Here is a 71,758-nt window from a genome sequence, read left to right as displayed (position 1 = left end):
TTGGTGGGCACTCCCTAGAGCTTTCTAGGCTTCAAAGTCAGCACCGAACTATTGCAATGAGACCAGAAAATACAGAATCAAATGTCCTTTTCAGAAAACGCTGTTGGGGTATAGGAGGATGGGCCAGGCTGGGTGGAGAGCTTTCCTCATTTGAGAGCTGGCCAGAGACTTGGGTCCATCCTCAAATGAGTGTGTCTCTAACAAAAGAATCAGGTAACAGACAGTTGAAGTTTTGTGAGCCATGTGACTTTCAATGAGTCTACTTAGTACATCTTTATGTTTAGAGCAGTCAGAAACTGTGACTATATGCCAATAAAACCTTATTTACAGATATAAACAATGAGCTGACTTGACCTGGAGGCTGTGTTTGCTGACTTCTGGAAACAGCTCAAAAGAAAGATCACATAGTATAACATGGAGCTGGAGAAATGACTTAATGGTTAAGAGAGCTGACCGATCTTCTAGAGGACCAGGTTCAATACCCAGCATTCACTCAGAGGCTCACAATTACCTACAATTCTGGTTCAAGGGGTACCTCCACCCTCTGGAGGTACCAGGCCCACATATGATATACATACACACATGCAGGTGAAGCACAAACAAAATGAGAATTAAAAAAAAAACTGATATTAGAACATATTAGAAGGTATAATGTAATTATTTTAATATGTATTTAATTCAATAGTTTAAAATCATATCATTTAGAGGCAGGCGGATTTCTGAGTTCGAGGCCAGCCTGGTCTACAGAGTAAGTTCCAGGACAGCCAGGGCTATACAGAGAAACCCTGTCTCGAAAAACCAAAAAAACAAAAAACAAAAAAAAAACAAAAAACAAAAAACAAAAAAACCATATCATTTTAGACATATAGTCAACATTTGAAGTTTTAATGTGATATTTTTCTTTTCTTTTTCCATTTTGATTGTGGCTGTTGTCCAATCCCAGAATACCAAGCAAGCCAGCAAAGATCTGCTAGCATAGATTGTTCTAGTTTTATTTGTCTGTTGGTTTCAGCAGAAGGGATGGGCCTCTTGTTTGGAACCATTCTTCCTCCCCTCTGGCCCCTCTCCATCTGATGGGTTTCCCAAAGCTGTCATAAGAAGAAGATCACAAGTGTGGCTAAAAACAACACAAATTTACCCTCTTATGGCTCTGAAGGCCACAAGTCAAAATCAAGGGTGGTACATAACTGCCTCAACATCCCTAGGAGGAGCCACCTCCCCCAAACCCCAGCTTCTGTGCCTTACAGACCTGTCACTCTAGCCTTTGTCTCACCTCCATGGTCTTTTCTGTGTTCAGTGTCTTCTTCATGTGATTTCTGACCCATCCTGGGCTCAGGATGCCTTCATCTCCAGATTCTTAACTTATCATCATACCCTCTTTCCAAATAAAGTCATAGTATGGGTTCCTCTTCACTGTCAGCTTGGTGGGATTTAGACCACCCTGGAAATACTTCTGGGTGTGCCTGTGAGGGATTATCTAGATTCTGTTAATTGGGCGGGAAGACCCACTTTAATTGTGGATGACACCAGTCTTGGGCTGAGGTCCTGACCTGAATAAACGGGATAAATCAAGCTGGGTACAGCACTCATTCCTTTCACTTTTTTTTTTTTTTTTTAAAGCTAAGCTTATCATTGTTTTTAATGATTTATTTTTATTTATTTTATTTATATAAGTACACCATTGCTGTCTTCAGACACGTCAGAAGAAAGCCTCAGACCCCACTGCAGATGATCGTGAGCCATCATGTGGATCCTGGAAATTGAACTCAGGACCTCTGGGAGAGCAGTCAGTGTTCTTAACCACTGAGCCATCTCTCCAGCCCCCAGCACTAATTTCTTGGTGTCACCTGACAAGATGAAATGTGACCAGTTGCCTCACGCTCTTGTGGCTACAACTTCCCAACTGTCACGCAAATTGTGACCCCAAATCATCCGTTCTTTGAAGTTGCTTTTATCAAACATACTGCTCCTCTGTCTATCTGTACCCCAGCACTACACTCATCTGTCACCCCATTGCAACAACGATTTGAGTTGACCAGTGTATAGCTTCTCTCTTTCCCATGATCAACCCTTCCTTCCATTCCTTATTATTGTCTACTTCTTAAAATTATTTTACTACTTGGTTTTAAATCAGGTTTCTTGGTGTCTCTGAGACTTGAGCTCCCAGACTTCTTCTTGCCTCAACCTCCCATGTGCTGAGATTACAGGTGTATACCTCCACAGCTGGCTTTTGATAATCATCTGTTTTCTACTTCGAAGCAGGCTGTCTTTGTTAATGTTCTATAGTTATGGAGACACCATGAGCATAGCAACTTACAGAAAAAAAGAGTTTATAGGAGGCTTATGGTTTCAGAGGGTGAGTCTATAACCATCATGGTGAGGAGAATGGCAGCGGCAGGCAGGCAGGCAGGCAGGGTGCTGGAGCAGTTGCTGAGAGCTCACATCTGATCCACAAGTACCTGGTGGTGGGAAGAATTAACTGGAAATGGCATGGGCTTTAGAAACCTCAAAGTCCACTCCCAAGTGACATACCTCCTCCAACAAGGCCACACCTTCTAATCCTTCCCAAACAGTTCTACCAACTGGGGACCAAGTATTCAAGCATATGAGTCTATGGGGGCGATGCTCACTCAAATCACCTCCGCAGAGTGTTCTTTTGGGAGCCCATACCCAGTGATGTTACCTTCTTGCTTCCCTGTCTTCCTCTTTCCCTAGGGTAACAGCAAATATATGCATAGCACGGTGTAAGGCACTGTCCAAAAGTTCTAGCCACGCACAGGGAAAAAGACAGGTGCTGTTCACACAGCCCCATGGGGCACTCTGTTTTGTTTTATTTGATTTTCTCAGACAGTATTTCATGTAGCCCAGGCTAGCCTTGAATCCACCCTGTAGCTGAGGCTGGCTCTGAACTACTGATCTTAGGTTAGGCTGTGCACGGAACGCAGTTTTCTCTTCTTCACTCCAAGAGTTTGTACAGATGTTCTATGTCGGACCTTGCTTATCTCCTACGTAAAAGAAGATAGAAGATTTGACTCATCTTTGAAGCACATTATTTCCATTTTTTAAAAAAAACTTAGGGCAATTACTTGTTCTATTTCTGCTCTGAATGATTTCTCCAGTTTATTCTTGGTGAGCATTAGTCAGTGTAATGATATTTCAGTCTGAACCTCTGTTTGCTCTGAACCCATAGCTGGGGTCTAATCTCAGAGAAGCCATGTGAAGTGTTCATTTACGTCATCATTTGCTCTTCCGCCAACTCACGTCAGGCCCTGGGCACCCGTGCGCGTGAAGCCTTCGGATGACTCTGAGGGACTCTGCACTGATGATGGCCAACCTCTAGCTCGGCAGACTCATGTTTACTAAGAATAAAGTAGGACGCATACATTTAGATTAAAAAGAGGAAAAGCTGTAGCTGGGGTGGGCAAGGGAAGGGTGAAAATGGAAACATGACGGTTTCCACAGAGAGGCCTCAGCCCCTTTCCTGCTGATTGGCATTGGCCAAGGCTGTGGCAGCATTCAAAGGCTGCTGCTTCCATTCACCAGCTCTGGGGTATGGACAGAGAGTGCTTTCAGTATCTGCTGGGGACAAAGTGTGAGTCTTTAAGAGCTGACCTTCAGGAACTGCAAAAGATGCTATCTCTAGTGGGTGAAGTGGCATGACAGGAGTCCATGTGGGGGTCAAGGAGAAAGATAGAGACAGAGATGGGGAGAGGGAGACACTGAGAGAAAGAAGCAGAGAGATAGAGACAGATACAGAGAGACAAAGAGAGACAGGGGTGTAGAGGGAGGTAGAAAGAGTCAGACATATACAGATATAGACAAACTTAACATATATAAACACACACATACATACAGATATTTTCTATTTGTCCTATAGCATTCAAGTTTATTGTAGTGGGTACAGTGGTACCTCTGTACAAATGATGCATCCGTATCTTTTAGAAACGCTTTAAATCTTTACACGCTTATTTGTTGTGTGTCTATGTGAATGTGTGTGAAGGTTAGAGGACAACTTGTGAGAGTGGGTTCTCTCATTCCTCCATGTGGGTTGTGGAAACTGACCTCAGGCCTTCAGACTTGGCAGCAAGCTCCTTTACCCACTGAGCCTTCTTGCTAGCCCCTGTATCTTGTATGTTAATGTTAGGGGTCTGTGACCTCACTTAGGAATAGGGTATTTGCAGATGCGATTAAGTTAGTAATATTCCAATGAGACTATCCTGAGGGCCTTAAGTCCAGGTAAATCACAAGAATCTTTGCTGAAGAAAGACACCAAAGAGGAGAAGCCTGTCAGGGTGGCAGTAGAGACTAGAGGGGTGCAGCTGCAAGCCAAGGGATGTTTGTAGCCCCAGGTGCTGCAAGAGGCCACAAGCTCTTTCTTTCAGAGCTTTCTAGGGTAGGAACAGAGGAAGTCCTGAGTGAGTGAAGTCCTGAGTGAGTGTGCATTGTAGATATGGGCACAGCTGTGACAAGGACCAACACCTTGGACACGTGGGAAACTGGCCAAACCTTCCTCTATATGGATCAGGGTCTTAACTGACAAAGTGGTCTTCTTGCACGATTGTCTCCAGACTGTCACAGTCGGTGTGTACAAAAACTAGCAACCGCAGCTTCTTTCTCCTGAGCTCTTTCTTACAGCCCGAGACTGTCATTAGACTCCTAATGGGGCCTAGTCCTTCACCCATAATAAACACGCTGATGTTCCAGGTCATTGCAGGAGGACCTGCTGCTCCACCAGAGTTGTGCACAGAGTGTGCACAACCCATCTGAGCCCAGCTTGCTGACCCTTGCAGCCCCTAGTCAGGGTTCTAGGACCCAAGCTATACACATAAGGCAGGTAGAGGGAGCACAGCCTTGTTGACACCTTGGTTGTAGGTGTCTAGCCTCCAGAGCTGAGAATCCATTTCTGTGATTTTTAAGTGGTCATTTGTGACAGGTCTAGAAAGGTGGCAGACTGGTTGGGAAGCTTTTTGTCTGGTTTGAAAACCCAGTGCTGGGACAATTGCCAGAGAGAGAAGAGTTTCAGAACTTTAATTTGAGTAGTGAGAGTATCATGAAGTGTCTGTATTTATGTGAAGCTTATTTAACTTCTCACCAGCTTAATCAATCAGAGTCCAACTAGGAAAACAAACCACTTCAGAGTTATGAAGAAAGGAAATTTAATGAAATAATTGGTCATACTAGTGGGGGGTGGGGGAGTTGGCGATGTTGAGAAGTCTAAAGGCCACAGGGAGGTAGATCAGAAGTTAGCAGCAGCAGGAGTACAAAACAGTCCCCAGAAGGAATCCATGACAATCCAACATTACCAGAGCTCAGGGGTCAGGGCTGTCTACAGGAAGCTGGGGCCATGTTGGGTGTGACTTGGTGGTATGCTGGAGTTCAGGGGACAGTGGATGACAACCCAAGATGAGAGGAGAACAGAAATGCCAGTTCTCTCTCTGTCACCCTTCTCTCTCTCTCTCTCTCTCTCTCTCTCTCTCTCTCTCTCTCTCTCTCTCTCTCTCTCTCCTTACTGGCTAATCACATACCACACAGCTTTCTGACAGGGCAGTTCAAGAAACTGCTACTTTGGACAGAGCTAAACAAAACAACAAACAAACAAAACAAAACAACAAGGGATGGACCAAGGACAAAGTCACCAGGACTTAGAGCCTTCACTAAGATATATTTTAGAAAAGCTGTTGTAAAGGTGAGAGCTATTCTGGGTATTGTCCAGGTACCTGCCCTTGCTAACCTTCTATTTCCCTTTCTGAGGCAGACAGGCCAACATGCACACACCCTAAACCCTAGAACCAGAAACAGGTTACCTTACATGGCACTTTCTGTCTGAGAGTAATTGAAGGCTTTTGAGACGGAGAGAGATACACTAGAGCTTAGTGGGTCACTGGGGCCTTGGAAGCAGGAGCCAGGAAGAGCCTAGTTTATGGAGGAGGTAGTAGCAATGATAACGGGCTTTGAATATGGAGAAAGGGCCTGTCTTAGTTAGAGTTTTACTGCTGTTAGCAGACACCATGACCAAGGCAGATCTTATAAAGGACAATATTTATTTAGGGCTGGCTTACAGGTTTAGAGGTTCAGTCCATTATCATCAAGGTAGAAGCATGGCAGTGTCCAGGCAGGCACAGTGCAGGAGGAGGTAAGAGTTCTAGTCTTCATCTGAATGCTTCTAGGAGAAGACTGGTTTCCAGGTAACTAGGACTAGGGTATTAAATCCCACTCCCACAGTGACACACCTAATCCCACAATGCCACACCTCCAAATATTGCCACTCCCTGGGCCAAGCATATTCAAACCATGACAGTGCCCTCAGCTATGAACCATGGAAGCTTGAAGAAGTTGCAAAGGAGGAAGCAGAGGTTCTCTGATGGAACCTACAGAAACCTCTGGGGGAGGGAGAAGATGAGGACTGACCATAGCCTTCTCCTCCAGGCGGAGAGATAACAGGGTAAAGAGAAGGCAAAGTGCTGGGTTTGGAGGGTCGGCACAGCAGCAGGAAAATACGGGAATACTTCTCCTACTTCAAACTGGAGAGCCAAACATCAGCATGACTTTCCCCAGCCAACCCTGCCTCTTTTTTCCCCTTCTCATTTATTCCTGATAGCAACTCCTCACCAAGAGGCCAAGGAAGCCTCAAATGACCAAAACCATGACAGTGCAGCTTGATGTGTTAAAACCCACACTACATGCATTTAAAGATGTCACAGACTAGGTAGGCTTATGTCTCAGTGTAGACTGCCTGCCTAGCACACATGAGCCCTGGGTGTTTTGTCCTCCAGCATGGACTTGGGAAAGTGGCCGTACTTACTGGTGTTAACACCAATCTTGTGTAGAAGCTTGCTTTTCACTCACAGAGCAGCATTTAGCCAGTACCTGTCCTCAGCAGGTAATCACACTGCGCTCTGACCAACGTCCTTTCTAACCTGTAACCACTTGCTTTGCTTTGCTTTGCTTTGGTATTGTTTCGGCATCACCGAGATGGTATTTGTTAGTGATGAGAAATGTCTTACGGGATTAATTGAATGTCCTCATGAAAGGCAGCCAACTTGATTCAGATAAATGAAGTGGGAATGGAAAGGGTATTTCCCGTCATAATGGCTCATGATTTTGCAAGAGTTTCTACAGCCCGATTAATGGCAGAGTCCCATAGCGCCAACATTCCTTTTCTTTCTTCTTTCTCCATTATAGGGAAAAAGGAAATCAAAAGAAGAGAGAGCAAAACAGAGGGAGCCGGATTGCTCAACTCCCAGGGCTAACAGACTAATATTAGTGGCAATCATGATGTAGTAATGACTTTAACTGCATGGACCTCTGTTGAGAGAGTGCTATTGTGGTCCTTGATTTGGTTCACATGGACCTTGTCATAGGCTTCCCAAACGTTCTTAAAGAAGTCTCATTAGCCGGGTCCGAAGCTGAAGCAGCCAGATCTTTGCAGGTCAAACTTATTCGAGTTGATAGGGTTTGAGCAAACATCTCGCATCAAGTATTTGAAGTGCTATTTCTGTTGCTGTTTCAACAAATGACAGCTTGGCTGACTGTCATCTGGAGAGCACCTCAACCCGATAATAATCTATTCATGGCGTGCCATGGTTTACCATGTATCTCATTCATTATGGGCTAATGAGTGAGAACTGCTGCCCTGGGCCCTCATGCCCAGGCCAGCTACCCGCTTGTTCTGCTCCCAAGCCATTCGTTCCTTTGTGGGAAAAGACTGAATGGCTTGGTCTCTTCCCTCCCTCCCTCCCTCCCTCCCTCCCTCCCTCCCTCCCTCCCTCTCTCCTCACTTGAGAGAGTTGAGCTAAAGTTTGAATGGGAGGCATAGTACAGCCAGCTCAGGATCCACACACTTGTCTGTCTGCTTTTAGTTATTAGTTCGATGTTTGTGTGCTGTATCCACTTATCCACATATGAGGTACCTCCAGGATTTACTAAATGGAGAGGCCAAGTGTGTGTTGAAACTCTTGGAAGTACAGTTGGAAGCCTCAATTCCCTACAACTGTCACAAGCCCAAGCCTGTGTGACATTTTCCCTGGGACCCTTCTAGAGCCTGAACTTCCTGCTTCCTCTTGCTTGCCTCGGTCTGTCCTTTGCACCGCAAGCCCTTTGGTGGCTGTGTGTCTTAGCTTGTCATCTCTTTCCTTTCCTTCAGCTCCTTCCTCTCTACTTAAAATGAACCCCAAACCGTTCCCCATGCCCCAAAAGCTCCCTCTGACTGCTCTGACGTCAGCCTGCTGATCTCCACAGTCGGCTGGCTGCCTCCACCTTCTGTCTGTCCTTGCACACACCAAGCCCTCAACTGCCCCAAGGCCTTTTTTTGCCTTCTGTCCCCTCTGTGCAGAATGACCTTTCCAACCTTCCCTGTACTTACTCAGCTTCTGAAATACCACCCATCTTCCTCATATGCCTTCGGGATGCTTCTCAGCATGGGTATACCTGCTAGCTTCCAAACCTAGGGATGGGTCTTCACAAGTAACAACTTTCTACAGCCCCAGGGCCTGGCACACATTGGGTGCTCTATCACAGCCTGTTGAGTGAACAAACCCCTCTCCACAGTGGTTTCTCCAGTTTGGAATTTGAGGAGGCACGCTTTACATTTTGACACGATTATTACTTCCTAATTTTAAAACTGTGCCTGCTTGAGCTACAACCATGGAACAACAGCATCAGAAACCTCACTGACATTGTCTCCCTCCCTCAGGGTAAATAGTCCATGCAGGCTCACCCAACTGCATGGTGGGGAGCTGGATTCAATACTCAGAACCTCAGCCTGGTTCAGAACAAAGGATTTCTTAGGACCCTGGACACCTGTGGTCTGAGGAGAAAGCTAAACTGGAAGCTGGCATCCTTCTACACCAGGAAGCCATCAAAGCACTAAGGGGTCCAGAGGTCATCTGAGAATTCGCCTGAGATGCTGAGTCATTGCACTAGTATGTATGTTTCCTATGAGATATGAAGCCTCTGAGAATGAGAACACCAGAACCAAGCTCAAGAGGAGATAGAAACAGACAATGTCACCAGGATTTCTACAGTGGGCCTCTGGGATGCTGAAGGACTATGCCAGCTAGGAAGCAAACATGCTGTGTGACCTAGACAAGTTGTTTAACCTCTCTGAGCTCCAACCTCCTTATCAGGGAGAAAAGAATAAAGACTAGTGAGATATTCTATGAGATTAGGCCTTCCAGGTTCTCTAGGGAAGGTGCCAGTGTCTCCAGACCTGGTCCATGCCCTAAGATAATAGTTTCCCTCCCCCAAAAGTCTACTTTAGATGATCAGTTGCTATAACAAAATCTCAGAAACCATGTATTTAATAAAAGCCAGCAGTTTATGTAGCTTGAGGTTCTCGGGGAAGTTCAAGGATGTGGTAGGAGCTTGTGTGGGTGAAGACACCCCCATGTGCTCCCATGCAGAACAGTTGTAGGAAGATGGTTCTTTAGGTATTCAGTTCAATCACTGGACAACTTTAAAGTATGTTTTGAAAACTTTGGGCATATGCTTCTTTTTTCAGCTAGAAATGTGTTAAATAGCAAACGCAGATAAAATGCAGCTGAGGGAAATTTAGCACTGTGAGTGTAAACTGTCATTAACTGCAAAGCACACGGCTAAAGCTGACACCTCAGTATAAAATTCCACTCTGTGTTTCAATGACTTAATATGAAGAAAATAAAATAGCTCAATATTTTTTATATCGATCGGAAGATTGAAATGAAACCATCTTGTGAATATCTGCGTTGACCTGGGTCTCCTCAAAACTCACATATCAGAGGTCTGACCCACAGCATTGGGATAGGGCTCTGAGGGAAAGAGGGTCACCACTGATGTATTGATGTTCTCATTAAGATGATATTGGACTACAGGACAGAGAGTTTCTAGCTCCCTGGGACTGGTGGAAAGAATGCCTAGCCTCGAAGTGATCTGACCTGTCCAAAAAACAAAAACAAACAAACAAAAAACATATTTACAATCTCATATGTATGCATGATGAGGTATACATGTGCTTAAAATTATGGAATGTATGGTCCGCATGTGCCTAGATGGTTTACAGTTAGCTAACATCTATGGTTGTTATCTCAGTTGTTAACGATGAGATCTGGAATAGAAGGGATAAATGACGCCTGCAATCCCTCCCCAGGCTGATAGGGGGTGCTGTAGTAAATTAACCATAGTTATGGAATTGGAAAGAAGAACCGAAAGAAAATCATCAGCCTATTGGGAAATAATATTATGTCCAACTGCAAGTTTAACATAAGTCATTAACTTAAGGATTCATTTTGTCTTTTTTTTTTTTTTCAGAGCTGAGGACCGAACCCAGGGCCTTGTGCTTGCTAGGTAAGCGCTCTACCACTGAGCTAAATCCCCAACCCCTAACTTAAGGATTCATAGGCTCAACTATTTCAGGATGCTTAGGGGTGAGCCTGTTACATCTAAACAATGTATCCTCTCTCCTCCACCCCTACTTCTCCTCCTTCCATCTCTTCTTCCTTTCTCTTTCCTTCCTTAGACCAGAGTCTGAATGACCCCAGTGGTCTAGAGAATTCATGGCTCTCCCTGGCTTCTCGCTGTGTGGTGCTCTCTCTTTAGCACTTTCTGAGAGGAACATGAGTTCTTGTCCTTTCCTTTATTCAGTCAATGAACTTTTGAGGCTGTGACCCATCGTAGACTGTGCTGGACGATGGGGCGGTGGAAGGCCACCACCTCGGAGCTCTGCAGGAGCAGCCTCAATGCCATTCATGCATCCTATAGCTCTCCTCGAAGGGCCATCCTGGGCCTTTAGGATTGAGAAGAAAACACGACAACAGGGACTCTGCTTCTAGAAAGGTTGTGTTCTTATGAGAAAACGGACACCACGCAAACAAATATGCCAAGTATGGGAACCACTTAGGAATCAGAAGCTGTGTACACGGATGGAGATGAGGGTGGGGACATTTCAGAAGGTAGCAGGGACAGGATAGGCCCATTTAAAATAAGAAGACTCTCCTGAGAGATAGTGTGAACCAGGTGAGGGGGTGGGCCAGGGTTCAGTGAAGGTGATACAGACCACAAGGCAGAACTGAAATCACGTGGGGCCTCAGTCCTCCGCACCTGAGTGGGCACAAACTTTGTCATCATGGCGGGCGGGATCTTACTAGCATTTTCATCCACCATCTGGCTGATGAAGTCCTTCCGGAAGCCTTAATGTCCTCTTCAGCTGGAGACCACAGCAACATGCTGGGGACAGTCACTGAGTGACAGAAAGGAGTCCCCAATACACATACTCTCACTCCTCCTGTCTCCTGAGAGTCCTTCACCTGTTGGGAGGGGGGGTGACTCATTTCCTAAAACTGCTGAATCACAAACTAATTATCTCCCGGACCACAGGGTTCTTGTCACCTGGCTCTGGGAAGCGGGTCAACAGGCAGGACAGAACGTGCTGTCCTGGAGAATCAGGAAATCATGTTAGACATGCACCCCAGGGTGGCCACTTGACTCTGGTACAGAGAGGCCTGTGCTGAACTGAACACACCTGTGCTCAGCACTGTACTGAAAAGGAGAGGTTGGTACTGAGACTGACAGGGCTTCTACTACTGCCCCACCCCCATGCCGTGATCCCCGCCCCCATGCCATGATCCCCGCCCCCATGCCTTAATCCCCGCCCCCATGCCTTGATCCTTGAGTTCCTAGATGGAAGACACACTCTATTTACAATAAGCCTTAGCAGCATAATAAGATGAGGGGTGGGAACAGGAGGGTGCGCGCTGCCTACTCTCCATGCTGTTAGAATCTACTTTCCTATCAATAACCCGGAGTTATTATTTACTATGTTCCATCTGGCTTGCTTTTAACTCCAACTGGGCAGCCCTCAGGGCCACGACCTTGACCCCTTAACCCATGGCGGTTCCTCCTCTCCTGCACATTCTTCTTTCTCATTCTCCTCTAACCACAAGCCTGCGAAACCTAAAGCTCACCAATGTCTCCTCTGCTTGGCTATTGGCTGTTGGCATCTTTAATTACCAATCACAATTTATTGGGGGCAGGATCACTTAGCTAGTGTTTACCTGCAGTCAATACTAAGCCAACCCACTACACTGAGGGGCAGCAGAAGCAGATCAGTCTTGAGCTTACTCTCCCAACAGGCACCTTGCTCTTGTGCCAGTCAGCTCATAGCTCCACGTTCCAAGCTTTTGGGGCTCAGCTCTCAGTGGCTCTGGGAGCTGCCTCTGTCACACTCCCCCTGAAGGAAGGCCAGCCAGTTTTTCCTTCTGAGATCCATTCTTCTTCAGAGTCCCCAGGCATGGCTAATGGGTCAGCTATGGGATCACTTGAGCTGGGGATCCATATGGGGACCCAAAACTCTCACTGGTTCAGGCTCCTCCTCTGCTAAAACTCGCCTGAGTGTGGCCTCCTTCAATGGGCATGGTATTCTCTGTAGCTCCTTCAGTGGTGGCCTTAAATACCTCTGTTCTCAGCTTATCCCTGTTACATGGTGAAGATGTGGCTTGAGTCTCTGGCCTGTGATGAGCCAGGACCTATGTTTTCTGCAACTGCACAGATGTGAGTCTTCATTGTCCTGCCCGGCAAACACTCAGCTGTTGAGCTACACCCTAAGCCTCCTTTTCCATCTTTCTTGACCTGTTATCAGTTCCTATAGAACAGTGAAGCCAGCAGAAACAACAACTAGTATTCTGTAAGAGTAAGCAACAACTAAGTCCTATAGAGCATGGGGTCCCTGTAGACATCAGGACTAATGTCTCTGTCATTCAGAGAGCCCTAGAGATGTGCAGTAGTGTTTACTGAGGTACTTTCTGTTTATGTCCACCGACCCAACCCAGATGGCTTTCCCCCTTTGCAGCAGAACCAGAGAATGGTACTTAAGATGGCTCCCCACAAAAGGACTAGCTGTTCTGGGACTAACCATGTGCTTAGCTGACAGCCTCTAGCTATTTGCTTCATGGGATCCTCCTTAGTCTGTGAGCTGAGATCCTTCATGCAGGAAACCCCAGACTGTGACTGAACAAGGTGACTGTATAAGCCCCTGCCACTGGGGACTCATATGAGACTTCTCCCTGTGGCGGCTCTGTCACCAGCTCCCCAATGGGCTGTTGGAGACTGTCTTCATGCCAGCCCTGCCATAGATGGCTCCCCTGCCCAGATTACTTCAGCCTTTCCTACTGCATCTTCTACTCTCCAGTGGGCCTTTCCCTCTCAGTCCAGATCAGGTCTGCCTCCAAGAAATGTCAAACAGCACTCACTGCATGCCAGAGGTCCAAGAAAGCCTGGAGTAAGCCCAAGAGCAGGTGACACTCCTATAGTACTGCACATTGTAGCAGATGAAGGCATAGGATACCCTGCTGTGGGCTGGTGAGATGGCTAAAAATGCTTGCTGCCAAGTCTGACGGCCTGAAATTTGATCCCTGGAACCTATATGGTGGAAAGAGAACTGACTCCTGAACATTGTCCTCTGACTTCACACACACACACACACACACACACACACACACACACACACACACACAGTGGTACATGTACCCCTACACATATACATGCAATATAAAGCAACACACACACATATATATGTGTGTATATATATGTGTGTGTGTGTATGTGTGTGTGTATGTATATGTTGGGTTGTGGCGTATGCATGGGTTTTGTTGGGTTGAATTGTGAGTCCCATGTCTGTCCCCCAAGGGGCTGGGGCTGCAGCTCAGAGAGGCAGAAGCGTGGGAATTTGATTGAGTTCATTTCACGCCATGCTGGGTAGACAACTGGCTGTGAGAAGCCACAGGACTCTGCTCCTCTGTGGGTGGGGAGAACACAGTCCAGTGGGGTCCAGAGCTCTTGAGTTGGGGCTGGGAACTGACTGGTCTTTGGACCCTTGGGCTCTCAGGTACCCCTGAGAGGCCTTGGAAGGGTCAAGACAGGGTTGGGGATGGGGCGTATGGGCTGGATCAACTGGCAGCAAAAGAGGTGAGGGGAAAAAGATGAGTTCTGGTGGTGCCCCTCGGGAGGGGGCTCTTGGTCTTGGCAACTCGCTTGGCTGGGTCTCCGTGGCTGTAACATAAAGAGGTTGTCATTGGGAGGTTAGAAGGCGTCTTGGTAGTTGAAGAACTTCTCCACAGTTCTCCATGGTTCTCCACGGTGGGCCCCAAAGAAGAGAGGTAGTTCATGGTCTTGTCATGGTGGAAAATGGATGAAGCTATATACCCCAAGTTCTCAGGGCAGGCCTGAGGTTAAATACCTTTTGCAAGGAGGAGGGTCTGGGAAGGAATGCTTAATTGGCTACGCCCTTGGCCTTTAGGTATCTCATGAATATGGAGATCTGCCTTGAGGCTCTGTGGTCTGTAGTCATGCCCTCTACCAGTGCTATGTGACTGATGGCCACAAACCTCTCTGTGGGAGGGGCTGTAACTTTGTGAAGGGAGCCAGGGGCCCAGGAGCAAGGCCAAACTCCTGCCATCCCTGGAGGGTCTCCAGGATTCAAGGCCTACCCGACCAGGTACCCAGCTGCCTCACACAGCCATATATATATATATATATATATATATATATATATATATATATATATATCAAGAGTACCCAACTGATCCAGGAGTGGCCTTCTGAAGGTCATCAGATGCCCTTTCCAGTGGCCTGTCCATAGACCAGAAAGAATGCTGCTAAGAATCTTTCTGGGGAATCCAGATGAAATTACATTGTCCGAAATATAGTAAAATCCATCAGAGTATGCTATTCTCAAGGCACATTTTCGGATTTCCCAAACGAGCCTAAAACCAAGACATTATTTATGAATTCTATTACTTCTTTTAAAGGATAAAAAATAAAAAAGAGGGCTGTCTGGGATGGCACCCCTCGGGAGGTGCTGAGAACCATGCTGGGAGGCCTGCTGGGGAAGCTTTCCAGCTGGCCCTCAAGAATGATCTCCAAGGGTGACTGTCTTTTCCCTGATGCTCTTCTCAACCATCATCAGCCCTGTCTTGGTTCTTGGAGATTTTTGCCTAGATCCAGGTCTTAGTTGCCTGGAGAAAGTTTGTAAAGAACATCGCTCTGTCATTTCCCAAACACTCAGCTGGGACCTACCGGGGTATTTGGGTATGGTCATCTTGTTATTCCCATGTGTCAGAGTTGTCAAGGCTTACTCTATAAAAGTAACTTTTATTCTCCTGATGTACTTATCCTCTCAGAGGCTTACTGCCTCTGTCTGCTAACCTAGGCCTAGTCCTGGAAGCTCCTAGCCTAATCTTATCTAGATCTAGAATGTTTTCAGCCTCTGAGACCAGTTGCTGAAGTAGCTCACCCTTTCTAGCCCTTTCTGAGCTCTGGCTTTCCTCAACTGAGTTCTGGTTCAACTCAGTTGTTCTGACTCAAACTCCTCTCCAAGCTGACTGATTCCATCTGGCTTCCTTCTTGGTTTCTGACTTTTTGTTTTGCTTGACCTCAAACTTAACTCGAGGAATCTGCTCTAATCTTCTGGCTCCTTCTCATTTTCTGGCTTGCTCTGTCTTCACCTGTGTTTAGTTTGTTCTCTCTGCAACCTGTCTCTCTACAACTGTCTTGATAAAACTGCCTCCTTCCCCTCTCTGCACTGCCCCTTCAGTAGCTTCCCTTTCCTCTCTCTTCTTGGAGAGTTGGGCATATCCTATTCTGTCAAATCTTTTTCAGATTTATCACTTTGTCTGCCAATCAATTAGACATCACTTTCAAACATGACTGCTTAATTCTACAAACTGACTTTACCTTCATTGTTTGGGATTAACTAAGGGCTTGTCTGGATTCCAGCCAGAGGGATTAAAGGTATGTGCTAAGGGTGAGCCACATCACAACTAGAAACAGGTTTTCCCAGTAAACAACACAATCTCAGGATTCACAGTGTGATCATATATCCTGCAACACTGCTCTCTGATGATAAATATGAACGCCATATTTCATCTTGCTTTTGGACAAATTTTAACATCAAAGATGCTTTCAAAATAGCTTGGGGGAGAGGGAAGGAACAGCCAGGTTTCTGCCTTCTCTAGAACGTGGAATGCATTAGTGTCCAGTACAGTGTTTGACACAGCAACTTTAGTTGTCTGACTCTGGACAAGCTACTTGTCGAGCCTAGGGTTCTTCCTCTGTTTCAGGGTTATCATGAGCTGTTGTTGAGATCAGAGGGGTAAAAGACATTACAAATTGTAAGCACTCTGTGTAAATGTCAGATACTGTCATTGTGCCCTTAAGGGCTGTTTCTCTTCTTCAAAGTGAGTAGATAAGGTAAATATCTCAACAACACTGTGTGCTTTAACAGAGAGTCTCAGAATTTTCCATATAACAGAAAATAAGCCCCAGTGTGACATGAACGGAGATGACCTGCTGAGGACAAACCGTGGGATTTATGACAATCTGCTTCTCTTGCATGACAGGTATGGGGTCCATAGAAAGACCCTTTGTCCTTCCATGAATGATGGATCACCTGCTAGCCTGACAAATTATCAGTCTTTAGAAGCCACATAAATTCTGAGCTCCAAGGTCATCAAAAGACTCAGAACCAGGAGGATTAGGCCTGCTTAAGGAATAGAAATATGTCTCTGTGCAGTGGCAAGTCTGGTCCTGCCCTGGCATGAGGGCAGTGATGGGATGAGGACCTCTACCATCTTGCCCTTTGACTGGATCCTGTGGGCCCCTGTGATGGATTGTATATGCTTGGTCCAGAGAATGGCACTATTAGGAGGTGTAGCCTTGTTGGAGTAGGTGTGTCACTGCAGGCATGGTCTTGAGACCCTCATTCTAGCTGCCTGGAAGTCAGTATTCTACTAGCAGCCTTCATATGAAGATGTAGAACTCTCAGCTTCTCCTGCACTGTACCTGCCTGGATGATGCCATACTCCCACCTTGATGATAATGGACTGAGCCTCTGAACCCGTAAGCCAACCCCAATTAAATGTTGTCCTTATAAGAGTTGCCTTGGTCACAATGTCTGTTCACAGCAGTAAAACCCTAAGATGGTCCCATTGGCACCTGAGTGGGGCAGCTGTTAGCTACAGAGTTCAAAGTGTCCACTAGATTCATCGACATGGAAGGTAGTCTGAAGGCAGTAGACATCACCTTGTCTGTGGTGGATCTCAGAGTCCAGCATAGAGCCAGGCCTACAGGAACCACTTAGAAAGGAGAAGATGGCACCCTTGAGTCTTCAGCTTGACACATAAATTCCATCTCTTAAAGCTATAGAAAGTAATGAGAAAGAACTAAAATACCTCTGAGAGTCCAGAGGGCTCTTCTGACACAAGAGAGTCTTAATTTCCTGGGAATATTTGAAGCTTCTAGAGGAAAATTATCTGTGTCTAGATTTATATCAACCAATGTGTATATCTATTTACCCATTGTCTTAGGGTTACAGTTGCTGCCATAAAATAGCATGAGTAAAAGCAACTTAGGGAGGAAAGGTTTTATTAGGCTTATACTTCCATATCACTATTCATTACTGAAGGACACTAGTGCAGGAACTCAAACATGGCGGAAACCTGGAGGCAGGAGGTGATGCAAAGACCATGGAGGAGTGCTAAGACAGTGGCAAGCGAGGCACTGCCCACAGTGAGCTAGGGTCATCTATATCAATTCCTAATTAAGAAAATTCCAAACACACTTGTCTGCAGCCCCATTTTAGGGATAGAATTTCTTAATTGAGGTTCCCTCCTCTCTGATGAAGTCAAATTGACATAAAACTAGGCAGTGCACGGACATCACGATATCTGTATCTGTGATAACTATGGCTCTTAATAAACAAATGGAGACAAACTTTCTAACAGTTTAGTTAACTTGTATCACATATAAGGAATTTGCTGACCCTCCTAGAAACAATGTGGTGTGTATCCTATCTTCTCTCAACTTCAAAAAAGAAAATCAAGATCTTGAAGGGAAACAGTGGAAACGGGATTCAAACCATCAACTTCGATCCTATATTCAGTGCTTCTTGACCTAAGCTAGAGTCATCTGAGGGGAGGGAAACCTCAACTAAGAAATTTCCTCCATAAAAACATGCTGCAGGCAAGTGTGTTGGGAATTCTCTTAATTAGACTGATAGTATTACATTCTGAAGTGCCCAGAAAATGAAGATTCTGTGTGTGTGGAGGGTACCAGAAATAAGCTTTGCTGACTTCTCTTCTGAAGAATTCTTCCTATAAGGTACAGGTGAAGTCAAGAGGAGACACCCATAGCTAGGCCTACAGAGAGCAGTGAAAAACTGAGTCCATTTTCTCACCTCAGGAATGTGTTTCTGCCATCCTCACCATGGCTCTTGGGTTAAGTCTGAGAGCTATGTTTCTTTGTGTCAATCAAGTCTAGTCTTTTGATCACTTACCACATATTGCCTATGGAGTTCTTCTCTTAGCATTCTGAGGCTTCTCTAGCCTCCATTTCCAAAGTCTTATACATTTTTTGTGCAAACCATCTATAAAGCCTACTAGCCATAGAGTCAGATTTACCACAGTAATAACCCCACTCCTGGTACCATATTTTTGCATTAGCTACTTTTCTTGGCACTGTGACAAAATACCTACTGGAAGCAACCCAAAGAAAGAAAAGTTCATTATGGCCCGTGGCTCCAGAGGGATTTCTGTTTACCAGAGTGGGAAAGGTCTGATTATGGAGCAGATCAGTCTATGATGAGGAGTGGGGCAGCTGCCTCTCTGGTGAGGGGTAGGGTAGTTGCAGCTGTGGAGGGAATGGGGGACATCTGATTCTGTGTTGAGAAATGGGGAAGATGCATCTATGGAAAGGTGTAGGGTATGTGGCTGGGTTCCTCACACTTTTTTCAGATCAGGGAAACAAAGAATTAGGCTGGAAGTTCAGGCAGTTTACAGACTTTCAAGGTCCATCCCTAGTGATCTACTTTGACCAGTCAAGGCTCATTCTAAGGGCGTCACAGCTTTCTAAATAGTTCCACAAACTGGAGACCAAATGCTCATAGGAGCTTTATGGGACATTTTAGGTCTGAACCATGATATAAGGAGACCCAATAAATAGGCAGTCTTTGGGGGTACATGTGGGAGCCTTTTAGAGGATTCCATCAGAACATATTTTGATGTGGGCTTGACCAGCTGATCAAGAGCATATGATCACAGAGTAACTCAAATGCTGTGGAACAGAAAAATTGTTAAGTTTCAAATTTGATTAAAAATAAGTAGAGACCAAAGCTACTCCAGAAACATGAATCTTGAGAAGATAAAAGACCAGAATGTAAAGTGTGGGATTCATTTTGATTTAGGATAAGAGAACAGCTTAGAGGCTATTTTAAGGCCCATTATTATAAATCTAAGTTAAATCTCTACTTCACGGACTTGTTCTGATAAAGTAAAAATTCTTCAAGTGTGCTCAGTAAGAAGAGCAGAGATAGCCCATAAAACTGCCACGTGAATCTGAGACTGCACACTTTTCATGCAGAATACTGTGCTTGTTTTAGGGGATGTGATCATGGACCCACTGAGCATGACCTCTCAGGTGTGCTTCTATCCTATTTAACCCAACTAGATTTAGCATATTCTCCTAGAAGTAGGAACACAATTAAGGGCATTCTGGCTTATAAATATAAAGTAACTGAAAGGTAAGATGATTTGTGTAATAAAGCGACTCTAACTGGTGGAGTATTTTATAAAATGCAGAATTCCAGACAGATAGGTAAAAACAAATACAGCAATCCCTGACAGAACAGGTAGTTTACATAGGGTCAAAGCATAGAAAACCAAAGCAAAATAATAATAATAATAATAATAATAATAATAATAATAATAATAATAATAATAAATGTAGTCAGCAAAGGCTCTCCAAGAAAATTACCAGAACAGAAACACTGCTCAAAAGAAGATGTTGGAGACACCCTACATTAAGCTCGATATGCCTGGGACCCCTAATAACAAAGAAGAAAAGCCTGCCAGGGGTACCGTGTTTCAGAGATTGAGGCGGTGGCCTCTTGTGGGCCCCAGGTCTGCTTCTTTGGCGCAAGCAACTTGTAATGTCATTTCTGCAATTATCCTTAGTACTTATCATTTTCTTTATCTATTTACTGTTTCTTGTCTTTCTTCCTTCTTTATTTAAACTGGTATTTAGTGACCTGGCAAGATCTAGTAGGAGCCCACTTAATATCCAAAAATTAAATATTACCAATAATATTAAAGTGAAGGCTGTTCATAAATTTAAAAAAGTATGTTACCATCACTCGCTCTAAATAAAAATAAAAGTAACCTAATGCCACAGCAAAGATAAGTCATTCTGTAGCCGTTCCCCCAGTCTTAGTCTCAATTCTGTATAATAAAAAAAAATTTTATCATAAAATTATAAATAAAATAATATACAAATATTCCCCCTCCCCGAAATAGCAATAAATTCCTTGGGTTTAGGGACACTAGTGGCAGCCCCCTAAAAATTCTCTATACAGGTTAAGTAAGAATGTTTTTGTAAACAAACAAATGAGGTCTAAAAATTATAAAAACTGCAAAGTCAGCAGCAGTATAACCTCATGTTTATCCATTTATAAAACAATATTGTCTCACATGTGTCTAAACAAATACTAATTTTGTAACCGTAATACTGCTGCCCCCAAGATCACCAAAAACTAATAATCAAAAATATAAAATATTATATTTTTTATAATTGCTTGCTATAAAATTTTTATATATAAAATTATATAGTTCCCTTTTTTCTGTTCTAAAGCTATATTACTGTATGTCACAAAAAAAATGTTAACACACACACACACACACGAAGCATTTACCCACCCCCTATAAATTTTATAACCCAATTTCCTTGTATAATTTTAATAAAAGACTGGGGTTAAGTCTAAGTAAGCACCCTAACTCTAAAGTTCAAGGGCTCACATGTCAAAAAGGCCAGCCTGTTAGTATTATATCTCAATTACATGTTTTCTTATTCACCTAGCAAGTATCTCTAATCCTTAACAACCCCAACTCTTGTCAAGGCTGAACCCCAACAAGAAGAGAGAAGGCACTGCTGAGTGTACACATTTCTTTTTTCTAACTTAAATTAAAAATATTAGCATATATTGATGTTAGAGGTTATGGGCATCTTTATATCTTCTCAGTGCATGTACACCATGCAGCTTGCTGATATCCACCACCCACTATTCTATCTAACCCCTCTATCCCTCCTGTACTCATTTTATCAAATATCTATTACACATATAAGCACATATATGCACTACATATATGTATGTATATAAATATTCCACATGTAAGAAAAATGTGGTATTTGTCTTTCTGAGTCAGGCTTATTTAACACAATGATCTCGATTTCCTTTGATTTTCCTGCAATTGATACAGTTTCATTGTACTTTAAAAGATTTTATTTTATGTGTATGAGTGTTTTGCTTTTGTGTAGGGATGCATACCATGTGTATGCAGTGCCTCTCAAGGCCAGAAGAGGGCAACAAATCCCTGGAACTGGAATCACAGCTGTTTGTGAGCTAACTTTTTGGGCGCTGGGAACTGAACTTGGGTCTTCTAAACCACAGAGTCAGTCCCGACTTTGTTTTTCTTTATACTGAATAAAACTCCAATATATCTGGACCACATTTTCTTTATCCACTCATCTGTTGATGGACAGGTAGGTTGGTCCTATAATTTGACAATTGTTAATAGTGCCACAATAAACATAAATATGCAGATTTGGTAAAAATAGAACCACCATATGATTAAAATTTCTTTGACAAAGAACATCACAGAACTGGGAGAAGAGGGCTGGGGAGGTGGCTTAGTTAGTAAAGTAGTAATGGCTATGCAAGCTTGAGGAATTGACGTTGATCCCCCAGAAGCACTACAAAACTCTGGGCATGATGTACTTATAATCCCAGTGCTGGGATGTGGAGAAGGGAGGGTTCGGGTGGGCTCCCTCGACAGCTAGGCCAGCTAAACTGGTGAGCCCCAGTTCAATGAAAGATGATGTTGTCTCAAGATATAAGGTAGAGACTCATTTATGAAGATGCCCATGGTTGAACTCTGGCCCTGCATCACCCTCACACACATACATGTACACGTGTACCTGCACACACATGTGCACACACCTTCACCAAAACAAACAAATTATGAAGTGAGGTAACAACAGAGAAAAGTGAAGCTGGGAACCTGGCTTTTGTTTTCTGCCACTTCTGGGACTCCTCTCAGTGTCCCCTTCACTGAGATTATCCTTTGCTGTTGGTAGTGGCTAAAGAGAAGAGTTGGACCCATTTGATTGAGGTCGGACAAAACCCAGACTCATACTACATAACTGAAGGGTGATATTTATTATCTCACATAACTGAACACTTGAATGGGTTGCTTGCCTTGAGATCCCTAAAATGCCACAGCTGCCCACTTGTAAGTGGGACTGTGCTCTTGGTGTGTGGATTCTTTTACTCCCAGCAGCACAGCTCCCTAGTCTGTAGAAAAGGGAGTGCTGCCTATTGTTTCAGGAAAGTGCTCCATCAAGGGTTTTGTGAAACCTATGTTTGGTTTCTTTTCCTGTCGCTGTTCTCATTGCCTGACAAAAGCAACTTAAAAGAGAAAGGGTTTATTTCAGCTCACAGTTCAAGGCATAGTCCACCCTGGCAGGGAAGTTAAGAGGCTGAGAACTTGAAGCAGCTGGGCATCACCTCTGCAGTAAGATGAGTGCTCACATTCTCCACTCTTCCTTTAAATGTTTGTTTATTATTACTGTTGTAGTTATTTCCTAGGCAAAGTCTCACTGTGTAGCTCTGGCTGTCCTTGCTTGACCTCACAAAGATCTACCTGCCCCCCTCTCCTGAATGCTGGAATTAAAGGTGTTTACCACTATGCCTGCCTCCCTCACCCCTCTTTTTTTTTTCATTAAAAAAATTTCATACATCTCTGCTTGTATTTGAGTAAATGCATGTTAGTGCAGGTGCCCACAGAGGTCAGACACAGTGGATTCCCTTCCAACTCATGTTACAAGTCATCATGAACCAGGTAATGTGGGCACTGACAACTGAACTTGGTTCTCTGTAGTATAGTTCACATTCCTAACTACTGAGCAATCTTTCTAGCCCCTACTTTTACATAGTCCAGGATCCTCAGCCTAGGGAGTGGTTCTGCTCACAGTGGGTGGCTCTTCTCATGTCAGGTAACATATCAAAACAATTCCTTTCAGACAGTTTTAGAGACTAACCTTATCCAGACAATCCTTCCTGGATGTATACCAAGATCTGCCTCCCAGGTATGAAGTTGAGATTTAATACTAACTGTCGCCTCAATTGCTCTGTCTGTGTGGCTTGGCAAATGGAGTGTTCTGGAACAACTTAGTGGAGGTGATGTCTGAAATGGAAGATGAAGTTGTCCCTCAAGTGAGCCATGTGGTAGAAGAGGTGTGACTCTTTATGATGCAAAAAATTATGTCCTGTCGCCGTAGCTGCTGGTGAAAGGCAACAAAGATCCATAAGGTTCCATTTCACAGGTGGTGAGGACAAGGTTACAAAAGTCACTAAAAGCTACTGTCAGTGTCCTAGAGTCCTTTTGGCTAGGGACAAGACAGACACGTACAGGCAGTCCTCTGGACTTGATTGAAATCAAGGGGCAGCTCAAAGTGGGTTCCAAACTGGGAGGCCCACTGGGTTTCTTGGGAAAAAAAAAAAAAAAGCAGTGGAGGGAAGCTAGAAATAGCTTCTGTGTTTGTTTGATCAGCATCCAAACAGAGTGGCAGATTGGAGTGATGTAGTTGAACTGGGGTTGGCAAATTCAGTGTGTGTGTGTGTGTGTGTGTGTGTGTGTGTGTGTGTGTGTGGTGAGGATGATGGTCCTGGGGAAGCATCAAAGTATGGTCAGTCATTCAAGCCAAATGCCTCCGAGGTTTGAATGGGCAACTTCTCTCTAAGCTACAGAAAGCTTGGGAGCCAAGAGCATTAGATGTTGGGATAGCTTTCCAAGCTTGCGGTTCTGTGGGGACACTTAGGTGGGGCTATGGACAGACTTTGGTCGGCAAGTTGGGAAGGGAAGGGAACGGAGAGTAACTGTATGAGAAGGGTCTCTAAGATTCTCAAGAGACTTATTACAGTCAGTTTAGGATTTGAAGATTACTTGTGATCTAAAAATACATCCCCAACTGCAATATTCTTAGCTCCACTGTTCTCTGTAAGATGCATTGTTCCTCGCTGAATACATCTGAGAGATATCTTCTCTCTAATGTACATCTGAAATGTCTCCCATTTATGCAATTTACCAACAACACACTGAGAACTTAGAAAGAACTGAAGCTTCACAAGGGATGTGAAGGCTACCTCCCAAACTCCTCCTAACCTGCACGATCAGGCATCTAAAGACCCACTCAGAATGTGCTACTTGGATGCCTCCTGGACATTTAAAACTCAATGTCCCTGACACCAAACTGTTGACACTACTGTCTCACTAATCCCTCTTCTTCTTCAGACGTTGTCATCTTAGGAAGTGGTGCCACCATCCATCACCCACAGGCCCCAGCCAACTCTTGAGAGGTAACCTTGGCTTCCTTCGACTTCCCACCTGAAATAAACGGGGTGCTGCTGACCCTTTCCTTAGGATGCCTCTTGAAACTACACCACTTTTTTTTTCTTTCCTGCTGTAAATTGAGTCAAGCTTTATCACTTTCCGGGGCTGGCTTGTCAGTCAGAATCAACTATTTGGAAGTATATGACATCATGCCAATTCTCTGACTCAGGTCCTTTGATGGCTCCTTCTGGCATTAGGAACGACAGCTGAGCTCCTTGCTTTGGCCTGCAGAATCCTGTGTGATTTGTTTGTTCCTACCTCTCAGAGCTCCCAGCACCCCATCCTTTATCCCTGAACATACCGTATCTGGTATGAACAAGCACTCTGCTCTTCTTAGTCCTGGGCCTTTGCATATGCTGTGCTTTCTGCCTGCACTACCTCTTCCTTGGCCTCTGTTTCTTCTCCTTGACTCCTTCACCTGTGAACTAGATCGCCCTATATCCTGCCCTCTATTTGCATATCCATTTTTACATTCCTTTATTTAATGTCTGTCTCCAGTGGAGGTAGGAAGCATGTCTGTCTTGGCCTTACTTTATCATTGCCTGCCAGCTTCTTGCAAGCTCCCAGTCAGTGCTGACTGGTGGTGGAGTGCAGGGGCATGAATTAACACAGTTCTGAAGTTGAAGCACGTGCAGTAATGTAAAGTACAGACAGTGTTAGACTTCAGGAAAAGAAACAGGAATCCTACCATTTCATAGACTGCAGGACTGGGCATTCACATCACCAGGCATTACTGGGACAAATGTCCATCTGAATGAAGACATTTACATTTTCACAAACTCTTACTAGTTCCTGGAAACAGATTGTGTCTCTCTGATTGTCTATTACATTTTTTTTTCCCCTCAAACTGCTGAAGATCTTGGAATCAAACCAAAGTAATCTGCATTTCCATTTTTATGTCTTAATTTATAAACTGTGCCTTATAATTTACAAGCACTCACTTAGTGTCTCTACCAGAGCCTAAACAAATAACAGCTCTGCCAGGCCTACTCCTCTGGTCTTTTTCTGCACTCTACTCAGGATAGGCTGTAGCTGGTTCTAGCATGCTGGTGATTTGAATGAGAATGGCCCCCATAGGCCTGTATCTTCGAATGTTCAGCCCCCAGTTGGTGGAACTGTTTTGGAAGGATTAGGAGGTGTGGCTGGGCTGGAGGAGGTGTGTCCCTGCTGGGTGGGCTTTGAGATTTCGAGATCCCATGCCATTTCCCCAGTTAGCTTTCTCTCTCTGCCTCCTATTTGAGTATCAGGATGTAATGTCTCAGCTGCTGCTCCAGCACTTTGCCTGCTGCCACAGTCCCTTCATTGATGGTCACGAACTCACCCTTTGAAATTGTAAGTACCCAATAAACTCTTTCTTCTATAAGTTGCCTTGGTCATGGAGTCTCTTCTCAGTAATAGAAAAGGAACTAAGCTACTTAGTGGCATTAAGGACAATGATCAAGGTGATTAGCCTCACGGTACAGGTGACTGAAAAAAAATCATCTGATGATGGAGTGGTGGTGTGACAGAGAAGGCTGTCTGTAAGAGACAGCCCAGGCCTAGATATGTGCCTCTGCATTTGCTTGTGCCTAGGGCCCTTTCAGGAACAGGAGACTGGGTCCCTTTTAGTGCAGTCTCATCATCTGCTGCCCTCCTCAGACCCTAGCAGCTAATTCTGGAGTATAAAATTCTCTGATTGGGTACTTGGTAAGCTTGGGTAAGTGGAAAAAGTCTCTGGACTCAGTTTTCCAATCCAGAAAATGAAAAGATCCATTCCTCAAGACAAGGTGTGTGTGTGTGTGTGTGTGTGTGTGTGTGTATAGTATATGATAAAGTGTGGTTCATGTGGGTCACTGCTCTTGTTGGATACAGGGTGACCTTCAGTGATATCTGTAATGGTCATGGTTGAGTGCCAACTTGACAGGACCTGGAGTCACCTAGAATACAAGTCTTCAGGCACCTCTTTGAGGGACTACTTAGCTTAAGTCAGCCTTTCAGTGCAATGGAAACTTAAGGGTTCTTTGGAAAGTCATTTGTGTTGGATGGTATTTTGCTGGGGCAAACACATGAAGAAACATTTTGCTGAAGTGACACAGGCGAGAGGCTAAAGCAGGGTCGAAAATGAACATTTCACTGCAGCAGACACAGATGAAAGGACATGTGATGAAGGATCCTTTGCTAATGACGCACATGTATTGGTCTGTCTTACATTGCATAGTTGAGCTGCATTTGTCGGGACTCCATAGAGAGAAATGCACCAGAAAACTTCCGGTGGTGTGCTGCAGCTTCTTGTGGCTCTACAGGCTGATTGACAGAGTGAAGTCAGCTGAGACAGACTCACATAATGGAGGACAAGTGATGGTTGGAGGGATTATAGATAAGACTCAACAGACAGTGAGGGAGGCGGAGCTTGGCTTGCCCGTAGAGCTAGCTGGGCAATGCTTGTTGGTCTCCTGTCTTTGCTGATCTTTGCTTCTCCAAGAGAGGTATAGCCAAGAACTTCTTTTGGCATCCCTCTTGGTCCCACCTGCTGACCCACGCTGAAGCTGAGCCCTGGCTATTTCTGCTAGATATTGCCACTATCAAGCTGATCTGTGATGTTTTTGTTAGGGTATTTATCATAGCCACAGGAAAAGTATGGAAGACCCTGTCCTACTCTTTCCATAAAAGTGCCACAGTAGCAGCCCACTTTCTGTCCTTTGGCCAGTCTCTTATATCTATGTAACCATGGGAAGGTCCTTCTATTGTGCTATCTGCTCAGCTATACTGACGTTTCCTGACCATAGGGACCGGTTTACTCCTTTCCCATAGTGGACAGCCAGATATCCGCCACCCCCACCCCCCCCCCCATTGAATTGTGTTAAAAATGATTCAGGAATAAGAGGCAACATTGATGAGTTTCTTTTTCTGCGTTGGCTGTACTTGTTTCAGGCGTGTGCTAACATCAGAATGGTTTGCCCAGGTTAGTCCAATGTACAGGTCGGAGCTCACAGCAGTCACAGGTGTGGGGTGGGGATTGAGGATGCTTTGCTCTGCTTTGGCATTTCCCTCCAACCCCAGCAGCGCACTACCTTATGGTAACATTCAAGCTCCTTAAGACAAATTTCAGGAGTACAAAAAGGGTTTCCCTGGGGCCAGTTACAAATCCCCATCTCAGGCTCCAGGCTTTCTCTTTGGTGTTGACTGTTGAACCAGACTCAGACAGCTACCCAGGCCTCCTGGGCTTCAGTTTTCTCATCAGTTAAATTCTGGAAGATAGATAGCATCTGCTAAGGGTTAGGAGATGAAAGGCCCAGTGCTCAGAGCAACAAACTCTGTCTCTCCTAACAATCTGTGTCCCCCATCATTTAATCAGGGGTGGGGGTGGGGCGTAGGCTACTGTGTTGAGCCAGGGCAAACTTTTCGCAGGCTGTGTGTTCTTGCAAGGCCCAGGAGCACAGCAGTGGATACCCTGTTGTAGCAGTTTTGCGAGTCTAGTTTCCCAGGGCAAGAGAAAGTGGCTGGCTTCAGTGAGCTGAGGTGCAGTGGAGACTCAGATCTCACAGTCGGGCCCCTTTACACTTTACCCTTTAAGTCATTTAGGTCCTCTCTAAGATAAATGAATTCTGCACAAAGATCTGGTCTCTTCGAGGCACTCGGGGACAGAGATCTTTCTCCCAGGTTAAGACAGTGCATCCTACTCCTACTTTTCTTGGGGTGCAGAGGCTCCAGTTTTTACTGTTTCTACTTATTTAAATTTTTATTTATTTACTTTTTTTTATTTTTTTGCGTGGAAGGAAGCTCACGTTTTGACCCCGTAGAAAGGAGTCCACTGTCTCTGAAATTCTTTGCTGCCCACAGAAGGATTGCGGGTCCCTGCTCCTGCTAGGCTCAGCCGGCATCCCAGGGGGTCTGAGCCACCGCCGGCCCCTCCCCCAAGGTCATCCAACTTTTCCCTCCCCCTCCCCCGCGGGGCGGGCCCCCGCGTGCATTATTCATTGGTCCCGGCCCGCGGCGAGCGCGGGTGCTGATGTCAGGCCAGCGCGGGTGAGGCGGGTGCGGCGGCCGCCCAGCAGCCCGGGCGCGGGTGGGGGGGCGCCGAGTGGGGGTGGCGGCCAGCATGCTGCTCGGCTGCGGCTCGGCCTCCCACACCCGCGGCGCCCGCGTCCTCGCCAGCAGCGCTGGCGGCCGATCGGCAAGCGGCACCCGCGTCTGCTGCGGCGCTGGGTCCGAGCGCGCGGCGCGGGGCGGCGACGGCTACGGGGGTCCGTGCCCGGGCGGGGACCGGGGGACCCGGCATGGCGCTCCGGAGAGGCGGCGGGGCGCTGGGGCTGCTGCTGCTGAGCGCCGCGTGCCTCATCCCGCCCAGCGCGCAGGTGAGGCGGTTGGCGCGCTGCCCCGCCACTTGCAGCTGTACTAAGGAGTCCATCATCTGCGTGGGCTCCTCTTGGGTGCCTAGGATCGTGCCTGGCGACATCAGCTCCCTGTGAGTGGGACCCCTCCATTTCCGCCCCGCCCTGCCCTGCGCCGGCCGCCACCAGGGAGTTGCGGCTGGTGCTGGGGCAGCGCCACCTGACCCTGATCTTCAGTCCCTTTCTTAGCGTTTGGGTTGGGGGCACGGAACGTGGGTGGAATCTGTGTGGAGTGGAGGATATGGAGACTCCAAACCCCAGAGTACGGGAATCCAGACAGGTCCGCGTGACAGTTTCTCCTTGTGGCCCGAGGCCACCTGCATCAGACCTACCTGGGGGAGCTGATGCTACAACAGACCCAGGGCCCACCGTGGGGTAGGGTCTCTGCAGCAGAGTCCACAGCCTGTATTTCGGGCCACGGGGTGATCCTTGGGGCACCTTAAAGTTTTGAGTGGTTCTGTTGTGTTGTTGAGTGGGTGGGTGTGTGACTGGAGAGCAGCTGTACGCGCCCGGATTGAGCAGCTAATTAGGAATGGGTGAGGCCTCACCGCAGCGGGCCTCAGCTATGCTGGGAGGTTGGCCCCCTCCTGACCTCTCCACACTGCAGGCTAGGAAATGCCTAGCCTGTGCAAAGGCACACAGCTTCTGGAAGTGAAGGGGTTGCTCCACGTGGCTTACAGAGGGGGAACCCAGAGGGCTTCTAAGTGCTTTACCGTATATGGTGTCAGCTGAGCCCCTATCGAGGATAGCTTCCCAACTTCTTGCTTTGAGTTCAAGAGGGCCTCTCCTTTGCCACCTTTCTCCATGGTGGGTTGTATTATCAGCACTGACAGAACTAACCAGAGAGATTCCTCTGTCCACTTGCTAAGCACTTTCAACTAGGTCTCACACAGTGGCAGTGGTGCAGTGTTGCTATGGAAGGGACCTGAGGTCGGTATGTTTATTGCTGGGACATTTCTTGCTAGGATATTCCCTTATTCCAGGCTGAGGTGCTGGGATACCCCTGCAGGTGTAGAGGAGGGAGGGAATCCTGAAGGCCAGGGAGTCCTGGGTATCACGTTGCTTGTGCCTCCTCCCGCTTCTCATCCATCTTGTGCTTCTTCAAGGCAAAAACAGCATCAGCGTTCAGGGAGGGAGAGGGTCCAGGTCCTGTTTACATTTGTAAAAAAGTTGGAAGAGTTTGGCTGTAGGGACCAGCAGGCCTGCTTGACTCTTACTATTGCTAAATTAGATCACATGGAGGCTTTCTAGAATTTCTCTTGTTAAACCCTTTGGATGTGATCAAAGCTGAAGTGTTCTGCATGTTAACTCCAATAATGTATGGAAGTCCTGCTGTGGCCAGAAAGGGTAGGAGACCCTGAGGCAGAAACAGTCAAGCTTCTTTCCCGGGTTGACCATTTATCTGGCAGATGGCCTTGCCTCTCCCTTCCTGGGCAAGTTCAGGTGTCTCTGAGTTTCCCCCAAGGCTTCCACAGTGCTTTTAGTCAGAAGTGCTCTGAGTGTCTTTCAGAGAGTTGTGCTTCCAAGGGGAATGCTTAATCCTATCCCAGAGTTTTGTGGGCCAACATTAACTTTGTGTCTGCACAAACAGAATCCTGGGTGAAGTAATTATCCACCTTCAGCTGAGGCCTCCTGTAGTTAAGTGAAGGAAGCTCGGGAATTGATTTAAGCTGACTGAGCTAATGTCTGTGCAAGGAATCAGACCCATAGCACAGGAATCTGTCAGCCAGACTAGTTTTCCTATTGATCAAGTATACTGGGAAGCAACTCTCCTCATATTGCTCCCTGGGAGGACAGTGGTCAAACACATGAATCTTCACCCCAGAGAGGAGGAGTGTGAAGTTCAGGTGGAGGAAATGCCAACTGCCCACTTGGCTTGGCACTTCCTGAAAGAACCCTGGGCCTCACTCTGTCCCTCTCTTGCCCATAGGAGCCTAGTAAATGGGACATTTCTGGAAATCAAGGACCGAATGTTTTCCCATCTGCCTTCCCTGCAGCTGCTGTGAGTATTGGGGGTCCCTGAAGTACGGTTCTTGAAGGGTGCTCTCTGACTCATTGGTGTGGGTCTTCCTATAATCAACAGCCCTCCAAGTCACCCTGGCTGGCTCTTAGCTTTAGTTTGTCCTATAGTGTCCACATTAAGCCACCATTCTCCTGCTCCAGGGCCTTCCCCGACTTTATGCCAACTTCTCCACTGTGACTTGTGGTAGAACTCAATCACAGATCAGGCAATTGGGAGGTGGCTGCATTGGCCATGACCAGAGTGTCACCTCAAACATCTCCCCTCACAAAGAAACTTATCTTTAAAAAAATCCTGACATCGCTCTTTGCATAGGTGCACTTCCAGTTTGGTGCTCATGCAAGGCGCACAGGTGTGCGTGTTTTTAATCTCACTAGCATGGCATCTCTTCAGGGAAGGCACTTCGGTTTTCCCATCTGACATATGAAGAAACTGATGCTCAGGAAAGGTAAATACCTCTTTGCCTTGATTTGCAGAGTCAGGATCCAAACCCAAAGCCCAAAGCTATGTTTGCCCCAGCTCCTCTTAGGGAACCATATCCAAGTCGTCATGGTGAATGCCCGTATAGGGCCCCGAAACCCAAGTCAGTTGATGATAATGATATTGAAATTTGATCAGTATGATAATGAAAATGCATGTCCCAAAGTCACTTTTCGAAAGCATTTCATTAGGCTGGGGTATATGTGTGTGGAGGGTACGTAGCTCAGTGGTAGAGCACTTGCCTACTGTGCTGGAGGCCCTGGGTTTCCATCCTTAACACTACACAAACAAAACAAAGACCAGCAGGCAGTTGCCAGAATATAGCACCATATTCTTGGTATAGTGAGATGACCTACAGCAATCAATGCACTGTAGAAAAGTTGAGACATAAAAATCACTACCTAGCCACAATAAGCGGTCATTGTTAGTTTTGTTTGTAATATGTTGCATACCTACTATAAATTAAACTTACCACTAAAAATCTCAGTTCATATGCTAACAAGATGACTCGGAAGGCAAAGGTGCTTGCTGCCATGCTGATGACCTGAGTTTGATCCCTGGGTCCTGTATGGTGGAAGGAATGAACTAACTCCAGCAAATTATCCTCTGACCTTACATATGTGTTGTGGCACACTTGTGCCCACAGATATGTCTTTGGACATACAACTTTGCAATACATACACACATAATCTTAAATCTCATGATATATTAGAACAGAAATATAGTATAGATATTAGTTGGTCAAATAAACGTAGGTGGTCTTATCAATATTTATCAAATGGATTTGCCTAGCTACCCAAATTGAAAACTACATAGTGATAATCTTCTAGAGATTTCTTAACCTTTTAAAACTGAATATTTTTCATAAGAATGTACAGTGTGGTAGGAAGGATTTTTGCAACTGTGTGACTTTAGTCAAGTCTCATATCTTCTTGGGGCTCAAATATCTCTAGAATACAATTGGGTTAGATCCTTGCAGGTCTGTAATTCCATGGTTTCTTGGGTATCATGAAGTATTTATTGGCTACCCTGTTTTGTCTAGCAGAAAATTGTGACATCAGTTCATAAGATCCTTCAGGAGTGAGAAAGGTAGTATAGGAGACAACAGGCAAGTCTGTCCTCTGCCCCATCACAGTGGTGAGGACAGCAGGGACCTAAGGGGTTGTCCTTAGGCTGAGAATAGCCCTCATTTGCATAGGGACCATCACCTAGCAAAAGAAAAAGAAATGGCTTCCTCACATGACACCACTTTTCCATCTCTGTTAAAACCTGTCTTGTTTTCAGATTGCTGAATTCTAACTCATTCACAGTGATCCGGGATGATGCCTTTGCTGGCCTTTTTCATCTTGAATACCTGTAAGTGTTGTGTGGGGTCTGCTGAAAGTTTGTTGCCTCTGGGAGATTTCTGAGTTATATCCTGTGGTGGGGATAGAGGGTCAGCAAGCCCCATTCTTGTGCCAGCACTGACCTATGAGTTGACTTACTTCCTGCATGCTAGGGCAGGAGGAGGCTGGAGACAAAGCCCAGAAGGGGAGACACTCATTCATTCATTCTCTGATGACCTTTAATTTGTCATGTAGCAAGCACAGTTGGAAATCACGTTGGATATTTTTACCTCCATAACTAGGCATGGATTTGCTGATGGGCCAGAAATAGAGCAGGACGGTTCTGGGGGCAACGTATTTTTAAACAAAGTTTCTCTATTTTGGGGGTAAACTGCCTGGTTTTTATCCAGCTGGCCCATATCACATTTGCTCCGTCTCCTGTGAGTTGTAGTGAAGGTCTAATTAGATTTTTTTCCTTTCTCTAAAAATGAAAAGCCAAACCAAACCATAACAACAAGGAAGCAGGAGCGGGAATTCTTTTCCCTTCTTCAGATGTACCATTTCTCCTTTTAGCAGTGAGCTTGGCTGTGGTTCTTATTTCAGCCTTTCGCACATTCAAACCTTTCTCTTTCCCCTTAAGTTGTCCTAGCCTGGTATTTGGTAAGTCTGTAAGAACGTTAATCCTGCTATCAGTTTGGGATTTCCTTGCTTAGCATTCAGAGGATTTGCAAAGCCTTGTTCCTGCTGTCTTATCTGAGGTGAACAGGTAGATGTTGGAATTCTAGACACATCCCAGGTAGAAAAAGCTCTCTGCTGATATGAACTCTCAGGGAACGATGTCTCCCCAGGAATTTTTTCTCCGGAGAACTCTCTTATAATCCGGTATTTTGGCATGTATTTGATGTGCAAAGAATGTCACAGCTGCAGGGTTGAAGCCACCAGGGTCACCCAAAAGCCCATGAATAGCTGTGGGGTACTTGGGATTTTCTCTGGTGGGGAGTTCACATGCTGCCCAGGGAGAAAGGCAGCTTATCAGGGTATGCTAAAGTCTAGTGCTAAACAGACAGCAGTTTTTAAAAACATGCATTAGAGAATGCTCCCTATGAGACCCAACTCATCAGCTGTGTCACAGATGTAGCAAAGCCTTTCCCTGTGGACCATCTCATCAACCGGCTAGCATTTGACGTGGCTTCTTGGCCCCGGAGAACACTTACAATGTATCCCTGTCATATCTTGAGAGTTCTGGCTTAGTCAGCATCATTGCTACAAGGTTTCTGCACAAGCCCTGTACCATTTCAGCCCTTGCTCTGGATACTGCCCTTTCTGCTTCTCAGCCTTGTCTGGAGCTTGAGAACACTCCTACCTTGTTACCACTTGCCCAGAATATGAGGCTGTGTAGGACAGGATGAACTCAAGGTTTCTGGAAGCCATGCTTAATGGAACTCTTTCTCAGCAAAAACTAAAATACAGAGATGTAAAACAATGGGCTTTCCACTAGGAACTACGGTATTAACAAAAGTATGGATAGCAAGGCGCAGGGCAATGTAAGAGGGAGCAGGGAGACTGCCTGGAAGCTTTCCAGTGTCGCAGAGATGGGGGAATTTCTGGCCTCAGTGCAGTACGTTCTTCTCCCTTGCTCAAACCCAAGATGTGATTGCCCATGTTGCCAGCTCTGAATTTGGAGACACCCATGTTGGGCTGGCTGAAGCAGAGAGCACGTGTTCTTGCTCACATGCCCGGCTCCCTCATGGAGTTTAGCGTAGCTTGCTGCTAACTTTGGAGTGTCTAGACCTCATGAGTGCTTTTGGATTTTATTGCCAAAGCACACTGTATTATCTGTTAGAGATGTTAAGGTGAGGGAATTCAGCTATGTTATATTGCTTCTCTCCTTAGGTTCATTGAAGGGAACAAAATAGAAACCATTTCAAGAAATGCCTTTCGGGGCCTCCGTGACCTGACTCACCTGTAAGTCCTATGAACTCTCTTATATGGGCTGATCATGAAAGCACGAGGCCTCTGATTTGATTTCCAAAACCCATGTAAAAAGACAGGCATCGTGGTACATATTCAAAATCCCTTTGCTGGGGAAGCAGAGACAGGAGGATCCCTGTGGCTTGTTGGACAGCCAGCCTTGCCTAAGCAATGATCCCAAGAGAAACTTGGTCTCAAAAAAATAAGGTGGAATGGCTCCTGAGGTCACATGTGCACACATGTATATAAACACACACACACTCACATGTGCACACATGTTCATGAACACACACATGCACACACACACACATACAGTTGATTTCTTTTGTTAATTCCATGATGTTTCCATATTCACAACATCTCTCACAGGGGACTCATATCCAGATTGCCTAAGAGGTTCCTATGCTGTCCTACCGGACAGCACGCATTGGGGTGACCAACTGCATAATGGTCTCTATCATCCTATGTCTCCATGGGAACCACATGACTTCATGTAAAGTGGGAAAACTTCAGTGCTGTGTGGGCCATGTGCTCATGGAGGAAGGGGGATAGACGCATGGTTCTTATACCCACTTGGTACCAGGTACCAGGCCTGATACCCACAGGCCTTCCATGTGTTTTATGATAATTTGTGAGTTCCCATTCTACAGAATTGGGAACTAAGACTTAAGAGACTCTCAAAAGGCATCACCTAGAGGGTAAAGTGGTATAGAGACACCAAGTGTCCTCCCTGTAGGATGAAAGTTGCTTTTTTTTAAAAAAAATGTTAGATTAATCTGTAGTTTCAGCTAAGCACTTCAATTCCTTAATAGCATACCTGAGACGGAAAGGGGAAAAAGGAATTGATCTGAATCGATTGGCATATCAGGATGAAGCAAGCACACACACTTAGAAAAGTTAATAAGATTGGAAAAAATAATGGCTGTGTTTGTGAAAATGCAAAACCAATCATTGTCATCGTAGACGGCTTTTATTAGCTAAGATGTGGGCTTCATTTGCATAATCAATTTTGCCTGAGGAAGATGATAGGTCCTATATATCCATAGTCACCTTGTCTACAATAAAAAGGAGAGTTGGGGAAACTGGAGAGCATTGAATCTAGGTGCTGGGCATGGGTGGTGGTACCTTTGAGTGTAACACTGACCGTAGTGTAGGGGCATAGTCATTTAAAAAAAAGTCTTCTTGCCGGGTGGTGGTAGTGCATACCTTTAATTCCAGCACTCAGAGGCAGAAGTAGGTGGAGCTCTGAGGCCACTCTGGTCTACTGAATGAGTTCCAGGACAGCCAATGATTGGTTTTGCAGTTCCAGGACAACAACAAAGACTCTTCTCATTAATCTGTAATGATCTTGGCGAAGGCACCTGCTAGTGGGCACAGTGAGCCTGGGATCTGGGGCCACCAAGCAGACTCCCTGCCTGAGCTGGAGACCGGAGAGTAAGGAGGTAGTGAGTGACCATGGGTGATCAAAACAGTTGTCAGCACAGTGCACAGAGGAGAACGTGCACCCTGGACGCCATTGTTCTTGGGTTTCTTCTCTTTCTATGGAAGTACAGAGTCAACCTGTTGACTGGAGTCCTTAGTTCCTGTGAACTGAGACTTCACTTCACAACCCAGTGATTACTTATTGATTTTACTTAGCTTTTCTGACCTTTGGTTTCCTCCTTCTCGAGATAAGCATTGTTATACTACTGTGGACGATATGATGTACATAATGGGTTAATGATGTTTGGCTCCAGAGACTGCAGCCCTGTTCTCCATAGTAGATGCCAATGCCCAGGGTCTGGCTGGTATCACCCATCACCACCATCATCATCATCTTTCTCTCCCTCCTCTGTCTCTTCTTCCTCTTCTTCCTCCTTAATGACAGTATCATCTCATCCTTCCATTTATTAAAAAGTCTTGGTTTGCCGGGCAGTGGTGGCACACGCCTTTAATCCCAGCACTTGGGAGGCAGAGGCAGGCGGATTTCTGAATTCGAGGCCAGCCTGGTCTACAGACTGAGTTCCAGGACAGCCAGGCTACACAGAGAAACCCTGTCTTGGGGGAAAAGAAAGAGAGAGAGAGAGAGAGAGAGAGAGAGAAGAGAGAAGAGAAGAGAGAAGAAGAGAGAAGAGAAGAGAGAGAGAGAGAGGAAAAGAAAAAAAAGAAAAAGGAAAAAAAAAGTCTTGGTTTTTCTCTCTGGATTGCTAAATTTCCTTGGTGATTCGAATATCTAGATAGAGACTGCTGAGGTACAGATGTGGTTGTCTGGAAAAGAGCAACTGAAGCAGATAAGTGTGGGTCTCAAAACTTGGGAAGGAAGAAGGGCCATTGCTATTGATCACAGGCTGTAGGCAGAACATACACGTTGTTTATAGATGGAACTGTCACCTTTTCTACCTTAAACTTCTCATGCAAGAAAGCCTCCGCTCCAGAAATCACTTACTTAAGGGAAGTCACTACCCAGAATCTTTTCACTTAAATGAGATGTTTGATGTTGGCCTTTTGTGAACTTTCCCAACCCTTAGATACCCACATTCATATTAAAACACAGGTTGGGTTCCAAAGCAGAGGGAGCAGTGCCAATCTGTAACTAAAATCTAGGACATTTGTTTTCCAGCACTCTTATGGAACCCAGGGGACAGGAATCTATTAAATAGTTTGAGAAATGAAGTCAGTGCTATGGGTTTGTAGACAAAATAAAATGAAAAGGAAGATGTTAATTAAGCACTTAGCCTGGGTAAGGTGGCTGGCTCATGAAAGTAGGGCTGGCTTATAAAACCGAAATTACAAGCTTGGAACAACTATGTTTGTTTGTTTGGCTGGTTGTTTTCTTTGACCAGTCTGTATATTGTTACATTATTACCATTTCAATGCAACAGCTTCCAGGTAGCCACATTTTAAAAAGAGTGGAACAATTAATGGGTATTTAGCTAAAGGGTTTTTTTTTTTTTTTTTTTTTTTTTTTTTTTTTTTTTTTTTTTTTGTGTGTGTGTGTGCTTTGCTTTCTATATCAAAGACCCCTTAAACATTTCCAAAAGTTACCCCCAGCATATGTTCAATGTGATTATATAATCAGCTTACTCCCCAACACATCAAAAAATGTATAAGTACCTCATTAAGAAAGCGCATGGAATGGTAGTCTAATCCATTTATGGTTGCCTGAGTGGGAAGGGGAATAATTAAAAACTACTCTTCTCCCCAGTCTCAGTCAGTATTTGAAGGAAGAATGTTTGCAGTAAAAATGGCTTATGCTTTCTGCTACACCCAACTGACTATAAACAGAAGTACTCATCCATTTGCCCGTCGTTCTGGGATGGGCCATGACCATGCTATGACTAGGTATGACTAACTTTCATACATTTTTAAAAATCACCTACATATTGACCTGTTATACATGTTGCCATTTTTACTCACGCATAGAAATACCTTCCTCTAGAGTTTTCTTCTACGCATGAGTAAAAATGGCAACCTTGCATTTTTTTTTTTCCCTTCCTGTTTCTGAAGACAAGATGAGCTGGCATGGAACACACTATGTACACCAGGCTGGCCTCAAGCTCACAGAGATCCACCTCCCTCTGCCCCCCAAGGGTTGGAATTAAGGGTGTTGCTCCACTAGACCTGGCCTAGGACCTTGGCTTTTATTCCAGAAACTACGGAAGCCAACTATAGTTTAATAGCTGTGCATAAAGAGCTTACTTAATAAAGTGCCTTTTTTTTTTTTTTTTTTTTTTTTTGGTTTTTCGAGACAGGATTTTTCTGGATGTCCTGGAACTCACTCTGTAGACCAGGCTGGCCTTGAACTCAGAAATCCGCCAGCCTCTGCCTCCCAAGGGCTGGGATCAAAGGCGTGCGCCACCACTGCCCAGCAAGTGCTTACTTTCAAAGCAAAAAAAAAAAAGCTTACATTGGAATCCAGTTGTCTTTCTGTAATGGAATTTGTGTCTTTTGGTGATGATCAAGCTATGGATTGAGCCCTGTTTTGATGAGGAGGCTCAGAACTCTTCTTGGATCATTAGATGTGCTTAAAGGGACTTCAGAATGACTGGCAGGAAGGTAGTAACCACATTTAAATATGACTGTTTTGGTGTTTTTTTTTTTTTTTTTTTTTCCTAGTTCTTTGGCCAACAACCACATTAAAGCACTTCCAAGGGACGTGTTCAGCGATCTGGATTCCCTGATTGAACTGTGAGTAATGCAATTTAAACTTGTGTGTACTGCCACAGGCCCTAGGCAATGATGTCTTTCAAATCCCTTTGCTCTTGACTGTTGACCACAAAGTAGTACACACTGAGAAACAGCATGTGCATTGTCTTTTGTTGATTTCAGCCTTTAGGTACTGTACCCTGTGTCCAGTAGTAAATTAGGTGTGCTGGCTGGCTGGTCCCTGTGTAGTCTAACCACCTGCTTTGCCTTCTGAATTTCATGGGAAGCATCGTGACCGTAGCACATCTTACTGGATGGGGCTCAACAAGGCCCTGAGTGTTCCTATTGTATTTGTGAATATTGTCTTCCTGTCAACGTCCCTGTTTTCATTTATGGGAACCTATACTGGGATATTTTCCTTTCATCCCTTCCCACTTCCAGCATTGCACTGAGACCATTCTAAGAGGGCCGATGTCTCATTTTTGAGAACTCTCTGTATGCCATTCAACTAAAATCGCCACACCAAGGAATATTCAATAAAGACAACCATCCGTACAAGAAATAAGATCCATGAAATACAACTTTTTTAAAAAAAATTTTTTTTTCCATATATGGATAGTTTTAGATCTATCAGGCAATGGATAGCTCCAGTGTTTCATATTACTACCAAAACACATCAGAGATGTCTGCTTCCCTGTGTATGCATGTGTGTTTTGTATTTCAGAGACTTAAGGGGTAATAAATTTGAATGTGACTGCAAAGCCAAATGGCTGTATCTATGGCTGAAGATGACAAATTCCACAGTGTCTGATGTGCTGTGTATCGGTCCACCAGAATACCAGGAGAAGAAACTCAATGATGTAACCAGCTTTGACTATGAGTGTACCACCACAGGTAGGCGGAGCTCCGTCCTCAGAGGTGGGCTTGTAGAACAACCCTTCGCTTGCCTTGCAGACCATCAACTGCATATGAAGGAAAGTGAATATAGATGTTTTCTATAAAAATCACTTTAGAGAAAGTGTAAGGATCTTAAAAGAAATGACTCAGGGCTGACACTAAGGCTCACTGAGTGAAGGTGCTTGCCACCAAGTTTGGTGACCTGAGACCTATGTGGTTGAAGGAGAGAACAGACTCTCTCAACCAATTGTCTTCTGAGGTACACATGAGCGAACGCATGCATGTACACATACACACACAAAATAAATCATGTAAAATGTTTAAGAAGATTAATCAATGTCGTTTGGAGAACATCTCAGTAGTTGGGAAGGATTTTGTTAGTTGCACTGGCTCTAGTTTTAATTTTTTTTTTTATCTCTTTCTCCCTTTTGAGATAGGGTATTGCTATGTAGCTCAGGCTGGCCGGATTTCTTGTTATGCTGAGATAGCTGGCCTTGAAGTTGAGGCAATTGTTTTGTTTCAACCTCCCCCGGGCTAGGTATCACAAGTGTTTTTTCACCAAGCCTGTTTTAAGTTTGATTCTTTGCAAAATTCAAATCCTCCAGTGTTGTTTCTTCCCACTAATTGTGTGCTTGTATGGCCAAGTGCATGCACATGTTCTTGTGTGTGGCTCATGGGCATGTGTACGCCAGAGGCCAAACTTGGGTGTCATTCCTCAGGACTGCTTTTTAGGCAGCATCTCTGGAGTATTTTTAGGCAGGTCTGGAACCTGCTGACTCAGCTGGACTGGTGGAGAGCCAGTGAGACCCAGGGCTCTCTGCCTGTCTCCACCTCTCCAGCACTGAGATGTTGTGTGAATTTTACCACATCCAAATTTTTTTATGTGCGTTCTGGGGAAGAAAATTTAAGTCTTCATATGCAGAAAATACTTTTCTAACTAAGCTAGCTCTCCCAGACTGCCTGTCTGTCTTTCTTTAAAGATTAAAACGCAGACTTGAGAATTTGGCATGAGGACCCTCTTCAAACAGGCCTGGTCTGACTTTTCGTGGGAAGCCAGTGCAAAGGGGTCTGAGTATTTTAACTGTCACAGGCTTTTTATTTTTCTCTAGTAAGATGATACTTACTGTAAGTTTAATACCAGATTTTTATATCTACAAATTATTTTCCATTTCAAGTAGGATGAGATAACTAGGGAAATTGTAGCCAGTGGCAAAGCAGAATATATATACCTTGACAAGCACTTGCCGAAGAAAAGCAGTCACCTTGAGGGGGAACTGTAAAGGTGGCTTGGCTTTGTTTTTTCAGAGCCCACCTTGGGGTTTCCATTTCCACTTTTTTGAGGTTATGGAATAAAATTAAGATGCCGACTCCCTCCGAGTCCCTGCAGGTAGAGGGTGGAGGGAGGGGTGCCTCCATTTGAAAGGTTCAAGCAGGTTTCCACTGCTTCTGAAGCCAGATTTTTCAAGGAGGGAGGATCAATCCACAGTGTGTAGCCGGCTTTCTAGATGTTTGTGGAAATGAACGGTGAGGTTAGGAGCTGCTATCTACAAAGCCTGAAGGCATGCCAAGAGAACTCAGAAAAACGGTTAAAGAAATGCAAAAATCATAAAGATTCCCAGGAACAAAGTATTGTATTTAGGCCAAAATATACTACTGCCTTCCAAACAAATAAGCTGAAAGCCACCAAGTAGAAATGAGTTCCAGGTGTTTGAATTTGTGTGCGTGTGCGCGGGTGCGTTTGCGGCTGGAGAAACCCACAAGGTCTGCTCTCTTATGGGAAACTGGGAGTTTCAAGGAAGTAGCCTTGCATTTCACCTTAGAGCTGGGACTATTCAGCTGTGTAATTGGCAGCTGCCCTGGCCAGGCCACTAAGAGGTTGTTTATTATGCTATCAGGACAATAAATCAGAGGTCATGGTCAATGACATTTGCACAGAAATGGTCACTCAAGACCATTTGACATTAAGTGCATAGGAAGCTATCTGAGGCTCCACTCTGCCTTGCCTTCAATTCCATTCTTGAGAGTTCTCTAAACTCTACAGTGAGGTTGGCGTTTCCCATTATCCCCTTTGCACCTGGTCACAGTGTCTGTCTCTGAGAAGATGACATGGGTTTATAGAAAGTGAACACTCTGGGAACAGAGCATCATTTATTATAATAATAATAATAATAATAATAATAATAATAATAATAATAATAATAATAATACCAGGATTTCTGACCTCAAGGCCTTCTGGATGGTTCTAACCACATTCTGGGATTGAGAATTGTCATTGGAAAAGAGACAGTTCAGATCTAGAACAGCCAGGTTCTGAGTCTCAGAATCCATGAGGGTATTGTGAGTCCTTTAACACTGTATCTCTTGGGTTTATTTGTCTTTGCCCACAAGGTTTCTACTCCTTTGCAAAGCCCACATAAGGCTTTCAGGTGAGATCTTGCTAAGTGTTCTGTCTCTGTTACGTTAAGGCTCATGGATACCCTACCCCTGCTCCAATGTACTGTCCCTGCCACATACCCTCAATAAGTTATGAGGTTTGACTCTCCTGTCTTCTGCTCACATCAAGCCCTGGCCTCTGGTGCTTTACCAAAGACTTTGGAGGGTGTGGATGAGGATGCCTGGAGAGTAGAGACTAGACTCCTGGAGAGAGACAGACAGACGGACGGACGGACAGACAGACAGACACACACACACACACACACACACACACACAGAGAGAGAGAGAGAGAGAGAGAGAGAGAGAGAGAGAGAGAGAGAGAGAGCGTTAGCTAGCTAGCTCAGGGTCACCTTATGGTTTCCTTACTGTGGATTCTTTCTCTTAGCTCAGATCTCTGTTTGGCCCTAGATAGGATGGCATTGCTACCAAGCTGTTCCTCCACAGAGGAGAGTAACGAGCAGGCAGCCATCACCCCGCTGCCTCAGCAATTCAGATTAATCACAATTCTTCCACACCCTCCCCTTCAAGTCTATTTTTAGCCAGGCAGAGATTCCTGTTACCCATCCATGATCCCATGTTAGGTGGATAATTCGCTAAATTCCTTAGAGGGAGTGGGTTGTGCATCCTAATTTTCCTGTTCCCATCCGTGTTTCAGGGCTGATGAAAATGCAAAGAGAAATAATGCATTAATGTGCACTCTCTCTCCCCATAGGCTTAGCATCATGTATAATTTATCTTCTATGAGTTCTATAAATAGCTATGTAAAAATCCATGGATTCCAGTGGGAGACAGGCTGAAATTGTAAGAGACCCACTGACATCATGAACTTGATCTGGTGTGAATGGAAGCATCGGCTCTCATGGAGGCACATACCATTAATATTTTAACGCTAGTAAATTGATGTCACTTCAGTATGAATATTCTCTGAGGTCTCTCTACAATGACTTTTTTTTTTTTTTTTTTAATAAAAGTTCACATTCAGATATGGGGTAGGAAAGGGTGTTTAAGTTTGTGTCATGCCTTTCTCTAGAATGTATAGATGCCCGTGTCTCAGTCACTGTCCCTTTGGTGGTGTGCACGGTACTATGTCTTCTATGAAGGATTAGTCATTTCAGTGATTAACAGTGTGTGTCATGCCAGATAGTCAGTGTATAGGAAATATTATGAAATGATGAATTCAATTTGGAAAAATAGATTAAAACAGGGCCAGGGAAGCTTGATTTGTACAACATGTTCTGTATTCTGGTAGAACTTTCTTTTTAAATTTACTTTACATTCAGATCACTGCGGCTACTCCCAGTCTCCCCTCACACAGTTCCTCCTTCCATCCCCACTCCCTTTCTCCTCTTAGGAGGTGGAGTCCCTGCTGGATATCCCCCAACCCTGGTATATCAATTCATTACAGCTAGGTACATCCTCTCCCACTGAGGCCAGGGAAGGCAACCCAGTTAGGAAAATGAAGTCCAGACAGACACCAGCTATAGGGATAGCTCTGCTCCAGTTATGGCGGACCCACATGAAGACCAAGCTGCACATCTGTTAGATATGTGCAGGGAGGGCTAGGTCCAGCCAGTGTATGCTCTGGTTGTTGGTTCAGTCTGTGAGATTCCCCCAAGGATCCAGGTTAGTTGACTCTGTTGGTCTTCCTGTGGAGTTCCTATCCCCTCTGGGCCCTCAATCCTTCCCCCAACTCTTTCATAAGAGCCCCGACCTCTGCCAAATGTTTGGCTATGGGGCTTTGCATCTGTTTTGAGTGGAGCCTCTCAGAGACAGTTATGCTAGGCTCCTGTCTGCAAGCATAATAGAATATCATTAATAGTGTCAGAGATTGGTGCTTGCCAATGGGATGGGGCTGGAGTTGGGCTGGCCATTCCCTCTGTCTCTGCTCCATCCCTGTCCCTGCATTTCTTGTAGACAGGATAATTTGGGGGGGGGGGTGTAGAACTTTTTTAAACAAAAAAAATTCTTTTTATTTTTTTAAATGTGAATATACCTATGGATTTGTGCATACATTTGTGCCTGTGGAGACCAGAAGAGGGTGTGATATCCCTTGGAGCTGGAGTTACAGGCAGTTGTGAGGCACCTGGCATGGGTGCTGGGAACTGAACGAGGGTCCTCTGTAAGAGCAGCAAGCCCTCTTAAGCTTTGAGCCATCTCTGCAGCCCCTATTCTGGTAGATCCTTGGTATTTCAGGATTCTTCGGTAAAGGTGGAAAACTTTCGTTCTACTTAAAGTGCACACATTCTATTGCAGAGGCTTACATCTCTGGGCCTTGAGAACACAGTTGGGAGAGAAACGGAAGCCAGCAGGTAGATGTCAGGAAGCGTTTAGAACCTGTGGCCTTCATGATGAAAGAAAAGCAGCTTAACAGAGAGGAGTTTATCCCTGTTTCTGCTAAAGTGACAAGAGCTGCATTCTTCCATGGTTTTGAGGCCAAGAGAGGGAGCCTGCAGGGACTACCTCTTCCTGTTCACCTGCCTTGAACAGAAGCCACCTTGAGCATTTGCTAGTTGCTCTCTGCACTGGCGTGGCAGTTATTTCTTGGTGGGGATGTCAGGAGCAGCCTATAAGCTATAGGGCATCCTCCCTAAGTCTTTTAGAAGGTGGCTTGCTACTGTCATCTTGCAGAAGTAAAATCCTCCATGATTAGCATGGGCTAGGTGCTATACCTGACACCACCCACCACCTTTGGAAATGTAGACTCCTCTGATCATACCCTGGAGGCTCCTGAGGCTCCATCTTCCACCTTCAGTCACATGGGGTACCCAATGAAGAAGGGGCACCTTTTACAGTGAAAGTGTACGGAACTTCCTTTTGTGTTGGGCTAAGTGATATCCTTATGTATGCAAACGTGTTACAGATGCATGCATTCCCCTCCCCCATGCATAGGAAGGCAGAGAAAGAGAGCGTCATTTCCCCAAGGTTACTCAGAACATCAAGAATCAGCTCAGCAACAATGTTACTGAAATAGACACCCACCACCTCACAGAGATGGTCAGGATGCAGACACAAGTGGGACAGCCTGTATCTGCATCTGTTGGCAAAGAGTGCTGTGACCTGAGGTGGGCATTCTCACACAGCAAGGTCTGATGTGGACCTACCATGGAGTTGAGACAGGAGCCTCCTTCCTCATCTTATGAAGGATGAACTGGGTCTTAAGGTCCTGGGTCTTAAGGACAGGAAGTAGCTTCAGGCCGTCTGCCTCCAGGCACAAAGCTTGTCCTTGTACCTCACACAGTCCTTGTCCCCTGAGCCCTGACTTTCCTGCCACCTGCCTTTCCTAACCCTTCTCACCTCTCCTTTACACCTGCCACCTCAGCCCCTGCCCGGATGCTGTCTCTTTTCCCCCACCTCTTTGATCAAACGGGCTGCCTTAATGCGTGGCTTGTGTGACTTCTTTGATAACAAGTGTCTCCAAGTGGGACTCTGACACTATTGTTTGGAGCCGTATGCTTAAGACTTAAACTTCAGTGTCCAGGGATGAGCCCAGCTAGTGTTGGGGCTGGTCACAGATGGCCTTGTTGGTGACATGAACTTTGAATTAATATATTTAAGGATTAGGTGAGAAAGTGCTGGGCAAAACCCACGATTTCCTCCTGGATGTATAACCAAGGGGCCTACACGTGTTGGAGCATTTCTGGCCAGAGCTGCTTAGTCTCTTGGTTTTTTTGTTTTGTTTTTGTTTTGTTTGGTTGTTTTTTTTTCCATTTGTTGTAAGTTTTTGTTTGTTTGTTTTTTGAGACAGGGTCTCACTGTATAGCCCTAGCTGACCTGGAACTTGCTATGTAGACCAGGCCAGCCTTGGACTCAAAGAAATCCACCTGCCTCTATACATCCTGCTGTGTGTGTGTGTGTGTGTGTGTGTGTGTGTGTGTGTGTTTTAAAAAATTATTTCTTTTTTAGATTTCTAATTCCCCCACTTACAGGGTATGGTAGCATTGTGGGCATGTTCCTCCCTACCCCCCATCCTTTGGCAATTCTGTGGCATACCCAAACTTTCGCAGAGAGTTGGTTGTCACTTAAGGGCTCTATGTGGGTGAGCAACACTTAATCCCCAGGAGCGAGAAGAGGAGAGCCCATGCCATTGTGCCATACAAGTTGCTGCAGAGTTCTGTACCTGCTTGCTGCTCTGCTCAGACCCTAGGCATGAGACATCAAGACTGGAGTCCAGGGAGCTCATTTAGGTCCCCCTCAACTTTCCCAGGGACCCTTCAGAAACCTATAAGACCCCTGAAGAAGGTATTCCCAAACGTATGCATCCCAAGTTTGGAGTGTAGTACTCACTTTGGCCAGCAGGGGTGCTGTTTCCTGGTAGGGGTTTGTGAAACTGAATGTAAATCACAGGTGACTACAGGGGCTCTGTGTTGGGTGAATTTGAGAATATCATCAAGCCATATTCGGCCAGCTTCTTTTTTTCAGGGGCTGCTCTGAGAGGGCTAGAGGCTTAGCATTCTCAGAACTTACTAGAACACAGCATCCCCTGGCTTTCTGAAAGCCAGGTCTCCCACATTCGTTTAGACTGTTGAGCCCTGGTCGGTAATTTGGGAGAGTGTCTCCAGGAAGCAGTATCAAAAACTGCACTGACCTGACAGTCCCATCTTTCAGAATCTACAGAGCAAAACGTTCCACAGGGCAGTGTGGAGTCGCCTGTTCCTTCCCAGGTCCCCAGACTGATGTTGCAAAGCAGAGGATGGCAGCTGGGATTCTCACTGGGACTGTATGAACTAATATTTCTTTTTCAACACCCACTCTCAGATTTTGTCGTTCATCAGACTCTGCCGTACCAGTCAGTGTCAGTAGACACGTTCAACTCCAAGAACGATGTGTATGTGGCCATCGCTCAGCCCAGCATGGAGAACTGCATGGTGTTGGAGTGGGACCACATAGAAATGAATTTCCGGAGTTATGACAACATCACAGGTGTGTTTTGAGAAGAAGTATCCCCTGCAGTAATCAAGGAAGGCTCGATGCCCTAGCTGAAGGGGAGACAGGGACCACATTCCAGTCCACACTAATGGTCCCTCTAAGGTTTTCTCCATATGGTCAGAGATTGGAGATTATAGAATGTTAGGTGGTGATTTCTCACTGGTGGTGATCCCTTTGGGAAAGAGGAGGTGGTGAAAAGCTTCTTCCTTCCATGGTAAGAAAGTCACATGGCAATCCCATGGTCCGGCATACTTAAGGTGGCCTGTCTGTCCCAGAGTTAAGTCACAGTTTTGTTTTTGTTAAGCTGATTATTTACTAATGAACTAACACACACACACACACACACACACCCCTCCTCCCATTGCTTGCTCCCATGCTCCCTTGCTGGGTCATGGTGATCACTGATCACACTTGTAAAAGCACAGCATTGAGAATGGTCTGGTCATAAATCCAGACCTTTGGCTTCTTTTGGTGCAGGCGTGAGTTCCCAGGGTTTTAATGATACTAAAAACAAACAATCTGCTTGTTCTTTAAGTAAATGGATAAAATTAGGATCGAAACAATCTTTCAGTCTTCTCAGCTTGTCAGTGTAACTGGTACGGGTGCTTAGAAACAGCACTCTGAAAGATGGACCATTGTCCTTCAAGAGACTTCCTGCCCAGGCTCCAGCATTGAACTGTTTCTCTGGAGTAGACCGTGGTATAAATTCTGGGTTGGAAAGATCCTAGGAGTTTCTCAGGCACAAGTGTCTATACAGCAAATGCAAGCACATAGGTAGGCAGAAACAGTGGCATTTCACCCCTGGGGATGGGCTACTAATGAGTCTAATCATGAGTCCCGATGCCCAGGAGATGCCACTAGCTCGCAGATGAGCTGGTTGCTGCTGCCATAGCCACCTGGCCTTCTGGGGTGGAGCGCACTGTCCTTGGAGTAGGGTCTGGAAGCACAGACTCAGTGCAGATCTGCATGAAGGGCCTTGAACCTGGACCACAGCAGGGGAAAGAGGATGATAAAGAACTTGCTATCCTGGCAGAGTTTGCATGTGGTATTGTGTTTAGAGCTTGGTGGGGGGCGTGTGGGCTGGCCCCTGCCCGTGTGACAGTGCAGTTCACACGGCTTTACAAGTGACCTACTCTATTCATTCAGGGACAGAACCTATCCCTATGTGTGTCCCCATCCCAGTCCGATGAGGACAGAAAGGAGTAGCATTGCTGTGCACTCACTGAAGCTGCTGATATAGGGGAGACCGGGGTCCCCCTTTAGGGTTCTTAGTCTCATTAATAAAGGGTTTTAAGAATGAGCTCACTGTAAGCACAAAGGGGAATTTCATTAGTATTAAAAGGAAAAGCATGGGGCACACGGGATGTAAGTCTCAGCAGCTGCCTGGAGGGGTAAATCAAAGGGAAGAAAAGGCCATGTGGTTTAAGTCGGTCAGGCTGATACAGGTGAGCAAGAGGCCACATGGTGGGGAGGAAAGCTTCAGAGAAAGGGTGAGGAAGAAGGCAAAGGCTGAAGAGTTGAGGAAAGCAGACTTAGGAAAGAGAAGGAAAAGCTAGACCCTTATCTGAGCAATTCAGAAAATCAGACTTATGAACCTACATGGCTGTGGTCTGGGTCTGTAAGCTTCTGCACTAGGAGTAAGAATTCTGGGAAGGGAAAAAATCTCATTAAAGGACTGATGAGTCCACCTAACTGATTAGCATGGCTTAAGGTGAGCCTTCCTGTCCAGAGGTGGTCCTTAGCCAAGGTGTTTGACTCAGCCCAGCTGGTAAAGTCGATTTCCCTTCCACCAAGAGATTCTATTCTCTTGGTTAAGAATTTTTTTTTTTAAACTCTAGCACTGGTGGCAACTATAAATCATTCGTTCTTTATTTGTTGGGACTTCCTCCGAGCCAGCTGTGTCCTAGCTAGTGGGGACATAATGTTTGGGCAAGTTCATCAGTGTTCACATGTTTCTATCATCTGCACAGTGGGAATCTTATGGCTTCTATTTCATCTATGAAATGGGATTAGTGTAGTTTTGGCCTTGGCAGTCTGGAAAGGTTGTAACAGATATCATATGTAAGGGCAGACTCTGAGGCTTTATCCACCAGGGATGAAGTGGAACCAGCTCTCCTCCATCAGAGACCCCACCTTTCTGACTTCAGCTAAGACTTCTGAGACTTTTATAGGCACAGTAAACCCCAGAACTGGCTGAGACTGCCTGAGAGTGAATTGTTCAGGCAGAGGAGAGTGTCCTTGGTAGCTGAAGTTTAGCTTGGTGTGAAAGAGTCCTTCTGGCTTGGATGGTGAGGCAAAGCCATGTGTGGAGCCACTGGCTGTGAACTAGAGTAAGGGACAGAGAGTGAATGGTTCTTCCCTCCTTGGGCAGGGCCTTCCTTATTCATCATTTTGCTTTGTCATGGGTGACTCTAAAGTCAGAACGAGCTGCTAAGTTTGTTCTCAATATGTGCCTGTTAGATGGGTTTTTGGAGGAATCAGAGAGGCACCAGTTTCTCTTCTGGGGCCCTGGTAAGGTGTTCCTTTGTCTCCAGTGAGAGACCCAATGGTCATGTTCACACCAGTGTCCCCTGCTTCCTCTCCTCCTTTGTCACCCTTTTTGTATTTTTATTGTTTTGTGACTTTTGCATATTTAGACTTGTAATTTTTGTTCCTATATTAATAGTCAGACAGTCAGACAATCAGACAGATGGACAGACAGATGAGTGTATAGTACACACACACACATACACTCTCTCTCTCTCTCTCTCTTTCTCTCTCTCTCTTTCTCTCTCTCTCTCTCTCTCTCTCTCTCTCTCTCTCTCTCTCTCTCTCTCTTGCTGCTGACACACTCAGGGGCTAGTCACCTGGACAGTGGGATTGAAATCCTTTACTAGGACAGACAGACTTTTCTAAGGCCTCCCTTAGGGATAGGGACCTCTGTAGCCAATCTCTCCGCCCCAGGAAGAACGGAAGCTTGATTTAGGAATTGCAGTTTGTAGGGTGGGCGTTCTTGAAGAGCACCTGGGTCGTTCAAGCCCTACAGCCTTAAAAAAGACACCCAGCATTTATGCTAGCAGATTCTTACATGGGAGAACACTGTCAGAGGTTTTAAAAGCATGTTTATTTAACGGTATGTGAAAGAAATGATCAATAATGAAAAACTAGAACGAACTGCCTTGTCCTGCAGTATAGCATTAGTTAAATAGGATTTGGTGCATTCATGTGATATAATTAATTCATGTGATACTATTACATAGTACTGTGGTTTTTCTCTTAGTTTTATTACACTTTATTTTTATGGATGTTTCGCTTCTCTATATGCATGTGCACCACTTGCATGCTAGTGACCACAGAGCCCAGAAGATGGCACAGGATCCCTGGAACTGGAATTACAGACGGCTGTAATGTGGGTGCTTAGAACCTAACCTGGGGTCCTCTGGAAAAAACATCAAATGCTCTCAAACTCCAAGCCATCTCTCCAGCACCAATATATAGTACTTTAAAAAAATCCAGTTGTAGAAGATAGCATACAGGTTCAGTGAAGAAAAAGTAGGTTCCAAGGATGGGAGACAGCTCAGCTGGGAAAGCGTTGCTGGCAAGGATGAGAACCTGAGTTTAATTCTCAGAACCCACATTTAAAAAAAAAAAAAAGACAGATGTGGTGCCTTGTGCTTATAATGGCAGCTCTGAGGAGGCAGAGACAGGTGGATGCCTGGGGCTTGCAATGAGAAACTATAACCAAGCACACACAGGTACACATGTACATACATGTAAAAGTAGGTCTTTAAGAGCATGTATACAGTATAAGCCCCGATGTTTTTAAAAGAAGTATATTTGATATAGTGATATATAAGTATTGATAATAAATGAAAGGTTAAGGATTTATATCAAAATGTTAATATTTACCAATTAATATTGGTTTCAGCATAGATTTTTATTTTGGGTATGTCTTTAGTGATGGAGTATGGGTGATCTAGATTTAAAACCCAGGCACTGTCACATACTGGCCGTGTGACTTTACATGAAATGCTTAACCTTGCTGTGTCTTATTGTCAAGATGAACATGTTAGTAAGACTTGTACTGTCCCCAGCGGTGATTGCAGAGAGGGAGTAAACAGGCGAAAGTGCTTACGCTAAGTGCCTGGTTACCATGGTTACAAGGACCCACTTTCTAAGTTTTAACCTGTGGTTATTTCAAATTTTGCTTTGGTGAACATCCCGTTTGCCCTCAAAAACAAACAAACAAACAAACAAACAAACAAACAAAACAGTGCTAGAGTTCGCTTCAAACAAAGGCAAGAGATAAGGTTGCAGGAAGTTCAGAACAATAAAAGAGAAAAATAAATACCTTTTTGAAAGGCCCTGATTAGCCCCAAAGCTAATCTTCAGGATAGAAATTGGGTCATTATCCTTGTAATTTACAGACCAAATTCACTTTGGTCAAATTACCAAAAAAATTAAAAGAAAGACGACACTTATTATGATCTCGAAGGAGGAGCCGTCATCTTTGTAGGTGGCCTTCTTCAGTGGGGGATGGGAGTCCAGTGTAGAGAGAATGCCAGTGGAAACCCAGAGCAGAGCAGGAGTGAGTCCTTTGTGATAGGTCACTTATCATGTGATGCCACTCCTGTGTGCCAGCACCATGCACAAAGGGTCTTGCACACCCTTTAATGTCTTTAGAGGAGGCCCTGGGGACCCCACCATGGAGACATGCAGTACAAAACACCATCCTGACGGCTTCTCGTGTACTGTGCTGTGGTGTTAGGCACACTGGCATTGTGATTGATCAGTCTTCATGTCTCTTTCACAGTGTAGCTACTGAACAGTAGCTCTTCCCCCTCCCCATCCCTTTATGTCCAGTCTTTGTGCCTGTGACTCCTCCACCTGTGCAAGTGGACTGACAGCTTTATCCTTTCATGGCTGGCTTTATTCACTTAGCAGAATGTCCTCAAGGCCAAGCTGTGTTGTACTAAGCATCAGGCTTTCCTTCCTTTTGGAGGCTGAATACTATTCTTGGTGTTCATGGACCACAGTTGGTTTATCCCTTCATCTGTCTGTGGATGCCTGGTTATAACATCCTCCTTTGATGCTGTGTGTAATGGTGCTTTCAATAAGACTGTCTTCATATATTTAGTGCTGCTATTACAGAAAGGCATGTAAGCATCAGAAATTTCTTTCTCAAGATCTGGAGTCTGAGACATCCAAGATCAAGATTACGATACTAGCAGATTTCATGTCTGGTGCAAGATCACCCTTCATGGCTGTGCATGTGCGTGTGTGTGTGTGTGTGTGTGTGTGTGTGTGTGTACACATTCGTGCGAGTGTGCACACTCATACATGTGTGTGGTATATGAGTGCTTATATGTGTGAGTACAGGCACATGTGTGCCACGTTGCATGTGTGGGGGTCAGAAGACAACTTTGGATGTCCATCCTCACCTTTCATGTCGTTCGAGACAGATTTCTCTTTTGTTGTTTGTCTCCACCAGGCTAGCTAGCTGGAGAGCTCCTCTTGTCTCTGTCTCCCATCTTGCTATAGGAGCACAGGACTCTAGGACTGGGGATTTGACCTCAGGTCCTTGTGCTTATGACCGGAGCCATTTCCCTAGTTTCTCAGTCCATTTGTACCCCATCCCAGTCCTGCCTCAGTCTCTTCATGGTGAAAGGCAGAAAGGAGGTCCCTAGGATTTCTTTTGTCAGGGCCATTCTCATCATGAATGACCTAGTTACCTCTCCCAACTTCTACTTCCTGGCAGTTCCCTCAAGGTTGTTATAGATGGAGAAATCCCTACTCCTAAATTCCCCCTAGCCCCAGCGATGGCAGAAATCTCGATTCCTGGGCTCCTGAGGGAGAAGAAGTCACAGAGGGGCACAGCTAGAACAAGTAGTCTGTTTATCTTTGACAGGAGGGTAAGTGAATGTAAACATGCCCACTAGAATGGAGGATAGTCCCAGCCAAGCATCGTGGCAGCCATCTCTACATCTGGACTTCTAATCCTTGATTTACCAATTTCCAGTCATCCTCCTTTGGGGTGGCTTAGGGTGGTCCCTTTTCTAAAATAGCTGAGGAATTTTTTTTTTTTGGAGTCATTTTTATCCAGAATTTAGTTTGTTATCATTAAATGTTTTTGATGCAAGAATGCATCGAAATACAAGAAGGGTGTAATTACCAATGCAGTTGACAAGTTTGCTTGGAGAAAGAGCAGTGGTTCATGTTCCCTGTCTTAGCTTGGGTTTTTAGTACTGTGATAAAACACCGTGGCCACAGCAACTTGGAAGAGGAAAGGGTTTATTCAGCTTATGTTTCATCATCAAAGGAAGTCAGGAGAGTAACTCAAGCCAGGCAGGCGGGAGCTGATGCAGAAGGCATGGAGGAGTGCTGCTGACTGACTTACTGGCTTGTTCTCCATGGCTTTGTCAGCCTGCTTTCTTATAGAACCCAGGACTACCAGTCCAGGGATCCATAATGGGCTGGGCCCTCCCCCACCAATCATTAATTAAGAAAATACCATACAGTCTTGCCTACAATATGATCTTATGGAGGCGTTTTCTTAATTGAGGCTGTCTCCTCTTTGGTGGCTCTAGCTTGTGTCAAGTTGACATAAAACCGGCCAGTGCAGTCCTCAAAGAAGAATCTGTGGGATCTGGCCAAGACTGGCTTGGTTGGTTTTCCTAGAGCCCTGCCTCTCCTCTCACGTGGTCTGTTTGGCTGTCTCAGACTCCAGCTGCAAGCTCTCTTCTGTATCTTCCCCAGTGTTCCCAGTGACTTGTCCTGGTTGGTTTTTGTCAACTTGACACAAATCTAAACATATCTGGGAAGAGGAAACTGTATCCATAAGACTGTCCTGAAGGCATGTGTGTCTGTATATCTGTACAGCATTTTCTTGATTGATGATTGATATGGGGGTGGGGAGAGTGTCCAACTCACTGTGGGTGGTACCACTCCAGGGGAGGTGGTCCTGGGTAGTATAAAAAAGCAGGTTGAGCAAACCACAAGGATCAAACCAGTAAGCTGCCTTCCTCCATAGTTTCTGCTCTAATTCCTACCTTCAGGTTCCTGCCCTGACTTCCCTCAGTGATGAAGTGTAATGTGGAATTGAAGATCAAATAAAGCCGTTCTTCCTCAAGTTGCTTTTGGTCATGGCCATGGTGTCTTTATCACCGCAATAGGAAGCATAGCTAAGACACCAACCTCACTGTTTCAACACGAACATTTGTTTTAAACCTAACCGAGGTCAGGTTTCTAGAGCCCTGGCTTTCCATTGGTCTGCTTGGCTGTTTCAGACCCCAACTGCAAGCCGTCACCTTCCTCTTTCCCAAGGGTCCCTTTGGAAGAAACTAAACCTGAACATCTGGTCTCTCAATATAGTATCCAGGTATCTCTTCCAGGCCTGGCTTTAAGCTCTTTTGGGTTTGTATTAAGAAATAGAATTGTCATTTGGCAAGTGCAGGTTTAAGTTCACAAGCAAGCACATGCTGTCTTCCACAGTACCACAGTACCTTTGTGCCAGCAACACCTGACCCACAGGTCCGAAGGGAGATTTACCACTCGCCGCAGCCATACTAATATCTCTTTCTTTTGGCCACAGGCCAGTCCATTGTGGGCTGCAAGGCCATCCTCATCGACGACCAGGTCTTTGTGGTGGTGGCCCAACTCTTCGGTGGCTCTCACATTTACAAATACGACGAGAGCTGGACAAAGTTTGTCAAATTCCAAGACATAGAGGTGTCTCGAATCTCCAAGCCCAATGACATCGAGCTGTTTGAGATCGACGACGAGACGTTCTTCATCATCGCCGACAGCTCGAAAGCAGGGCTGTCCACAGTTTACAAGTGGAACAGCAAAGGGTTTTACTCCTACCAGTCGCTGCACGAGTGGTTCAGGGACACGGATGCAGAGTTTGTTGACATCGACGGGAAGTCGCACCTCATTCTGTCTAGCCGCTCCCAGGTCCCCATCATCTTGCAGTGGAATAAAAGTTCCAAGAAGTTTGTCCCCCATGGCGACATCCCCAACATGGAGGATGTGCTGGCTGTGAAGAGCTTCCGAATGCAGAACAACCTCTACCTTTCTCTCACCCGGTTCATCGGGGACTCTCGCGTGATGCGATGGAACAGTAAGCAGTTTGTGGAGGTCCAGGCTCTTCCATCCCGGGGGGCCATGACCTTGCAGCCCTTCTCCTTCAAAGATAACCACTACCTGGCCCTGGGGAGTGACTACACATTCTCACAGATATATCAGTGGGATAAAGAGAAGCAGCAGTTTAAAAAGTTTAAAGAAATCTATGTGCAGGCTCCCCGGTCCTTCACAGCCGTCTCCACTGACAGGAGAGATTTCTTTTTTGCATCTAGTTTCAAAGGGAAGACAAAGATTTTTGAACATATCATTGTTGATTTAAGTTTGTGAAGGTGTGATTGGAACGATTTCAAAGATGTGTAGTGTTAGCTCTCACAAGAGAGAGAGAGAGAGGACCAAGACGAAATAAAATTTAAAAATATCATAAAATAAGCCAGGCTCAGAGCTCTGAAATTAAAATTCATAATGCACCGGGGGAAATAGTTAGACATTTTCAAACTTTTAGGATTCACATTTTAACCAGGGATTGCATTTTTTTTTCCCTTTTGGCTGACTGCATGACAGGCCTGTGCTGCTGTCTACAAACGACATCTTAAAGCCTGTAATTTCTGAGAAAGGAGTGCAGCATCTTGACCATCTAGAAGGCAATGTGCTTCTACTTTATTTTCAATAAGAAAGGATAAAGCAGACAAGATGGGCCAGTCCTTTTAGTGCAATCAGGAAAGACAAAAAGTCCCCACCGTCTAACCTTCCCATCCTATCTTAGCAGGTCTTTCAGCTAAGAACTGGGAAAGCGGAAGTGAGCTGAAAAGATTTACTGATCAATCCGTTTGAAAACCTTAGAACTCTCCGCAGTGCTATTTTGAGCCATCCTAGTCTCCTGAAAGTCATAGCCAGGCCAGCCTTCCAGAATCTTCCTTGGAGTAGAACCTTGGCTCTGTCCTCATCTGGGTCGATCTTCCTCATGAGTACACTCACAGATTAATGTTTCACATCGTTTCCTCTGCCACAGAGAAAATGTTCTAGTGACACATGTTTAGACCAGCATGGGATTTGTCTGATATAAAGGGGTTTCCCTCTTTTTTTTTTTTTTTTTTTTTTTGTGGTTTAAAGGTGACCCTCGAGGTGGCTGGAGCAATCATGCGTGTTTGATGTCCTCCGTTGCTCACTCAAATCTCTGAACCCATCCTTTTAGTTTGTGGGTAACTGGCAGACAGGCCAAAGGCTGAATGGTGCTTTTCATCTGTCCCTTAGAGGGATGGAACAGGTGTTTCCGTCTCCTGCGCATCGGATGGAGTTTTTGAAGTGAGATTTTACGGAGTCAGAGGGCACTTTGCTCAGATCTCCGTGTGCTTTGAGACCCAGAGGGGGTCCTTTGATTGTTGCATGTTCTTTGCCCTCTGGACAACTTAATATTTCAAGTAATTGATTGAATAGCAACCTGCCTACCTGCCCACCTGCCTCCCTTCCTTCCAGAACAGTCCTTTGTTAAGTTGTAGGTATCCCGGTGGCTGGCTCATATGGTCCTGCTGAAGTTTCTGAACAGACAGAAGTCAAAATCACAGCTTGGATACTTTAGACAGGGGCACACCTCCCTCTTCCAGGACACTAGCGGTGGGGGTGGGGTATCCAGTAGAGCTTCAGGCAAAACCAGCTGGAACCAGATGAGCTTCATCTCATAGGCTGGCTCTGTGTGTGGGACCAGGTGGCTTATTTCAAAATAGGCCTCCAGTGGGGACAGCAGGGAAGCTCTTGGGGTCTGGTTTTGTAGATGGCTGCACAGTGGGTATTCTGTCTAAGCAGCTGCTTTAGGGGAGTGTTTTGCAGAGTAACCCTGTCCCACTGCAGTACGATGTAGTTTTAATGGTCATCCTCATCCTCACTCTGTAACTAGGTAGAGGGTATGCCGCAAATGTGAATGCATCTGTTGTTTCCTGACTGTAAGCAGCAGGGAATGATCAGTACACCACACTGGGAAGCTATGCATTGAGGGTAATTGGCACTCCTGGCTGATGCCTCCAGCCTAGGGGGTCAAGGACTTTAATGAACTCTGGTTCTGTAGAACTCTGGTTCTGTAGTGTGGTTGCTTACACCGCTGGTGCTAAATGCCAAGCAAATAGAAAGAGTGGTCTGTTTTAACTTTCTAAGCATAAATTATGCTTTCTTTGCATTCGTTTGTCTTCTTGGTTCCTTTGGGTTGACTGTGAGTTCCCAGCTCTCCATAGCGGAGGCTGAAAGTGTGACGTTTCTGCTAATTCCTTCCCCTGAAGAACTGGCGAGCCATGTTCCTCCATGCATGGGTCCCTCAGACAGGCTAGTAGCACTGAGGTCAGGTAGAAATAACACATTTTCCACCACTTGTAGAGGAACCCACAGGGATATCTCTCAAGAGTGCCACCTCTACAGAGCCTTGTACCAGCTTCTCTGTGCTTCCTCACAGGGTGAAGTCAGGGATTTGCCGTGGCCATTGCTTAGAGTTCAGAAAGCCAAGATACATGGGGTTTGGCTCAGGGGGTAGGCCAGGCTGTCAGACCCAGATGAAGCATTTGGGGATCGAAAAAGACCCCTGGAAGGTGGTGGGGCTGGGGTATGAGAGGACGGGCATTCTACTCTGCTGCAATCAAGTTGTCTTTTAAAGACAAGTTTATACAAGACTGGAGTCTGCAGCCTTCTGAGTTCTGTGCTATGGGAGGAGATATTTGTTCTGGCCAACTTAGCGAAGGAACATAGATGTTCTTGGCATAAGGTAGGAAGCTTTGCTTCATTAATCTTACTGCTCTCTCCCAAGAATCCCTGAAGTTTTAAGCAATTTCTGCAAAATGCTTTCTACCAGTAAAATACCATAACCCACCCACACAGCCATAACAAGAACCCAAAGCAAAGAAATGTACAGGACTGTACAACTGAGAGGGACTGGTCCCTCCTTTCCCACTTCCCCCCTCCTCCCTCCCCTCCTTTTCTCCCTCCCTCACGCTCTTCCTTCCTCCCTCCCCATTTCTTCTTTCCTTCCTTCCCAACACCCATCACACTGACATCTGCTTAGCTTGTCCTTTGTCCATCTCTGCAGCTGGGTTCCTAAGACGATCCCTCCAATCAGTCATATGGCTTTAAGGCCAAGACCTGAAAGCAAGGGTTAGTCCTCAGACTGTAGGATCCGTAGTAGATTTCTATAAAGACTAAAAATAAACCTTAGGGGCTGACAAGCACTTTGTTTCTGGGCTTTGGATAAGATCAGCTCGCATCCTGGAAGCTTCCTGTCATTCCCGCTGTGCATCTGTGTTCTGCTCATGTGTCACGTGGAGCTCTTTGGTTTACGGAGGGCAGGTGTTATTCTAATTTCAGAGAGAGGGAAATAGTCGCAGAACCGAAGTGGATGGCCTGCCTGAGACTGTCCAGTTTTAAGCAGCAAAGCTAGGACTTTCCCATGGACAGCAGGTGCTGCATTTTCTCTCTCCCGAGCTCTGCTGTGCCGGCCCAAAGACAGACTCTGTTACCATGACAGTGAAGACAGCAGCGGTTCTTGTAGATTAAAAGTGCAAGCAGAATGAAGAGCCAGGGGGAAAGTCATGCCTGACAATGCGCCATTCAATCATCAATGCCATCGAACAATTAACAAGTACCTCAGAACTATGGGACATGCCTAACCAGGCTTGAGAAAGCCTTCCACAAGTGGTGGATGGCTTCAGTTGTCTAGGGAGGATTTCTAGCAGGCCTGACTGTATCTCCTCACCCATAGCCATGCAGGGAATGCTGAGTCTGGACACATCTGGTTCTTGTCACGGTGTCTACCGGATACGATGAGTTCTAGGAGAAAGAGAGTAAAAACCCCAAATGCAGGAGCAATGATGAATTGCTCTGGGCCAGTGTTGTGGTGGTGTTCTTGTGGAATGAGGCTGCGTGGTTTTGGGGGGAAAAATCAATGTGAGATGTTGCAAGCTGAGCTTCTAGGAGTGTTCACGATGGAAATTTCTCTCGCCAAGGGAGCCCCATGAAAGCCAGATGAAGGTCTGTGGGAGGGGCTCCGGTTTGCATGCCCCCTAAAGGAGACCTCTAGGCAGCTTCCCGACTCCTCTGCAGAAGAATCACTCGTGGGACTGAATAACTCTGGAAGGAAGTTATTTCCTTAGGCAATGCCAAGGGTTTTGTTCGACAGCACGCCAGAGCAGAATCAGCAACCTAGCAGCAGGTGCAAAGAACAAGATGGTTTAGATCTGGGGCACCATGGGAAAAGTGGGGAGAAACGCAGGGCAGATGGTTAAGGAATGAATGCTTTGTGGGGAAGGAGGAAGAAGCTTGAAAGGAAAGAGTAATCATAATTTCTGTTGCCTTAGCAGAGGGTAGAATGACCAGGCATATCAGCAGCATGCCAATCATTGAACAGTATCCTCTGTAATGCTGATTCAAACAGTGACATCATTGGGCCACTGGGCTCTCAGCCGAGCACTCTGCTCTTAACCTTGTCCCATTGCTTGTGCCAGAAGCCACCTCTTTCTAGTGGGAAACTATGCATTCCCTATCCAACCCCCTGACTATCAGGAATGTACGAGAACTGTGATAAAATAGGCCAAGATGCCATTTGGTACTGTTTTTATGTCTTTTAAATGCACAACTTAGGTGAAATAATACTTTATACGTGTATGGAAGTAGGTTTTACAGTAGGCGGACAATGGCGGATGTGTCTTAAAGTTGTATCTACTTAGCTCTTTTTGGAAAATAGATTGAACACATGATATGCCTCTTAATTCTATATATTCTGTAATCCTGTGAATAAAAAGTAGTAAATGCCTAACACAGCTTTGATCTCTGGTCTGCTTTAAAAAAAAATGGGTGTAACCCCTGGATCACAGAGCTGAAGGGTGCTGCAGAGAGCCAGGCATTTGGGGAGGATGGAGATGCCTCTGGTTGCCTTGCTGTTTAAACAGAAGATGGGCACCACAGGGCCTTTTGGGTTTTCACTTGGAAACTGAGAATTCATTTAAAAGCCATTAATATTCACTGAAGAACTTCCTACCTGATCTGTGGTCTCAGAAGCCTGCTGGGTGGGCTAGGAGTTCCAGAAGTCTCTCAGGGGCTTGTGATTATCTGGGACAATTAGAGGAAGGGCATCTAAATCTTGTCAAACTCCTTGAGGGAGGGACCTCCATCCTCTGTGTGCCTAGGATCTAACTGTCACATAGAAGTCTATAACACATGGCTGTCACATGTACCTTAGCCTCAGACCCATTGGTTTAGCTGGACAAAAGATGGGTCAACAGCCTAATTTACATAATAGAGACAATACCTACTGTGTGCAGAGCACTCTGATGTGCTGGGAGCCTCATAAAAAGTGCTTAGGGGTAGTTCACTTGAACATAGACAGCTGTGTCGCTAGTTAAACAACAACAAATCATTAGGGGTCATAAGTAGACAGCTGATGACTGCCCAGGCCTGGCCCAGTACCAGCTTTCTGTTGCTACAGTTGTACCCCATTCCCAGGGGTAGGAGCCCAGGCATGGTGTAGCTGGTGCCTCTGTTCAGAGTCCCGTAGGACTGACCGTGTGTGAAATCTCCTGGAGGACCAGCTGTTCACATCGTGAAATTTACTTTCTCGTGATTGTGATGTGGGAGGCCCCATCTCCTTGCTGGTCCTTGGTTGGAGGCTTCTTTTAGCTCTGAGAGCCCACCCCAGGTCCCTGCACTTCAGCATTTCTTCAGCCCCGTAGCTATGAGCTTCACCAAGTCACCTGGAGCCCAGAAGAGAAAACCCATCACTTTGGCCTGGCTTTATTGTTTTGATGCAGGTCACAGATTCTGCTCTCCTCCCTTGAAGGTCTCTATGAGGACACAATTTATGAGGACTGAGAAGTCAACCTAACATGTCTCCTCTCTAGATTGGATGCTCAGGTCATCAGAACAGGCCCCAACTATCAACTGGCATTCACTCAGACCCAGGGCAACAGGAGCTGTATGTATAGAAAGCTGATTCTTAGGGACAAGGTCTCTATGGGTCACAGGAAATACCTTTTTGATTGGCAGATACAGGACAAGGTCTTTTGCATTTTTGTTTTGTAATTAAATCATTGTTTCATGTTTGTGAGGTGCAGAAAAGAAGTAAAAAAAATCTCCAAGCCTGCGAGCCTGAAGCTCATTAAGGCAGAGGCTGATCCTGACAGCCCGGTGTGGTTGGTCTTGGATGTCTTTGTGGCTCAGCAACCCCAATAGAGGCAAGGACACTTTCCTTCTCTGTTCTTCAGAGCACTAATTGAAACCGAACTGTCTGGGAAGAATTGGACCCCCCAGTAATGTGTTACCTTCACTGATCAAGTGGCTTGTACCTGCCTCCAGACAGGACAGTCCCTTACTAACCAGGTTTAATGGGCACAGATGACTTTAAAAAAAATCAAACAACGCCGAGCAGTGGTGGTGCACGCCTCTAATCCTAGCACTTGGGAGGCAGAGGCAGGCGGATTTCTGAGTTCGAGGCCAGCCTGGTCTACAGAGTGAGCTCCAGGACAGCCATGACTACACAGAGAAACCCTGTCTCGAAAAACCAAAAAAAAAAAAAAAAAATCAAACAACAACAAAAAGCCCAATTGGTAGCAGAGGTGAAGCTGAAGACATTCCACAAACCCAACCTCCTGGCCTCTGCTCCAGGCAGCCTCTCCTTAAGTGTGAACTTCTGGTCCTGCCTGGAGTCAGTCAGCAAAACAGGCAGGAAGGCTGTGGAGGGTGAAAGGCTTCATCAGGTGGTAGCTTAGCAACCACTGCCATCTCTGAGCCCTCCAGAACTTTCTGGATTCAGACCTCTGGGTGTCTGGTCCAAGAGGCTTTCAACAGACAGGAGGGAAAGGACAGCTGGGTTTCTCTCAGGACAGGAGGAGAAAGTTTAGCTCACCGAATCAAGACTGTCATTGTCCCCACCCCTCAAGATGGCATAGAGCTCAGAGCCCTGTCTTAGTTCCAGGTTGGGTGAGAGGTAGTCACTCTGGGACAACCCAGTTTGCTCATCAAGGGCATGGTAGCCAAAGGCAACAATGAACCAGGGGAGGGGCTACAAATAAAACAGGGGAGGGGCTTCTGGGAAAGTGTCACTCTGGATGCTTGCACTGGCTTGCAGTGGTGGACACACTGCAGTTCCATAAAATTTGTTTTTGAATTTCATGTTTACGTCCTTTCCCAGTCCTTTTATAGCATACAGAACCTTAAATCTTACATCGCACGGAAGTCCCAACTCTCTTGTTCATCGGACTCTTTCTAGCTAATTCTGAGTTCTCACCATGTGACTAGTGCTGTGTGTGCTTAGAACTCAGAAGTCTTAAGAAAGAGACAAAAGGCAGCGCTCGGTGGCACACGCCTTTGATCCCAGCCCACAGGCTACCACATAAAAGCTCTGTGAGTTTGAAGCCAGCCTGGTCTACACAAAGCCCTAGTCTAGCCAATGAGAAAGAGAGTGTGAGTCTCTCTCTCTCTCTCTCTCTCTCTCTCTCTCTCTCTCTCTCTCTCTCTCTCTGTGTGTGAGAGAGAGAGAGAGAGACAGAGACAGAGGCAGAGACAGAGAGGCAGAGAAACAGACAGAGAGACTGGAGAAGGAGAGAGATAGAGTAAGGGGGTATAACCCTTAATGAAACAGCCCACACGCCACACAGATAGGACCGCCTGTTTTGAGCTCTTCTCCTTATGTCCACAGCAGAAGAGGAAGGCCTTTGTCCAACCTTCCACAGGCCACTTCTCAATCTCTAACGTTTCTGTCCTCTTTGTAAGCCCTCCACTCTGTCCATGCCTGACCCCATCTCCTTTCTCCACACCTATCTCCCTCAGCAGAGAGAAGGGGAGACACAGACACCAGCTAACACTCAAGTATTTGATCCCCACTGCCATCAGTTCAGCCAACGGTTAGATCCTTCTGTTCCGGCTTCCCTCCTCTATGCTGTTCTGCTCCTGGGGACTTTTATGTTTCCTCAGGTTCCTCTGTGCTCCCTCCATCAAGAGGTGGGGCGTTTGGAGACTTGCTTCTAGGATGAAAAATGCCACACAATAGTTAAAGATTTATAAGAATAGGTGAATATTTTTGGTTGTTTGTTTTTGAGACAGAGTCTTATGATGCAGCCCTGGTTGGTCTGGAACTTGCTACCTAGACCAGGCTGGACTTGAACTTACAGTGATCGGCCAGCCCTTGCCTCTCAAGAGAACAGGTCTCAAAATGCAGTGGGTGTCTTTATCTCCTCAACCACAACCTCTGAGGAAGACCTGCTGCTGTGAGCAGCATACTCCAGGAGTATGCTGAGGCGCCCACAGGAGAGACGGCTTCTTCACATCAAGAGTGGCAACCTCTGCCGAGCCTTTGGATGTCCCAGGTCTGGCTGTTATCTTGACTGTCACCTCCCTGTGCCAGGAAGGCACTGCATGATTACTAGCTCACAGAAACAGTGTGATATTTAAGTGTTTATTGTTTTTAAACTGGTGAGTTTGGGGAGAACCATAGGGCAATATATTCCCTTTCTATTGTCACATAGGATAAAGTCACTGTTCAGATGGAATTTGTTACTTTGAGAAGGTTTAGGAACCAACACATACATGCCCCACCACCGAGAGATGCTTTTTCAATACATAAATCACCTACACTCAGGCTGGTACATGACACATCTGTTAGCTTTCTCTTAATGAGGCAAGTCTCTACTAGATGTCACGAGCTCCTTATTTGATATTTGCCCATCTACTGGCTATGGCTATACTACATGCTTAAACTCACTCATTTGAAACTAAGTATGACTACCACACAGCTTACTCCAGGCCTTATAATATAACGTGCCTGACAGCTCCTAGGGTTGGGGATCGCCCTGTCCCAAGCCATCTGAGTACCTGAGTACCGCATCCCTTGAGAAGCAGGGCAAACACCCGCAGAGCACTTTTTTAGTAATAAAGATCATACCAAGGGGCTTGTAGTGCTCACCCTGGTGCAGACTTGCTGACAGGAATGAGCAGGGAGGGGGGAGGGGGGCATTCTTACTCTCTGCAGGAGGACCAGAGTGGCCAGACTGAGGTAGGTATCAAGGAGCCCAATTTCCTGGTTCTAAGTGACTCAGCTCACTGTGTAGGAGCTGGAGAGAACAAGGCCCCGAGGAGGCTGCTGGGCGTCTCGCAGCAGGACTCCCATCTGGCGGAAGGAATCCTTTGAAGTGGGAAGAAAACCTCTTCCACCAAGGTCAGTTGTCAATTACGCCCCCTTCTGAGAACAAGACAACACTCCTGGTATCCTTGAGAAGCTTGGGAGCTTGGCTTCCCTGTCTCCCGACTCCATTTGCAAACTCTGCCCAGCGACCAGAGAATCTATTTTTACCCCGTTGGAAAAGATCTTATTTTCTCTGAGGCCGGTTAGGGAAGAACAGTTTGGGAAGGAAGGACGTCTGCAGTACAGGTGATGAGGTCTGGGACGGGAACCTGGCTAAGGGAAAGCGGTGGCAACGGTATCCTCATCTCACCATCCCTTCTCGGCAGTCTGCGCTCATCAGATTTTCATATTGCAACGTCCTGATGACAGGGAGCTACAGTGTTACCGAGGTCCTGAAAGAAGCCGGTCAATTCACACATAGAAAGTGAGAAGTTTTCTGGTGACTTGTATCTCCAGCCAAGTGGAGTATCCGCTCTATTTACTAAAAACACAGCTCCCCACGGCCTGCCATCTGCATTTGCAGTGGCACAGACTGCTGAGGTGGCGTTCCCTCCCTCTGTTGACTGCCAGCCATTTGCACCCTCTGTCACCATAAATAACCTGACCAAACCTCCAGTGTGTAGGTTCTAGCCTAGGCTCCGTGTAGCCCAGGAATCCCAGGCAATGATTTACCGTCATGACACCACAGAGGAAGGGAAAGTGAGTGAGAGCAAATTCCAGCAAGCTGTTGCAAGTGGCAGAGAGCTGGGGCAGGAGGAAGTGCTGACTGTGGAGTCCAGGCCTCAATTTTCACTGTTTCTCCAGAATGCGGCCCCCCACCCCCTGTGGGAGTGCAGAGAGGGGTAGGACCTTTCTGGGTACTGGGCACCAAGCAGAGTGGGACTAAGATTCCTTCTCTCATTCATTCTTGGGAGGCCTCTGGGAAGTGGATGCTCTCCATCTGCCCATATTACAGATGAGGAAATAGAGGCACAGAGAGGCTAAGGGCTTCACTAAGGTCACACAGGGAAAGGGTGGCAAAACTAGAGTGACATGGTATAGAGTAGGTTAGGGAATTTATTCAGCTTTGTACACAGAACACCAATACAGCCAATTTACCCCCCATAATAGAGTTGCCAGATACAATGTGGATGGCCCAGTAAAATTTGAATTTCAAACAAGCAGCAAAGGTTCATTAATGCAGAGCTTACTAGTGAGGCGGTTGGCCAGCAAGCCCCAGGGACTGAGCTGTCTCCACCTTCCTGCATTTCCATGGCCCACTTTTTACCTGGAAATTAAAGCTGGGGGCGGGGCTAGGGGTGTGCTTGTAAAGTGCCCTACTAGCAGAGTCATCTTCCCACCACCCTGAAATACAATTTACGGTTTTCCTTGTCTCTATTCTTCCTCACTCACCTAAACCCCGCGACTTTCCCCAGAACCCACACTTTTAACCCTGGCCATAAGGGTTAATAAGCCACGAGGGCTTCCTGCCACAGTGATGATGGCCTCAGATTAGCATATATGCGTGGATCAGTTTACATTTTATTGTGAAGTTTTTCACAAGCAACTTAAATATGGTTGGAGGAGTTGAGACTCAGGTTGTTCATGCCATTTGCCCAGGGTGAAACAGAACATGGTCTTACGTGACCCTGGTGGGGCCCTTGCCTAGACATAGGTGTGAGGCATGCTTTCTGAAGCTTTCTCAAGTCTACTGCACTCTAGCCAGCCATTCCCTCTAGTGCTAGGACATGAGAGAGACCAGCCTGGTCAAGAATCATGGGGCCATATGAGTTTGAGCCTTTGGTGGTCTGGAGAGGAAGCCAAAGTCTAGAGATGATGTGTCTTTCCTTAAGCCTGACCTGGTCACTTTCTGCTTGTGCCTTGTCCTCACCGTGCAAGGTAAAGTGCATGATACCCATGGGGCAGTGTCACCCATTTTCTTGCTGAAGAAGCAAGACCATGAAGGCCCATGGCTTTGCCATTTCCTGGGGAGTTCCAGGAGGCTGAGGCTCCTCAAGCTGGAATGGTCTAGCCTGTGCCACACCTCCGTCTCACCTTGTCACTTCTTTCTTTACCAGATAGGACTCTCATGTGACAAGTCTACATCTTAAAGAAAGTAACTCAAGATTTGCTTTACAGTTGGCCCCGGGGAATTGGTACACGGTGTACTTCCATACACTCTTGTATTTATAGAAAGAAATCCTTGCCTTGCCCATTCTCTCTCTGCAAACTTCTGTTGCCCCATGTGTCATAACCTATGCTAAGCACCATCCTTCAGTGCCTAATGAAGGACATACAGTTCCTCTGCGTGTGCAGCTATTTGTACACTGGCATTCAGAGATGAAGTGTTTCCAGAGGGCTTTGGTCCTATCCTGAATGTGACTCTCAAGTGCTTTGTAATTTTTTGATAAGCTGAGCAAAATCATGAACCTTCTGAGCAGGGGAAAAAAAAAAAAAAAAAAAAAGCATTTAAAAATCACTCCAGAATCTGCCTGCTTCTTCCCAAGTCTCTGCTGTCTTTCTTGGGTCTCTGCCGACTGTCTTGTGGGTCCCAACTGCCTGCCTAGCTCATCACTGCAGTCTGTTTTCCACCCAGGGTCTGGAGGGATCCTGTGGAGAGGCAAGCACAGGTGGCTCAGGGCAAAGGTACCACTTCCCCATCACTCACAGAGCAGAAGCAGAAACCCCACAGTGGCCTTCAAGCATTAACCCTTTCAATGCCACTTCTGTGTGTCTCCTTTGGGAGTCACCGAGTCTGCAAACCCGCTGTCTCTGTCTTCTACTGCACCCCCTGCTTGCTCAGCCTTTTCCAGCCTCAGCCTTGCAGCTATTGAGATATTCCTCAGGACTGTGGGAGCGAGCCTGGTCCCTAAGAGACAGTGGGAGCGGAGCTGCTCCATCTACATGGTTTTCTCCAGACTGTCAAAGGGGAGAGAAAAAGACACACACTTTTGCCTTAACTGAGGGATGATGATTTTATTTTTTAAATGCTTTCTTTTTTAAAGATTTATTTATTTATTTATTTATTTATTTATTTAATGTATATGAGTATGCTGCAGCTATCTTCGGACACACCAGAAGAGGGCGTCAGATCTCATCACAGATGGTTGTGAGCCACCATGTGGTTGCTGGGAATCGAACTCAGGACCTCTGGAAGAGCAGTCAGTGCTCTTAACTGCTGAGTCATCTCTCCAGCCTGGGGTGATAGTTTTAGACACTCTGTAACACAACCAGGGATGGCAAATCTGTCTGTCTGTCTGTCCACTTTGTAAATAAAGTTTTATAGTGCATACTCAGTATTATCTGCTGCCATTTCCTGTCCTGGTAGCAGAGTGAAGCAGCTACACTGGTGGTTCTGTGAACTTCAAGCCTTTAATATTCACTTTCTGGCCCATTGTGAAAGATTCTTGCTGGTCTCTGCTCTTCATAAAAGGCACTTCTTCTACTGACGTTTATGTGAAGAAAATGGAGCCCCAACAATTAGTTAGTGGACCAAATAGCAAACAGCTCAGCTGCATCTCAACCTGGAACTGCCTGACTCTCAGTGCAAACCAAGTCGTGCTTCAGGTAGACTAGGCTAAGCAGTAATCAGGGCATAAGTCAACTCAGTGTGTGGGAAATGAAGTTTCTTCATTTTCCCTGATTGGCCTGCCTGCTTGCTTATTTGTTTATTTGAGACAGTGTTTTCTTACGTAGCCCAGGCTGCCCCTGAGCTCTCTCAGTTCTCCTGCCCCAGTCTCTTATGTTCTATAATTACTGGTATGCCAAATCAGGCCTGTGCTAGTGTTTCTTTATGTATCCTACAACACTAAGCAGCAATAAACTATACTTATGCCACTTCAGTAATCTGAGAGTAAGCGCCAAACCTCAAACTATAACCTGATATTTCAGTGAGTTTGAATAGCTCCTTGTCTTCCAGATTTCTCCCCGCTTTGGCTTTTCCAGTATTTGTTCAGGGTCCTTGGAGCAGTAGAAAAAGGGCTTATATACAGGTATAGAACTTTCTGGAGCTGGTTGTTCTTTGCTCTGTCTTGGTTTAATGTCTGACTCAGGACCACTAAAGTCAAGTTGGTTCTATTTAACCTCTGAGTGATCTTGGGCAGGTGCCTCAGTTTTGTTATGTGAAACATGAGGTTTTCTTAATCTAATCATCTGGTTCAAAGATCTCCCTCATGGACAGCCCTGCACCCTTGGGAAGGGGTCCGATGGCATCCAATGGTCTGGATAGCAGCCACTAGCCCCATTTTAAGAACATCTCTGCAGCAGCCTGTTTTCCCTGAAGGCCTTTTCTCCATCCTCTCAGTCCCTGCAGTCACCTCACCTAACAAGGGCATGCATATACATTCTGAGCTCCATGGAGTCAGACCTTCTGCATCTGACAGTGGGGCCACCTCTGTTGTTGTCATGTTGAAAGAGCTCACTGAAAATTTCACCTGGATACTGTGTGTGTTTGTGTGTGTGTGTGTGTGTGTGTGTGTGTGTGTGTTGGGGTAGAGGTAGGGGGTGGGGTGGCGGGAGGAGGCTTCCCTTGGGATGCATGAGATGGTGTGTCCTGGGCTCTGCATTCCCGTCGATCCTACCCCTGATCTCCAAGCACACTTCCAACACCCAGAACCTCAGTCAGCTGCTTTCTGCTCTCTCTGCTCTCCCTGCCTCCCTCCCTGTCCACCCGCATCTTCTGGATGGTGGTCCCACTTCCTCTGCACCATCCCATGGGTACCCGTTCCTCTGTCTCTTTGTAAAAGAGACAGCCAGCCAAGCTTCAGTGTGGTAATGCAACCGAGGGGATCCAGAATCTGTGTCTCAGTTGACAGGGCCTGCTGTCAAGTGTATACTCTTGCTAAAGAGGACAAGGAAAAGGGCTCACGGACTTCAGCTGCCCACTGGCCTCATTCTCTGTCTAGAACCTTTCCTTTTCTTCCCTGGGGCAACTGGGAATCATTCTCCCCTTTGGAGAAGCGTTCCAGCAGATCCACTAGGTGGGGGTATTGCAGAAGACAACCGAGCGAGCCCCAGCTCAGTCTGCTTGGCCTAAATGTTCTCAAGGTCCTTGCTTACTGAGGGCAGCAGAGCTGGTATCATAGCTAATGGATTGTTCTGTTGGGTCTCTGGAACAGTGCAGGACCAGGAAATGACTTCTTAGGGGAGGTGTAGCTCTGAAAAATGGCTGGATGCACCTGTGCCAGAGACCGCTTCACAAGAGGCTGAGAAACACTCGCCCAGGCTTTGTGGTTTGCCCAGTGAAACCAGGTGAGAGTGAGAAGGATCGGATTTGAGGGAAATTCACAGGCACACACAACTGTTTCTGCAGCAAGTGAGTAAGGACTGGAGAAACAGCAAAATTACCATAAAAGAATCTAGTGGGCAAGAGAAGACTGAAAACCCTTCCCCATCAAGGCTACATACAACAAACAGAGCATACTCAAGAGAAGCCCTCCCCCGTACAGATGTGGGAGATGTGTTGTTAAAATGACTATCAAGGGATCTGAGCTTGGTGGCCCAGTGCTTTTGGGGGCAATGTTCTTTCCCTGCTTACTAACCATCTCCCACCCTCAGAGCACCTCCTGTCTCGGTAAATGGATTCTAGCTCTATCGCTCAGCATGGGTTCTTGGTTCAGTTTATTGTCCCTGGGACACAAGAATCTAAAAGCTTCAGTGGGTGTCATTCAGGCTCAGATCTGAGCCTATCATATTCCTACCTTTGAAGATGTTGTGTGGTATGAGAGGCAGGCTTGGAACAGCCTGTTTCACAGTAGATACTGCCACCATGTGACTTGGAGACTCTACCAAGGGACAGGCAGACACCCTTGAGAAGTGCTCACATGGTTTTCCCATGAAGAACAGAAGACCTGCAGTGCAAATTAAGATGATGTGGATGAAGAGAGCCAGCTCCAACTTTAATTATGGGCCACAAATTAAAGATCAATTCTGCTAATGTCACAGGCTGGGTGCTTCTGTCCAATCATGACAACACTTTGCTTCTCAGTATTCAAGTATGGGTGGGCCTATGGCTCACTTGTTACCCACTCAGAGATACAGAAGTGGTTCTGTGACATCCAAAGTTGCATCACCAAAGCCATGCTAGATCAGCATGTGGTGTGACAAATGCCACAATGATGTGACTAAGCATGCCACTGCCTCATGCTTTCTGTATAGACGTTAAGGGATTACACACAATGTAGACAGTAGAGATCATGAACAGTGTAGGCCTTGTGGTACTCGGTGTAGACTTTAGACAGTTAGATGCACCACAGACATTAAAGGGTTATACACATTGCAGAAGTTAGGGAGGTAAGACTCCTGGGGCATCCCTAAGAATGTCTGCCACAAAGGATGGGGCAGCTCTCCTTTCTGGTCCACTTGCTCTTGGAACTCTTGGTGTCTGTGTGGAGAGTGCCACAATCCTGAGAACTCAATGGTTCAAGGAGGTCCAGGCTAGGCAAAGCAGAGAGATTTCTGGAGAAACCCAGTATCTCCAAGGAGACAAGAGATGCTACCACCTGGCCACCTAGCTGAGCATCTCCTGACACTTTGGGCCAACAGAAACATGGGGGGAAAAATCAGATGATTCTGATTTTTAAGCTCCAAGCTTTTAGGGTCATTCTTCAAACATCTGTGGTAACTGGAGCAGCGGGCATTCCAAATGGCGGACAGTCCAGGAGCAGCTACACAGACTGGCCCCTCTCAGGGATGAGGTTTGTAGGGAATGTTGTGTCCCAGAGAGAGTGCCCTACAGACATGCACACTCAGGAAAAGCTATTGTACTAATATCCCCACTGTAGAGGGCTGATCTAACAGAGAGGTCAGAACAAGAAAGTGAGCATCCAGGAAAGGCAGGAAGATCGGAACACTGAAGATAGACCTGGAATGCTCCTTGGATAGCACAAGCACAAGGCCAAACTCCAACCTAGAGGAGATGGATGCTCAAAGCAAAGGAGTCAAATAACCCATGGGGTTAAAGAGGCAGACTTGGCCCCTGATCTTCCTCTGGGTCAGCCGACCTCCAGCTAAGTCCACACCAAGCTGCCCAGAGCCTAGTAGCCATCTTGGCTACTTAGGAGACTATGGCTGGGATGAATGAAAATAGAAAGATATTTACTTCCTTTCAGAACTAGATGTTTTACATATTAGTAACTTCTCTTTCACTGTGAATGAACTTTTGACAAAAGTCATCTAAGGGGATGAAAGGCTTATCCTCACAATGTGAGAATACAGGCCATCACAGCGGGGAAGACAGGGTGCACGGTGGTGGAATGTAGCTGGGAAACCTCACATCCTTACATCTGAATGAAACAGAGAACAGGAAACAGATCTGGTTTACAAACCTCAGATAGACCATCCCCAAGGATGCCCTTCCTCCAGCTAGACCCCACCTTCCAAAGATTCTACAACCTCCCAGAACATCACTACCAGATGGGGATGGAAATGTTCAAAAACATCAGCCTATGGGTAATGTTTTTACCGACACTCTAACAGAATATTGATTTAATGAAGTATGTGTGGAGGTAGTTTATATTATATAACAGATAGATTTCCTTTCAGGTGACACAGAGGGACT

At 45.8% G+C, this 71,758-nt stretch overlaps 1 protein-coding gene across 1 annotated transcript; it reads left to right on the top strand.

Annotated features, from left to right (window-relative positions):
* Positions 1–28,646: 28,646 nt before the first annotated feature.
* On the top strand, positions 28,647–59,855 carry Lgi2 (leucine rich repeat LGI family member 2). The gene is made up of 8 exons (XM_034508944.2): positions 28,647–28,911; positions 30,768–30,839; positions 32,622–32,693; positions 34,556–34,627; positions 38,729–38,800; positions 39,483–39,652; positions 46,845–47,009; positions 54,586–59,855. Exons 1-8 carry the CDS (start codon positions 28,724–28,726, stop codon positions 55,401–55,403), a joined length of 1,629 nt encoding a protein of 542 aa, XP_034364835.1. The 5' UTR covers positions 28,647–28,723; the 3' UTR covers positions 55,404–59,855.
* The last annotated feature ends 11,903 nt before the right edge of the window (positions 59,856–71,758 follow it).

The sequence above is a fragment of the Arvicanthis niloticus genome, chromosome 7 (genome assembly GCF_011762505.2).
Source record: "Arvicanthis niloticus isolate mArvNil1 chromosome 7, mArvNil1.pat.X, whole genome shotgun sequence".
NCBI classification, from domain to species: Eukaryota; Metazoa; Chordata; class Mammalia; order Rodentia; family Muridae; genus Arvicanthis; species Arvicanthis niloticus.
This window is presented reverse-complemented; position numbering and strand designations above follow the sequence as displayed.

Bases quoted from the DNA above. Each gene is read 5' to 3' on its own strand.
- Lgi2 (XM_034508944.2), top strand. From the start codon at position 28,724: ATGGCGCTCCGGAGAGGCGGCGGGGCGCTGGGGCTGCTGCTGCTGAGC. The intron at 32,694-34,555 runs GTAAGTGTTGTG...TTCTCTCCTTAG, and splicing joins CTTTTTCATCTTGAATACCT to GTTCATTGAAGGGAACAAAA. The intron at 38,801-39,482 runs GTGAGTAATGCA...TTTGTATTTCAG, and splicing joins CTGGATTCCCTGATTGAACT to AGACTTAAGGGGTAATAAAT.